This window comes from Dendronephthya gigantea, unplaced genomic scaffold (genome assembly GCF_004324835.1).
Source record: "Dendronephthya gigantea isolate DGI-Jeju-01 unplaced genomic scaffold, DenGig_1.0 000118F, whole genome shotgun sequence".
NCBI classification, from domain to species: domain Eukaryota; kingdom Metazoa; phylum Cnidaria; class Anthozoa; order Malacalcyonacea; family Nephtheidae; genus Dendronephthya; species Dendronephthya gigantea.
Window position 1 is genome coordinate 220,188 of NW_021163128.1, and position 72,089 is coordinate 292,276.

Genomic DNA, 72,089 nt, shown 5'->3' on the forward strand with positions numbered 1-72,089 from the left:
TTTTTTTGTTTCATGAAATGTGTGATACAATCAAAATCGATACAATCGACATTGTCAATAAATAGAAAACAATCATCATATAACAAATTTCTCATCTTTTCAATTCATGAGCCTCAAATACTACTCTATATTTATAGTATAGGGCAAATTAAACATTTTCCAAAACAACTATTTCTTGAACATACATAATTGCATGCCCCTGAGGTTCCAAAATGATTGACAATTATTGCCATGATTTTAAAACCTGTAGCAGAATACAATTTTGTGTGCCTAAAAAATTCTCATTTTTGGACAATGGGTTAAGATGAAAGAAATTTTGCATTTGTAATTTACAGATCAATTAGTGGCAAACATTGATTCAATCAAAACCTTAGCAGTTCACTTAAAACTATCAAATACTTGTTTGAGGTAGATTACTCACAGTTTTGTGGCACAGGCAATTATCACTCGTGTGACAGTTCGGCATCTTCTGAAGGATAGTGCATTAAAATATTTTTCTTGTGCCTATCAATCCATGTTGTAAACTTATCCTTGTCTAATGCTTGGGTGGGATTACATGAAATATTTGGAAAAGACTCAAATGATCTTCCATCCTTCTTGAAAGGCTTCAAGACTCTTATGTCTCTGCTTATAATTTTTTCGTCATCAGTTGCGGATTTGTGTGAGTGAGTGGTTGACTTCGGATGAATGTTCACTTGATGTTCAAATGCCTCCACTATTTTTGTTACTCCTCCTGATGCTTTACTTGCTCTGCTTATTGCCTTGTCAGTCTTGTTGGCACCCATTGCACGAATCAACTTCTTCATCTCACAGTTCCTGTTTTCTTGGAAAGATCAATTTCAATATTTTTGCCAGCACCACCTTTCCAATTCACTGTAGCAGCCCATTTACAGCGATGAGCTTCGACGGTTGAGAGCAACACTTTGGACTGTAGGATATTGATGAGCATTTCAATAGCGAACTCATTAAATCCTGATGTTGCAAAAAAGTGAACCAGCAGTTGTTTTCGCAGGATTAGGAGGTGTTCACCATTGCCTGAGGATACAGCATCCTTGAAATCATTAAGGAGCATAAAACACTTTATGATGTTGATTCCATAGCTCCAAACACCATCATCTTCAATGTTGTCTCCATCTTCATCTTCATCATACACATCCTCATCATCAATGAAAAGAAACTCATCAATAAATTTGTCAAGCACCTGGACAATATAGCTCTTTCTGTATTCTTCTTGCAATACATGAACACTATGAGGACCGTTTGCTGCTGGCTTGTGTTTTGTGTCGTCCATTTGGAAAAATTCCAAAAGGGCCTCAATCACAAAACACTTACCAACACTGTAAAACAGCTGCTCACAGTCCTCATAGTGCTTTACGTCGACAGTGACATTTCGTCGGTTCAGCTTCTCTCTAAAGAATCGCAGCGTTCCTTTCTCTCTCCCGGAGTTCTTGTAAAGTCTCTTGAACACTGTCTGTAGAATATTACATGGTAAAATATTAATATTGCACATTTGATTTATAAACATAATGAACTTTTCAAAGGCAAATTTGGAGCCAGATCACAAAGTACATTCAGTTCAGGATATAAAAAATCACCTGTACATCAAATGTTATATGTGACTGCTTTAAAACTCAAAAGTAAATTACTGGTATTTGAAATGGTACAAATATTTCACAATTTAACACAATTTTTGTACTTTTAACAGGTGTCACAAAAAAATTTAACCAACTGAAATAAACTCTAATGCATGTAAGCAGGGCTAGTTTTATTGTAACACCTGGTACTCGTCTTAAAAATGTGAAAAAATGTAAGGCTCTACTTACAAGCAGTCAATTTCAAATTTAATTAAATTATAGCATATCAAGCCTTCCAATGTTATAATTACTGAAGAAATCAAATGCTAAGAATTTTTTTAGGCAAAGTGGCACAAAGTCAATTGTACCTTCAAAAAACTTCTTTTGGTGTGCCAGTCGACAATACAAAACGGATATAGATGATCCAGTCTCTGTTTAGCTGAATGGCATCCAGCTCTAAGATCCTTTGCCCCAGCAAATCTGACTCGAGTGAGTTGATCACCAAAGCAAGGTATTTTTACACCATGTAAAGGATCATCATCAGTTGTAGCAGGTGGTACGTGTGAGGCTGGTTGATCAGGTCTGGATGTGGTCCCAATGCTTGGTGCGGCATCATCAGGTTCTGAGGGGGAACATAGCCCAGCAGCTGCATATATTTCTTCCGTCCACTTCTCAAGCTGATCCAATACATCCACACATTCTGAATATTTCTTTTCATCTTTCATTAAGATGGGCATTGTCACAACTTCTGACTTGGCTGACATATTCTTGGTTTGTTGGCAATCAGTGGCTCCAGGTATATATGGCTTGAATATTGCAAAAGCAGGAAAATGTTCAAACAAAAGCCTGGCAACAAGTATTCTATATCTGCTTCTGATTGCCTCAGATTCCAGTCGATTGATATTCACCAGCTGGTGGACATTGCAATCTTTAAGACTTTGCTGTGGACCAGAATCGGGCAATCCTTCATCAGAAGCTCGATTAAATACAATACTTGTTGCCACAGCATGAACACTCCTGTTTTGCACATTCTGCCTCATGTCATGGGCCTTCTCCTCCCAGTCAATGTTGTCTAACACATACACAAATTTATGTCCAGACTTCACCAACTCTGCTGCATGATCTATAAAACTCTTTCCAATGTCTTCTAGAATTGGGTATTTCTTCATAGGCTCAAGGCACAGACCATACTTGTTTAAACGGGAAATCAGCTGAAACATTATGAAAAGTAGAAGGATTAAGTTCAGGAAAATATATTGAGCTCACACACTGCTTTTGAAAAATAGATAAGATATAGGTAGTGATCCCAGTCTAGGTCCAAACATAACCTATTTTGTACTAATAAGTTATGTTTAATGATGTCAATAAATTTAAAAGAATCATGCTTCATGCTGGTCATGTATTGCTTGACACTAGGGGCGTAACTAGAGTGGTAATTGGTGGGGTGAATATTCATATGTTCTGTTCTGCCTGCGTTTTTTTTTAAACACATGTACAGTATATGCGTACATTTGGGGGTTAATATATGAATATTCACCCCCCTCAATTAGTGCTCTAGTTACACATCTGCTTGACACCATTTAAACAAACTCAAGATATTGGCAAACAGGTCAATCTTTTGTCAATCATTCATTAATTCAACCTTGTACACAGTAAAGACCCTGGGTATGAGGTTGTCATTAATTAAGGACTATTTAAAGTGACTTATATTTACAGATGCTTGACCTTCGATTAATAAAACAGAATTGATCCTTTGAATTCTGCTCAATTCATGGCATCGTAAAAACATCACAATGCCATATATCAAGCAAATTGCAGGGTTCTTCTTTGCTGGATAGATGCTGCTTTCCAACAGACCACAGAGGAATTTATGCACTGTTGGACATCTGGTGGCCATCTCCTTTACAACATCAGACATCCAATCCTAACAAGATAAACCATAATAATTTCGTTGCCTGAGGACAGATTCATCACTTCTTCTTGCCACTTCAATCAGTTCCTTGTTTGCCTCAATAAGAACTTCTGAGGCATCGACCTTAATTAACATATTGTCACACTGTCATCTATACATGCCAATATATATTTTATAATATACCATATTTTGAAATTTTGGAAGTGGTGAAAGGTCTTGTAACTTGACATTAAGCACAAAACGATACTGTATAAAACATGAATACTGAAATGCAGCGTAAAATTGAGTCATTGTTCTGTTTAGAGGTCAATTCAGACGTGTGAATAAATTCATTCTTAGCGGGTGAATGAATTCATTCATGGGAACAATGAAAGTATTCATGAATATTAAATATGCCGCAAAATATTCAACAATAATACGGACGAGAACTATGTTTAAACATAAATTATATTTAAAAATATATAGAGATGAGAATAACTAAAGATATCAGAAGCTTTAAAATATCACGAACACTTACATTTGGAGATTTTTCGGCAGCAACATTACCGAAGTCAATACTTCGTCGCCGTGAAGTCCCAGCTGTGCGCACTTTAGCTGAGGGGATAACAGACGGAGAAACTTCCACACATCGTTTTGCTCGAACATTCTCCTGTAGTTTCTGTTGAGTCTTAATGATGATATCCCTTAACTTTATCGCATTGTTCAGCCTTCTTTCACAGGCAGAACAAATTTGATGAGGAAGGTCGTTTCCATGTGGCAATTCACTACCATATACTGTCTCCGCATTGTGCAAAGTTATCAGATTCTGACTTCGAAACAAATTTTTACTGTGCTTCGGGTCAGTAACACAATAACAAAGTCTGCAACGTGAAATATTTGCCTCGGTTTTTTTCGCGTAGAGCTTTTTCGGCGTGTCTTTGCTTGCCATCGCTCGATTGAATGAATAGGTATTTGAAATTTGATAATATCTCCATACTTAAAATGTAATTTAATACTTCCCGTGTTCCAGGACAGGATATTATAACTGTAATCCTGTTTCTGAAAAAACATTCATATATTCGAGCCTATATGTATGGTTTTATGATCAAAATGAACGCGAGTACAATACAAAAAAATGAAATTTTCTGAACGCCTTAACAACGCGAGCCTCTAGCACCCCTCCCTAAGCGCAATTTCAATTTTCCCCCAGAATCTGGGGGTTCACGTGACCAGCCGCAGCCAGGGTCTTTACTCCCCACCACCACAAGTAAAGACCCTGGGTACGAGGTTGATTCTTTGCATCTTTATAATATATTTTCTTTCCTCTTTCATTGCATCAAACCTTTTAAATGGCTTTTTGAAAAAAATGGTAAATTGTCAACACTGTATTTGAAATATAAACATTTTGCCTGGGCCAATACGGATGTTACTGATTACCAGTCTTTAGTCATTCAAATTTTGTGCATGCGCATAACTGACAGAACCATCCAACCTCGACTGTCCATGACATCGAATTTGAGCAACTTTGGATTCCGCTACCTTCTGTCACAATTGATGTTCTGTCCCACACAGCCTCAGGGAATATATCTATCCATCATTGCTTCTATTCTATTAATTCAAACAGACCATAACACAAGAACCCGCGAAAAAGTCTGAGACCAATCAAGTCTTCACAGCACTAAATTGGCAATCCTGTCATTCCCAGGCCTGGCTTTAACTTCAAAAGTCTTCAAGCAGTCTGCTTCACAAGCAGTTCTACAAACAATCACAACAACAGAGCTTAATGCTGCATTTGAAAACCCCTGTATAAGTTACGGCAAAACTATGCACCTTTTCTATCACTTTCTTTCCCAATTGGAGCACATTGTTTTGCTCCTTTTGTTACTTTCAATAAGTTTTCCTGATTGGCAATAACAGGTTGGCTATGTTTTAATATCATTTTAATAAAGAGCTCTGACTAGTCACAGGATCCTTTGTATCAGAGTTTTGCAATTCTTCCTTGTAAACCATTATACATACGCTTTTAGTTGTTTACACTCTGATACTTACAGATTCTGCTATTTATTTTCGGTCTATTTACTGGATTTTATATGGCAGCCAATCATATTATTTATGAGCAGCATGTTTTTCATGTGCGCTGGTCACGATTTTGTTAATTAATGCGTGACAGCCAATAAATATTACATTTCCATTGCATTTTTTCTGCATGATATGCCGGTCAGGTGTGGGACAATAAGCTCTTCGTCCACCAATTATTTGTCATATCAACATTGCCTGCTCCATGTGGCCAGAACATACAGTACAGAATAGCAACTACACATATACAGAGTATAAAATCGAAATAATCTCCCTAAAGGAATGTCTTCAAGGAGGAAAGTAACAAAATGAGGAAAAAACCCCTTCACTTGGGTAGCTGTCAGCCACTCTTCTCTAATAAACAGCCTGTCTTCACTTTTAGCTTTTCTTATATCTGTTGAAACCTGTACTGGATCACACTTTTCCCCTGTCTTTTGGCCATAATCAAACTTGGCTACCAAATATAGTCTTCCCTGGGAAACAAGCGCCACCAGTTCTTGCCTTGCTCAACGCCCATCCCATCTAAAAGTTGCCACTTTCCAATTGAGATATAGATTTATGAGAGGTAGCCACTTTCTGAACATTGATCGTAACAGTGCAGTACGTATTTACCCACTCTCAAAGCATCCACATCTTCTACAGCCTCTAGTTTCTTTTGCCTTCTTAAACTGATTCCCATGAACTCTTTATGCACTCTAAGTCCAGTTGATTGTTTGTTGTCGCTTTATTAAAACAGAACTTTCTTCCCATTTTTCCCATCCCCAACTCCAAATGCTTTCCAAACTTTAATAGTGTTGTCTTCTACAAACTCAAAATTATGATTATGAGCCAAATTTCTGTATCTTCTTCTATTCAATGTTTTTCTTTGACTCATCAATTTAGCGCACAGATGCAGTTTTTCCTTTGACAGGATACTTCTTGATAGCGGCATACATGTCATCTGCATTTAATACGTCATGACCTTCGTTACAGTATTTACGTGAGTATTTTTACAGTATTTTTGTGATAGCAACCAGATTTGTCCGAACATAGGTAAGCTTTGTTTACAGACGGCAAACTGGTCTTCACAACTCGAAGTAGATCTTCAATTAGAGAGGAAAAGAGAAAACCATTCTTCATTACATTCACTAAGCAGGTGCGCGTATGAAGTTACATCCTAAGTCTTTGTCTCACTGTTCTTCGAGACGACCCTGCTAATGTGCCAGCCTAACCCTCTCTTTCCAAACCATTCTGACTGCTTTTCCCTGAGTCGCTTCTGAACGAATCATCTAAACTTGCAATAATGTTTTGTTTAGCCTTCTCTTGGTTAATTCCTCATAGAGTATGGGCTTTCCATTGAAGAATGTGACTTCTGTGAAGAATGTGATGCCTTACAATCATAAAGCAAACCCTCACTGTGATTCTGGGAGACAGATGTATCCTGATGTTCAACAATTTTCTCTGATAACTCAACAAATAATGCTTTCAAGCTCTCACAGCTTTCACAAATAACAGAGTGACGATGCGTGCACTTGGTCTGGAAATTGACTTTATCAGGATCACCAAGTGCAATGATCAGCACATAAACTTTCACATTACAGGTAATGAGTTTTGAAATCAGTCTTCAAATATTGTTTAGCCTGATCATACTGAAATATTGTTTGGTCTCTTACTGATGTTTTGGCTCCACTTCTTATTTGCTCCCACTTGAACAAGCTGTTCAACGATCGACTGTAGAGTTTGAAAAGCAGTTGATCCGTCTGCTGCTGTATTGTTTAAGCCTGCAAGAGATGCCTTCCTTACTTCCAAGATTTAATATGGAGTCGAGCGGCTAAGAGGGTTGATTTTTTCATCCTTGCAATATTGCATGTATTGGAATATCACTGTCAATCTTGTCACCGCTTTGATGACTTTGCAGATTAGTTTGCTGGCCTCGGTTGCCTTCTCTACATACATGTCTTTCCCTTTTTGGGAAGTAATGTCCCAGTCATTTTGAAGTTGATTCGTTAATTCAGATCGGTTTTTTCTTAGAGCCACAGCATACAAATTTTCAATAGCTTTATTGTACACTTACTTTGTACTATTGTACACTTATTGTACTGTTACTTTCGTTTGTATCTTCTTCTTCACTGTCACTACCAAACCTAGTCCAGCATCCTGGAGTCCACAGTGTGGTGCACATAGTTTGTGATGCTGGGCTTGTAACTCTCTTCCTTGCATAAGGTGTCATCAGAATACCTAAATGTAACGATACACACATCAGGTGTGGACATCACTAGACAAGTGGCAGCGGTACATATTCCCCCCTCCTCTCTTCAGGTTCAGCACAGTCTGGTAATGTTGTCATTCAGTCATTGAATTGACCTGTGAGGTCAATAAAAAGAATTTTCATAAAACGTGTAAAATAGCGTGCCAGTAAAAGGTAGCAACAGTTTTTTTTCATTATCCTTTTTAGGGACGAGAAAGAAACATTGAAACAAAAAACATACTTACCTTGGTCTTAAGTATTCTTTCTCAACTGGGACTGCATTCATTGTATTTTCTTCAGGGTTTATAGGTCATATCCAGGTACATTCACATTGCATGCGTACGCCGTGAATGTCATGACACTGTCTGCAAATAGCTAAACAAAAGAATATTACTTTGAGTCAAAACCAACAATGTTTAAAACGAGTATCATTCTGTTTATTGCCTTTTTGTTTGCTGTTATATGACTCTTTTTCCGGGAAATAATATTATTATTAATTAAATGCAACAGCTATATCACAATATATTTTTATCTAGTTAGCTAAAAAATTGAATTATATTCTCTAGTTATTCAACTTTATTACTGCCATTCATATGAACTTCAGGATAACTTGTATGAACTTCAGGAGAACTTACGAGATCCAGCTTGGGCAAGCTTGCCATAGAGCTTCATAAGATGATCACATGCCTGCCCTTGCATTTCCTTGTTGATCCTGTCCATTGACGATAGCTTCGACCTCGCACATCAATGTGTTGAGGCCTTCGTCATCGAGTGACTGTTCCTTGGTAATAGCTCTCATTACCTTTCGAACTGTTCTTATACATCAGTCCCACACCCCGCCGTGGTGTGAGCCTGCAGGTGGATTAAATGTCCATTTAATACTATGTTGCACAAGGAAGTCATGGATTTTATTTTGGTTCTATTTTTCGATTTCTTGCCGAAGTTCTTTTTTGCCTTTTACGAAATTACCTCCATTGTCCAACCGCATTTCCTCAGGTTGGCCCCGTCTTGCGATGAATCTTCGTAAACCATTTATGAAGGATTCCGTATCCAAAGAATTTGCTACTTCTACATGGATTGCTTGAGTTGTTAAACAGGTGAAGATAATACCATATCGTTTCGCACTCATTCTTCCACGGCGTATACAGAACGAGCCGAAGCAATCTACACCAGTAAAGGAAAATGGGGGTTTTCCGTAGGTTACGCGATCTGCCGGGAGGCCTGCCATCTTTTGTTCGACGACAGGAGACTGTCTTTTTCTGCAGCTAACACACGCATTCAATATCTTTCGAACTGTAGCCTATGCCTTGATTATTTAAAATTGCTCTCTTATTAAAGATAATGTGTATTCTATGCCAGAGTGACCAGAGACGTGGTGGTAATATTTGCGAAACCTGTAGCCTTTCCATATTGTGATGTCCTCTGATTCTGCTTGAGCGGCTTGGGTTTCTCTATGGCGATCTTTCCGAAGACTGGATGATTTGCAGCCCTTGCCTTGGCAGTTACAAATTTGTTAATGTCCTTTATTGTGACATCGTGCTCTTCTACCCAATCTACTGTGTCTAACAATCCGATCTACTGTGTCTCGCCATTTGACTCTCATCGCATAGGGTAGGCGTTCGACTATCCTTTTCAGATTTTCCGAGTTATTTAGCTTATGTAGGTATCCAATCTTCTCCAGCGTGTTTGTGCAACTGGTTAGTTGTATTGAGAATTGCTGAAGGGCGTTCGCGTCTTCGCTCTTGATTGGTGGACAGTCGACCAGCCGTTGAAGGTGGGCGACGGCGCACCGGTACTCCTTTCCATAACGTTCTTTGAGGAGTTTTCTAGCTTCTGCGTATCCTTCGTCCTCTTTCATCGAAAGACAGCTTTTCATGAGTTCCTGTACAGAACTGCTGGTGTGTTGAACAAGGTAGTAGAGTCGTGCATTTGGGCTTGTGGTTTTTGACTCAATCAGATGCTCGAAGGAGCGGATGAAATCGCAATAGTCGACAGGGTTTCCGCTGAAGACTGGCATACTTGCTTGGGGCAGAGTCACAGCTAAGACACCCTGTTGCTGTTGGTGGATAAGTTGTTGGAGAGCGTTGCTTTGTTGGTCTTGTATTTCAACAATTTGTCGGAACGATTGTCACGTGGAGTAGATGTTGAGTTGCTGGCAAAGTCCTGCCTCAAATTGATCTTGGGAGTATTTTCCATACTTAGATGTTGGTTGTCCACTGTGGGTTCGGTTGTGAAGGGATTCTTTGACCTTCCGGTATGAGCGTCTAATAGAAGGGAAGGGTTGGATTGCTTAAGATCTTGGGCCTCGGCTTGCTCGTACACGTCTCTTTCAGCTTCGGCAGCGGCTATTTCTCTGCTCAGCTGTAACTCTTTCTTTCGTTGTTGCAGGGTGAGCTCCGCCATTTCGAGCTGATGGACACAACGTAAGGTTTTAGCCTGCGATTCTAAGGCAGCCTTCTTAGCAGCGGCCGTCGCTTTCAAACTGCTAAAACTTGTTGCCGAACCACATAGCAAGTTTGAACCAGACGATACGCGGGAACCTACTAGACTGATCGAATCTTCTGGCCGAATATGACCGCTGTGGGAGTCCGAAATGTGATGATCCTTAAAAGACTTTTCAATGTTCAGACGGCGTAGCGATATTCTTCGGAGTCATGCAACTCGTTTTCGTCACAAATTTGAGAATGATAGGCCTTGTGCGCCGTATGAAATTCATTTAAAACATCAGGCAATTCGGTCAAAAGATCCTTGATAGCTGGCAGATTATCAGAATTGTCCATCATTCCCTAATTTTATTTAGTTTTCTAGTTACGTTTGCCTTTGTCAAACTGCGCGCTTTCTTCAATTGTTGAAGTTGCCCCTGTTTGGGAGCCATAGGTATTTAACGTTAATCGCTCTTAATTTAATTGTGTCCATTCTAAGGATGCATTAATTGATCCGTAGAGATAAATCTAACAACCGCAATGACAGCGATGAAATCCGAAACGGTTTGACATAGGGTAAATTCCTCAAGTTCCTTTAACAATGCATCAAATTCGAACTAATGTAGCTTCACTGGGACAGAAATTCAATGTGAACGAGTTCCCAATAAATCTACAGATGTAGACGCAGTGCGTAGAATGAAACGCACTCAACATAGGAATTTTGATAATTTATTAACAGGATATATACAGGTTTGGGTCGAATGAGTCGATTGAGAATATTGTAAGCAGACAAACTATAGTAGCCTATCACATGAAATTAATGCGAGTATACTTGATAATTGACATAAATGAGATATACTTATTAAACTAAGAATTAGCATGCAATATAACAACTAAACCGATTTTAGCAGCGCTTATCAAAACACTTAGCGTGACAATTGCTAACTGAAACAAGTTTGGTTTGCAAACGCACCAAATTTAACTATCATGCGCGTAGATATAGCTTTGATCGAGGTAGAATAAAGATAAAATTTTTGTCTCGCAATGCGAATAGAATTGTAGCATAAACCTTTGCTTTCTTGCAAGCATCCATATTTGAGCCTCAGCGTAGAATGAGTAACCTAAGCTAGGTAGGGTGTTTTTGTGTAGCATGAACCGGATTTCATGCAAAAACATAGAAACACAGTGTTTTTTTTTTGTGACAGACATAGCGTGGCTAGGCAAGGCAACCGCATTGCGCATTTGCTAACCAAATTTATGCATTTGACGTAAATATTTGTGCTGAAACGGAAAATAACAACTTGTTTTTGCCAGAAAGTCTTTACAAAATAACAACTTGAACGACCTTCTGTTTCAAAACCAACACGTGCCATTACAGACTTGCAACGACAAAAAATAATAAACAAAACAGAGGCGAAATTTCAACTTCATCGCTGATTTTAGCTCTGCTAAATGTTTGCTCATACACTCGTTCAAGCCATTTTTCAGTCAAGGAAGGAATGCACAGCCCATGCTAAACACATGATTAATCATGGTTTAAATACTGCAGGTAAGATGTCATTATTGTGTGTATTACTGATTTTATATGTTGTATGGTTTTGAAATAAGCTTTTAGAATCTCAATATTCGTTTACATGTAAGATCATTCATTTTTATTTATTAAATATTAGTTATTAATTACATGCTTCACAGTTCACTCTCACGATTGCTCCTCCCCCATCTGAGGGAAGTTGTGTGACACTGGTCTTTGTGTTTTGTGCGCCATTGAAACTCGCGTAGAGGATAATATTGCTTTGATCTATGAAGATATATCAATATGAGATGGATAGATTGCTGAAGACCATGTTTCTGCAACTTTGAATAAATGGTTTTTGAATACAACTATATGCTCCTGTCACAAAGGTAAACAAAACAATGATAATCCTATGAAAATCGTATGAAAAGCAAGGTGTATATTTGCTTAAATATTTGCGTGCCCATAAGTTTCTCAACAGCTATAAGCAATTTAGGCATAGTAGTTTTAATTAATCTAAGCCGTAAATTGTGTATAGGTACCACTTTTGCGAAATTCAAATGTAAAATTCCCCAGTGTAACAGATTTGCGCTTACACTGGTGAACAAGGGGTTTTGAAAGACGATTTTTTTCATAATAAAACGGATATCCCAACAAAGTAAATCAAATACGGAAAGTAGAAAGGTACAATGTTAATTCAGTTAACACATTTTTAAATTTTATATAAAAATGAGGATACTATAGCAATTTTAGTAGAGGCGATTTTCGTGTTTACATTGGGTTATATTTCACTGCCAGCGTCAGTAATTTGAGAAGGCACTGTAACTCAAAAATTTAATATGTGTGGAAGCTATGAAATTGTTTCTTTACCAAGGCAACACACGGGTAACTTGTGACAGAAGTTTGGGGAGAATTAATTTTTTCAACCCAAACCAACTCAGGGCCCGTGGAGCGTATTAGAAGGTGGGGAGGCTAAATCATAAATAAAACAGCTCAGAAAACTGTGTTCCTGCACTTTTAGAGAAACTTAACAAAGATCTCTATAAGACCATAGAATCATAAAAAGCAACAAAATTGATACCTTAACAAATATAAAAACAATTCTTCTTACTAGTAAAAGACTATCTTCAGTTAACAATTTTTAGCCTTTCGTTAAAAACAAATAACACAACAAACATAAAAATAATCTTTGAGTTTTAACAGTCTTTTTCACAAAGAGCACATATGTTTGAATGCTGTCCATAATGATTGTCTGATTCAAGAAAACGACCAAAATTTCTTCTCCTATTCTCGCTTCGATCGCAAAATTCATTGGCAATACCAAGAAGGTTAAGTTTGTCGGTTCTGTCCTTATGCCCGTTTATTACCGCCAGGTTATTTAACCTTTCTTGTGACATGATTGAGCGAAGCCACGTCATTAATCTTCGAGCAGGAGAAAATGATCTTTCGGCACCTGCGCTTGTTGCTGGATTAACCAAAATACATATTGTAATGATGTGATTTATCATATTCTGTTCTAGTTCAACCAACTCCCTGATTTTAGCTATGATGTCGTAAAAAGACACACAATCAGTATCCTTCATGAGCAATTTAAAAACTTCAAGTTGGGATTTCAAGGCTCCAATATCCAAGTCATCATTGTAGTTGACTTCAAGAAACTGCAACTCTGTGGAATAGTCTTGATCGTAAAGAACTTTAAGTAAGAAAGATTCCATCTTTTCGTATACACTAAAACTTGGCTGGCCGAACCGCTGCTCAATAGCATTTATCATAAAGTTGATGCATTCAAAATATATTTGCTTGTAATAATCTTGTGATGTCGTAGGGAAGGATGGCACACCAGTTCCAATCTCAAACCTTGCAGGTGCACGTCTTTTCCTGAGTAATGTTGACTCTGAAATTGAGGGAATATTTTTACTTTTCAATAAAATAGTTTCGTAAAATAATTTGAAGCAGTCGTCACTTCGTATCTTTTGTAAGACTTCTTTCGTGAGACTGGCAAGCCGTTGGCCACTTGCAGCGCACATCTTTGTACTTTGTAATGTTTTCGACAAATTGTCAGTGTGTGAAAACAACTGTTGACCCAAATTTAATCCAAAGAAGAACTCATATGTTTTCATTTGTGCTTGGCAACCAATTATCCGTCCACATATTTCCGCCTGGAGTTTTTCATCTAGACAAATTATCCATTCTTGAAGAAGAGCTGAGTAATTGTCCAGAATTCGTTGGAAACATGATGCACATACTGTCCATCTTGTAGGACACAGCTTTATTATACCATGGGTGGCCAGTTCTCCTTCTTTGAGGTTTTCTTGTATTTCTCCCAGCAGATTTTCATGTTTTGGGGAAAACTTTATTAATGTTACAATCTCTTTTGCTACATCCATTGTATTTGATATAAACTTACAGTTTTTCTTTGTATCCTTCACAAGAAGAAATAGAAATAGAAAGAAAATCTGTTTAAACTCCATTCCAGAAACTTTGTAGGAACTATATTTAAAATATAGTAATTTCGTTTTCGGAATTTGGAGCCTGTGGTTAGCTCCTGAAAAACTTCATGTAAGATCCACATTATAGACTACTTAGCCTTCGTCTTAATTAGATACTAAGTTGAAAATACACGTCCGCAAAAACTTGCCACTTATTCTCAGAGTGTCAGACTTTTAATATTTTAATCATTTTGGTAGCCACAAGATGTGCAGGAACTAAAGCCCCCCCCCCCGTCTCCGCGGTCCCTGCAACTGGTCCAGTTTTACCAAGACGGCCTCTTACATGAAACGCCACAACATCCGAAAGTGACATTCAAATGTTTGAATCAAATTTTGTCCCTGATATAACTCCATACGCTTGGAAGAACATTCAATTTCAAGATGCTCTGGATGTTTAATTGCAGTAAAAGATCTGTATGTAATACAGTACCGTCCAGGAATAACCTAACCCCAACCTTAAACAGAAATCAACCCCACAACCAAACATCCACACACAACTCCAACCATAAGATTGGTTTCTGAGGTTTCTGTGTTTTTTAAAAAAGTGCTGGTTCATCTCATTTTTTCATTTTATTTAATTTCATCTCATTTTATTTTATGATTTCAATATAGCATGAGAGGGTGATCATTTATGAATAGTATTTTATAGAATCAGTATTTTTTGCTATTGGGTACTGCTATTGATGTTGGGGTGAATTAGAGCAATTCTGACCTGTGATATATGCACCCCTGGGTGCTTAATAATGGTGGTATACTTCTTTTACATGAAACAAACATAGTAAACTACAGTTGTTTCAAGCTAGCTACAAAAAATAATAAAATAGGTAGGCATGCGTACATGTGGGTAGCATCTGAAACATTGGCTGCGATAAAGCTATGGGTTGGCAAAAATTCTCAAGTTGTGTTCAATGTCAAACGAGAGGGTGCTATAATGGCGAGGAATGCAAGGGCAAAAATGCGCAAGTTAGATACAGCACAGTTATAGCGAAGTAGATTTTATTACATCATCTATATTATAATATTGTTTTATTGTATTAAATACATTTTAATGACAGTATCAAAACATAGATAAAAACATTTTACAAAAGATAAGAAATGCATATTTTTGGAAACAGATTTAAATTATGAAATACACACATACAACACATTGCAAGAGAGAGAATATACAAAAGGTGGACAGAACCTAAAAAAAAGACGTAAGGTTCCAGGATGGTGGCACATATTGTCTGATAACATAAAGCTTAGTTTGGAAGAAGAGAAAGAAGGTTTCAGACGTTTTCAAATTATTTCGTGTGATGTCCCATGAAAGTCACTGATTATCATCATCTCTTTTGTTATATTATAACAACATTCGTATTTTTGTTCATAAATTGAAAGTCAGTCGATTCAGTAAGATTAAACGGTTTGTCTGCAAGGTTCATTGACATTAGGTTATCACCATTAACTGGAGATATGGTATGATTTCATAGATAGAGCAAGAATGTACAGATTGTGCAATCTTCATCACAATATCTTATTAGCGTTAATTAGCCTGGAGGTGATAGTACTAGTTCATAAATCCCATAAGACTATGTGGCTTGTTTGCAAGTTTCATTGACAATATTTTATCAGTGTTGTAATTAATCCGATAAGCAGTTAACATTGAATGCTATCATTCATCACTGATATAAATGTGTATTGCTCAGTTGTAGTTTCCAGAAATGTATGATATTTTCCCTTTGTCTTGTGTGAAGTGGCTCAACGTTGCTTTAGAATAGAACTTTGTTCAAGTTTAACATCTGTTGCTGTAATGAACAGATTAGAGTGTGGTATGTTGACAGAAGATACCAGCAAAAAAGAGCGAGCTAGGATATCCAAAATTTCTGTTGTATTCTTCTCATTCTCAAGTTAATTTCGCGTTGATCCACGCTCTTGGCAACAGCAACGGTGACATTTTTTTAAAAATTTTTTGTGACTGTAGCTGAACTGTAAAAAGCCAGAACTTGTGTTATCAAAGAAAATCGAGGCATATATCTGCCATTTACTAATACGAATCATTATTTACCTTTAAACTATCAGTGTTTTAGCTTCGACATTATGTGAATAATTTGAAAATATGCCACCGGAACCTAAAGAAAGAGAAATGGTAAATTTGAGAAGAGAAAGTGAAAAAAAAAGCCGAAAAGATAAATACTAACCTTTTATTAGATTGGAGCCATGCCAATAAATATTATAAATATGAAAAGACCAAACTTTCATTACAAACAGCATATTGTTCCATTTGCTTACTGATTTCTTCATAACGAGCTAAATAGTGCTCTTCAAAACAAGAATAATTTCCCATCAAATTGGTTTGCTCATTCCGCCAAGGAGTAAAGAGCATAATTAGCTCGTAATAATGTTTTTCCGGTTGAGCCTCTTTATTAAACCAGACGTTTCGGATTACTCTAGCTTGAGATCTTTTCTTCATTTTCATACTTTCAGGAGCTTTTACAACCTGAAGTTTATCGTCATTTAACAACTCATTGTCATTATCTTCATATCATTTTCTAATGGAAGATTATCAATGTCAGGCTTGTTTGTTTTCCAATATGTTTTTTGACCACAAGAGTCATACCATGCTGCCCAGTCAGCTAGTGTCACATTTTGCAAACAATCAGGTCGTTCTACATATCTTTTTAAAAGACCACCAGACTTCCAGACCACCAGAATTTCTTCTGATTCATCAGACATTTTCTCTATTTCACTCAATGGTTTAAGTAATTCGACTCTTTCAGAAGGAGATGTGTTAATGAAAATTACACTACGTGAAGACTTTCGCATTGGAAGTTGCAAAACAATATACACTGCTTCTTGTGCACATATTTCAACAGAATTCAAATTTGTTCCCAATATTGTGAACTTGCTGTTTGATGTTTGTATTTCCCTCTTTCGCTTCAGCACAAGCTTTACGCAGAAATTCACTCATTCCTTTTTGACCTTTGGAAATATATGATACAAAATACATTGCACATGCATATACATCTAAGACATATTGAATGCCCATGTTTGCTCACCATGCCGGAAGGCAAACAGGATTGTAATTATTAATCCGTAACTCATTTAGACTTCTTTTTAAGAAGATTGTCGAAGTATTTAAAGATGATCGTATAGCAAGAATATATTGCCATTCCAAAACACCTAACTCTTGCAGTAGTTCATCAAAAGTAATGTCTTTACCTTCCTTAAAATCATTTATCTTCATCCAGTGGATAAAGGATCTGAGTAAATCTCATTAGTGGTTGTGGATAGTTGAATCTGCAAATATTTTTAGACTTTTTCCTGCAAGTGTGAGAATGTCTGTGTCTGTCTGCCTATTAACAAGATCAAGTAATTCTGTATCTTCTGGTTTGCTACAGGTAATTATGCCATCAATATAGGCAACAAGATCTTCATCTTTATCTACACCGAACAGAGGAGCATTTTCTAGCCATATCAACATATGAATATGAGGTGATCCTCGCAGTTGGTACTTGACTCTATAAAACCAATCTTTAATTTTGCCTAATGGAGAAAATTCACTCATTAAGATATCTTTTAAGAAAGTATTAAACTGAAAATCAAAATGTTTTGTACAGGTTACTGGGTCACTTTGAATCAGCCGAGATTTTTCCTCACAAGTAAGATTGTTCAATTCTTCATCACTATAATCCTTGTGATCAATAAGTTTACCAAGAATTCTTAATAAATGATTCCATTTTGTCTCTGCTGATGAGAAACTGCAAAATAATGATGCTGGTCCTAATTGACGAATCATTGCAAATAAGTCCTTTTTGGCTCATTCAAAATAAGAAGGCGAACCTCTGAGTGTTTTCAGAAATCTGAAACCATCATCATGGCTTATTAAAGTTTCTAAACCTTTTGTAGTTTTCAGATCTCCAGCAGTAAGTGTTCTGTTACCTATTTTGTCTTTTTGGAGAGCATTTTTAAAATTTGCGATTGACCAATCAAGAATTTCATTTGTAATTTCTTAGCTTTGAAGAATTATTTTCAACACACATGGCAGCCCGTCGAACAGATCCTCTTAACTCAGATTTACATATTTCACTGTAGTAAACACTTTTTAACCTTTCTTTATCATCTGGTCTTTTCTGTCCAAGGAGTATTCCTGGATATGCCATTTCTTCAGAATACTGATCTCTAAATATACTCAATGGTCTATTACCTTTACCAGGTGCAACATTATAAATTTCTTCTCTTTCAGTATTACTGACAAAATCTGGAGAAGTCAACATACTGTCAGTCACTCCAGCTGGTATCTCAGCTTCATCTTCATTCCATTCATCTTCTGAAGTGTTTGGTGTTGTTTCAGGACCTCCATCAATGGATGTTTCAATACTAGTAAAAGCCTCATCCAATGACCCTTGCAAACTGCTCAACCAATTCTCGTTGATAGTGATTTCTTGATCTTGATATAAAGGACTTGTGTTAATTAATCATGCAGCTGCTTGCATTACTTTGTGAGGTCTTATATTCATCGAAAGTCCAGAACTTTTGTACTGTATTGTTTGCTTAAGTTGAACTTTAATAGTACCGACTTCATCTGATAGACTGATAATCTAGGAAGAACATTTACTGTGCTATTTACATCTGCTGGAACATTGACGACATTACCAGTGATTTTCAGTTGGCCACCCCTGGGGGCTTGAAAAATCTTTTGAAATGCTTACCGAGGAGCAATGAGTCGGCATTCTAGTTCATTTAGATAAAAAAGAAGGTTTTTGTGGAAATTCCATGCCATTAGCAATTGCACAAGGTGGAACTTTCCCCCTCTTTAAGTGGTTGTTACAAGTTTGACAAACCCATTCAATATTATCAACCCTTTTTTTATTAGATGCCTCAGGATTACCTAATCATAAACCATTGGCAGGCAAGACACTGTGCTAATACCATAATTGATCACAGGAACAACATATGTATAACGGCCTGGTAGATATACAGCAATGGAAGTTTCTAATTAGTTTTACAGCAGTATCACTGACATTTGAGTCTGATGTATAAGATATACTTTTTTCTTCATTGTGACTGTGATATATGTTAATTTCCTTTGCTGCTTGACATCAAGAAATCCTTTTTTTTGTGCCTTTTGCAAATCTTTTATTTTCTTTTATGAGCTGTCATTGTGTTTTAATATAGTCTCTTTTTTTATTTGCTATTGTTCTCTCTTTTGGGGGGATAGGGTTTGAAGATAAGCTTCATTTAACTGCCTTTTTTTTTCAACTCTTACTTTCTTTTCTTCCAGTGATTAAACCTCTTTAATTAGTTGTCTTTTTCTTTTCATACTTTTTCTTTCATTAGCAAGTGTTTTCTCTCACTTTTCTAACAATTCTTTGTTTTTCTGCTCACATATTTTCTTAGTCTGATCTTACTCTGATAATACCCTCATGATAATACTCAAATGATAATACTCTCTGTTTTTTGCCAATCTTTTTTGTCTTTGGTCACAAGTTTCATTAGCTCTTAGATTCTTTTTACGTGCTCGATTCTCTCTCATCACATTCAGGTTTATAGCTTGAGCATTGTTTAAAGATGACACTTCTTGATCCAGAGGGGCTGTATGACAGGATGATAGCAATTTTTTCTTAAAGAGCAAACCACTCTTCTCATCTTGCAAGTTTCCCTCATTTAAATAGTGCACACCCTTCAATTCAAATGGAACAATATAACTTTCTGCAGACGAAATGGTTTTGAAATAATCAGCAAGTCTTTCTATACCTACCACTGAAATTAAGACACAATTGCCTGACATACTAGGCATACCATAATGGTCTCAAGAATGAGAGTCAAATATTTTAAACAAGCTGGGAGATGGCATTACAATTGCGAAAGTATTCATACCAATTATAAGCAAGCAACTTTTAAAATTTAGTATAAAAAACGCTTCATTGAGTGCATGTTGGAGGGTCATATAAGGATCATTACTCACATTCATAGAAAATTCCCCTGATAAGGAATCACTATAATGCAAGTGATATGTCTGATTTTCTATTTCAGTACTCTAGCACATCAGCTAGCAATAAGTAGCTCTGATTTGTAGTGCTGCTAATCACACTATAAAGGTTGTTACCATAAAATAAGATTTGGTCTAGTGTCAATTGGTCCCATTGGTTGATTGACTTTATTTCCTTATAAATAATGGCACACAGGGACATTGCAACACATTGTTTACCTGCATTTGATCCAAATATTACATTGCCTTGATTATAGTTACCAAGAATTGTGCTTGTTGGATTAACAAGTTCAGTTATAGTTCTGGGACCTAGATTCTCCCCCACATCATTTGACAATTGTAGTAATAATGCCAACATACATTTGATAAGCGCATATCATATGTCCACACCAGAAAGACAGTTCATACTTTCTTTCATTATCATGTGACTGTTTTTCTCCATGTAATACATTTATGTAAAATATTAACAACAGTGCAGTCCAAAATTTATCTTTAAATCTTGACAAATTGTTTTGATATTCAATGAAGTTCCTGTGTGATGCAATCCTTGATCGGTAAATTTCAATGGTAACACCCATCTCAATTAATGGAATGATTAAATTAACTTATGACACTTGTGTATAATGTTAATGTATAAGTGTAACACTGCAAAGTCGCCTTGCTTTTACTATAAACTTATAGTTTTCACTTCAGTATTAATTTAGATCTTTTTTCTATTAATAGCATAATCTTCTGTCAGTTTGATTTTTTATCAATTTGATTCCTTATCAAATCAATTTGATTTTCTATCAATTCAATTTTCATACATTTAACCAAGTATCAGTTTACAAGATTCTCTACTTGATGAGTACAAAATCAAGATGCATTAGATATAGTAAATTTAAAAATTGTATATCAATGTACATGATCTAATGTTGTTTAAAAGGCTGACATTGAGTAAGTTATTAATTTAAAATTTACTAGCAGCAAAATATAAACTTCCCACAATTTGGTCATGCTATGCAAATTTTAAATCATTATCAATATTCACTTCTTTAGAAATTGATATTTTTCACAGTCTATGAAATATTTGCATAGCATGACCAAATTGCTCGGCTGGCTTCGTAACTGCTCCCCATTAAACTAACCTTTTTTGCGTCAGGTGGTTGTATAATCAATGTACCTGGAAGATCAACAAAATATATTTCACTTAATATATTACTTAAAGAAATATGTGTTTGGAAACTTTACCATACAGTAATGTACAGTAATTGTCAGTAAAAATAATAGTGAGCTTAAGCAAGTGACGTTCTTGACAACATGGACGTCAACCGGAAGTAAAATTTACGTTTTTCACCAATAACAATCCTTGACCCAGTCTCCTAACATTATTCATGCCGTTTGTGTTGTCAAAAACGTCACTTGCTTAAGCTTACTAATAATGAGTCCATAGCCAATGTTCTGAGTGTAAGCCAGGGGCAATGGTTGCTAATTCCACACAGGTATTTACACCTGCGAAAAGGATAGCAAAAACGAATTAAAAGTCCATATGCATGTGTAGTCATCAAGCTCCACATGAGAAACAATGAAAACCATTTCATAGAATCAGCAGCCAAACAGTTTTTACTTTGTAAATTGAAACCAAGATATAGTAGGAAAGTGTAAAATACAAGGCACTATTATTTTAAATTATGTTACGGAAAAAAGCTTTTAAAAATTATTTCAACCATTTCAGTCATTTTAGCTAAGTACTCTGTTTCTTTTTCCAATCAGCATTTGGAAAAAGTAAGAAAACCTTATGTGCAATAGCACTAATGTGGGTTTTCCCTTATTCTACTGTCTTTACCACCAAGTCTCACTTTGGTGTAAAAGAAAGGATTCGCAGTAATGAATAGCATCTGGATACACAAGCATACAGAAAAACCTGCATAAGTGCTATTCCTATATTTTAATGACTAAATAAAAGAGTGGAACTCAGCTTAGACCTTTGCCTTAATTTAACCCTTTACTTGGTTGGCTTTAGCACTTTTGGCTGTTTTTTTTTATATTATGTTAAATCATTTTGTTTTCTTCTATTAATAATAATATGTTTCAGAATACAACTTTTTTGGGTGAGGGCATGAGGTCTCAAATCCTCCTGCCCTGTATTCCCCCACAGAGGTAAAAATAAACATCTCATTTACGATATTTGGTTTTGTCAAATTAGCTCAAGACAATAGGTTATTAAAAATGATATGATGCCTTCACATATTGAAAATCCTAAATAATTATGAAAATTTTTGTTAAAAAAATATTGTACATACCTTCGCTCGACATGTTTATCACTTTTATCACACATATGATCAAAATTAGCGGGAAAATGTAGGACTTCCACTTGGGCATACTATCCCCATTGATATCCCATATTTTCAATCGAAAAAAACAAATAGGAAGCACCACTGAGCTATATTATAATTCCCGGAGGACTTGCCCATGACCGAAAAGCGTAGCTAAAAAGATAGCAGATTTTGAGCTTTGCTGACGCCAGTTGGTTCCTTTTGCTCATTGTAGTTAACACTGACATACCGCGATACAAGGTGAAAAACTGTGTCCATCTCCCTCCTGGATTTGATGAAAATATTTTTGTTTTCGGTGTATATTTTAATTATTTTTTCGTATTTCATTTTTATTTCCTTTTTTCTTCTCTTCAAAAAAATTGAACGAAGAAGTGGCTTCTTGCTCAACCTGTAATGGTGTGAGGAGAGTAATTTTTCTAATTTAGCATTCAGGTAAGCTGTTTTTATAATAATTTCGGGATAATTTTCTTTGGGCTACATATTTATAAACTGACTAGTCTGACTACCAAAGCTTCTGAACCATTAAATCCATCAAAACTTATGGTATATACAGCAAATATATTGTCGTATTTTCGACCTTTGGTACATGAGCTAATTACAGTGCAATGTAAGTTATGCAACTTTTTGTTCAGGTACACATAATTTCATTTTTATGGCATTGGAGTGGATGACACCTCGTTTGAGAAGAATGACTATGCTAAAACTTTATTATTTTCACTTGACTTGAATGGGCAAAAAATTGTGGGAATCAAATTCTTGGCAGTGTAAATCTTTTGAGTTTGGCCTATGTTGTTTTTATGATATATATAGCAAACATCTATGAAATAGGATTTGTGAGGTGTTGTGTGCAGGCAGTAAATTACTTAAATTTAATATGCCAATATGTAAACCATTCCCCCAGTGATTCTGTTAGTCTATTGATCCCATCCCATCATCAATTAACATGATCTGACTGACAAAGGTGCTGATTGGGTGCTGCTGATACAAAGTAATAAGATTTTTATGGCAGTGTAAAATTTCAACCTCTGATAGTGGCTGTTAAAGCCTAGTTAATATATTATATTTTTTGCCAATTCATCAATTATCATGGCTTACAATTGATTTTTTAGCTGCTTGCACCTTGTGAATAAATCTCAATCAGTGGCTTGTCATGCAAATTGCCGGAACATTGAACTGAGATGAATACAGCACATTATACACATTGTTATGCATGTGCATTGTTATTCTTATTGTTATTCTTAATTACCATGTTAACTGATTTTGTTGTTGGCTTGTGTTTTTATACCAATTGTTATATTTATTGAAGAAATAAATAAAAACATGCATTGACTGAGCAGTGTGTCTTCAATCTCCAGCCACTTTAATAATTTTCTGTTTATGGTATCAACCTCCATGAGGGCCATATTTATTTGTTAGGCTAATCAGGAATAAGGAGCCTATGGAGGGATGAATATTACTCATTACAATGACCAGGGGTCCATGGATGCAATTAAACAATACTGAAAACTTTTATAACCCATTGAGGTACAAGCTAGTGATTTTGCATTTTGCCTGAGCTTTGCCCTCTGTTTCTTTGAATTATGATTTATGCATAGGTATAAAGTCCTGAAGACATCATCACATACTGATTGCATACTTTCTGTAATTCTTTAGTTCATGGTTTAGAAAATCAAGTTGATGCCTATAAATTCCCAGTTGTCCTCAAAAAATCCTACAATAGCGCCAAAAATTGAATTCAAAGTTCAATAAGATGCCCGCTAGGCATTAAACTCGCATTGCAGATGATTGCCTAAACTTAGGCCGACCTAGTGGTAACAAGTCGTCTGATATCATAGTTAATAGAACTCTATGGTCTTATTTTTAGAAAAGAGCAATAATATTAAAACATTTTTGGATGATTTATTAAAAAAACATGAACTAGCCTGTAATATGAGGGATCTATGTGACAACGATTATTTTTAATTATATAGGTATATACACTAATATTACAGTACATATTTTTAGATGTACAGTATGGTACAATTCTACATCAAACGAAAATTCTGTTGTTGTCTGTGCATCCAAAATACAACAGTAATAGAATGGCACATTTTTTCTGAGCAACTACTAGTGCAGTTTTTTTTCAGAGAGTTACTCCACTGTACATTGTGGGTAGCCCATATTGTTATCAGCAGAATGTTTAGTCACAGTAGAATGGGAGAAGTTTTCTTGTGTTCAAGTGATATTGTAGTTGACAGTCCAAGCTCTAACATGTAGCATAGGCAGCATATAATTCCAATTGTACAACATGAATCAGTGTAATAGCTGCATTATAGTGGCTTGATTGTTACATAATCCACAGTTTATCATAATCCTCTAGCATCTGGTATCATAAAATCCAAATTGATGGACATTCACATTCAACCATTGTGAAAATAAGTGTTGACTATTTTATGATAGTGATTTGATTGCTGTAGTTTAGGTGGGGTAAATAATACCATATATGGTCACTGCATAACATGTTGGCCATAATGACACTAATAATAGTGCTTAGTCCTGTTGTAACAATTAAGGTACGTATCATTACCAGAAGTAAAGCAGGAATGTTTCATGGTTTGAATGAACAATGAATATAGCGCATCATAATTCTCGAGCATCCAGGCAGCAATTCATACAGTCTGATTATAGTACAGGTATACAAATAAGACTGTTTTATGATAGTGTTCTGATGGTTGTAACTTGTTTTAGCTCAGGTGATGTTGATATTTTCCATATGATCACTGCACCTGTTGCCATTTTGACACTGACCATGTTGTAGTAAGGTACCGGGTATTGATAGTTTGTGCACCAGACTGGACCATATTAAGCACAGTGGAACCAAAATGTTTACTTTGAATGGATAGGAAAACTGTTCATCATGACGTAGTTTCCAAGCAGCACCCATTTTTAACCGTCCGTAAAATTGTACATTTGAAATGGTGGAATGGTAGAAGATGCTCGGTTTGAATAGTATCCTTCATATTATGTGTTTTCTTTTGATGGGTGCTATATGGTAGTGTATATTTATTAATAACACTATTTTCTCTGTGAGTTCTGCAGCTAAGTTCTGCAGCTAGTAAACTTTTTGATTTGATGTTATCTGTAAAGACATGGAAAATGAGATTATAATTAGTATTATATTAAATGACAGTCAATTTATGAAACATGGTAATAGCGGACTCTGCCAGGCCATAAGTAATGACATGACATAATGCTAACCACACAGCATACTTACCATGTGTTGTCACTTGTCCCATGGGTCAGGCATGTCCATGTATGTGGGATCAGTCCTTTTCAGGACTGACACACATATGCACATGGTGCATTGTTTCTGGTCATGCAAATGTTTAGTTAACTTTATAGCCTGAGCTACTAGGTGAAGAGTATAAATATCAGTCAAATATGAGTCACCTTATAGTGATGATGGTTGCTAATTGTATACATGTTATGGCATTTTATTTCTATAATGGCATTAGATGACTATGATGGTCAAGGCAGGGGAAGTCTAAATATGGTAACATTTTGAAGTTTAATCATCTGTTTCACATTTTCCATTATATATGTCACAATAGCTATATTATAATTATATAGTATAATAGGATGTCATGTTTAGATAACTATAAGTTTGGCTCTCACAGCATCATGATCTGAATAATAACCACTAAGGACATCATTTTCAATTATTTCAATTGTTGTTGATCTGATATAAACATGATCTAATAAACTTCCAGAAGATACAAATGTTGGCTTTTGAATATAATTTAAAGAATCCATTATTAATTTAAGATGTTCAATTTGTTTATCATTGAGGTAGTTAATATTAAAATCACCAAGAACAATATCAACAGTAGTAGTTGTAAGTATGTATCTCAAACATTCTATGTATTGTGAGACATTACAGTTCTGTTTTTGATAGAGTAGAAGAATATTTTGTGTTCCATTGGGCATGTTGTTAACCAGTTCATATTTGATCTCTAACATGTACAGTATTTTGTGTACAGATTGCCATACTTGAATATTTATCAGTGACATGGTCTTGGCGGTACAGTTTGAAGGGTCTCCCTTCAAAGTGTATCAATAATCTCATTGCCAGAGTCAGAGGAGAGCAATTGAGTTTCTGTTAAGGCTATAACATCACTAGCAGAAAGTCTTGGGTCACTTTAAATGTCAATGCAATGTTTTTTAAGAGATCTGATATTTAAAAGTGTTTTGGTGACACCATTACTATCATGTTGCAAAGTAGTGGTTGGATGACTAACAATACATTCTTTCCTTAATCTTTCATATTCTTCAAGAACCTTTGGGTTTGTTTTGACATGTTTGCTATCAATTTCTCCTAAAATATGCAGACCTTGTAACGAAGTTGCTCTGCTTAAGGCAATTTGTCCATAGTTAAATTATCTCTGTTTTACTAACTCCATGCTGACTACCACTTCATCAAGTGTTAGACCTTGAACTTTATGTACGGTACATGCCCAAGCTAGTGTCACAGGAAATTGTACTCTCTGTATTCCTGGGGATGATGGTTTACCTGGTCTTATTTTGATCTTGACCAAAACAGGCTCAATTGGGACAACTTGATGTTCTCTTGCCAACAGGTTGCTAGTAGTGTTCAGAAGATTTTTACCAGCATTTGGATCATAAATTAATGTAAAGAATGGTTGGTTTCTGGTTAGTTGGATTGACATCAACTTTAAACACAGTTCCCATTTGTCCATTGATAAGTCTATCTGCAATGTTAATATTGCTTGTCAACATCACTCTGGCACCTTCCTTGATGTGAATTACTAAATCAAGTCCACCTGTTTCAGAACGTTTCCTTGCAAGAACTTTATCAATATCTTGTTTCTTCACATTGGGTGGGAATTGGTCTTTAGCTTTTAGAACAAACAATGGTCCAGCAAGTTGTTTCTAATCTTATTGTGTTTGTCAACTGGTGAGTTCTCTGCCCAAATACGGAGTGCATGTGATGGGTAATAAGGGTCGTCTGGGGATACTGATCTTGATTGAATTACCTTTATATCATCTTCTGTCTGGTTAGCAGTTCTTACTCTGTTAAGAAGTTCAATAAATGCTTTATCATTTCTTTGTCTCATGATTTCTACGAGTTTTATCATTTGGAATACTCTCCATGGATGGCATAAATTATAAATATTATTTCTGTAAGTATCAAAAACAAACTTCTTACGTATTGGCGGTAGTTGACAAAGATCACCTACGACTATAATAGAGATTCCTGCAAATAACAGAGAACTTGGTGTACCAAATATATTGTTTAATCTCTGATGAATATTAAGCAACGTTGTGTTTCCTACCATAGAAATTTCATCTATAACAATAAGCTTTAACTCTGACAATGTTAACCTTAATTGTGTCCTTTTTTGGTCAGACAATGGTGGTACAATATCACCAGCTTCTTTAGGAATAGCAAGACCAGTATTAATTGTTGTTCCATCAATATTTATTGCAGCTACTCCAGTGGTGCCATTAGAATACAGTTGGTAACTCAGGGTTAACAGGAGGGTGTCTGAACGTCTTAACTGCTGTATGTATATTGTTTTAATGACATGACTTTTTCCGGCACCACCACCTCCAGTCAAGAACAGATAGATTGGATCTATGTCAATTGGTTTTAGACTGTTTAAGTTCTTCATTTTGTTGCGACACCATTTGAGGAATGTATCATATGCAAGACGTTGTTGTTTGTTTAGTGATCTGATATTTTGACGTAATAGATCATCAGAGATTTCTGTTGGTTGGTGATAAGTTGCAATAGCTCCAGGTGTGGATTCATTATTACATTGTGCTGGTCAAGATGTGATGGTAACTGTTCATTGAACAATTCATCTTGGTTTACATCATCTGGCATCTGATCTTGTACATCTGCATTTTCCTGATCATTAAGTGCATCAAATGATTGACCAAGGTTGCCTTGGTTAGCTTTAAGTATGTCAAATGCTTCGCTAATGGCATCTGCATCAGGTTCAAATATTGATCTGTTCAGTTGTACAATTTTTTGAACATCTGCTTCATAAAATTTGGATGTATATGTTTGGTTAGAAGCCAACAAATTATTTTCATGTCGCCATGGGTAATATAGCGTAAGTAGGTGGTGGAAATATAATTCTGGTTGTTTCTTTTTATTTGGTGTATGGCATCTTAACACAGCTTTTACTTTTCGACATTTCATGTACTCATTTTTGTTAAGCAATTTGATTGTTTTTGGTAGAGCTTGTACTCTATTGCTGATTGTACTTTGGTTTTCAATTATGTCATCTGTTAAGACATCTGGCTGGCCATCTTGTGTTTCACAGTCTAGTTTATAATCTTTGTAATAGTATGCTGCAAATTCTGCAAGGCACATGCTATCAACTAGAGCTATAGATGTTGGTCTAATGACATAACGTTCAACAATATTTGACTTAAATGTATCTGTACTATCATCATCTAGATCATCAAGTTCTTCCTGAGTTTTAGTCATCCGGATCCTCTGTTCTGGGAGATTTGTGTTAACAAATACTGTTCTTGGAAATATTTTCCTCAACCAAAGTTCAGGCATTGCTCGGTAAACACATTCTTGTGAGCTCACTTCTCTGGTGGATAGAAAGGCAGCACCAACTTTTTTCAAGCCTTCTCTAATGCTCATATTGGCAGCTTTTGCCTCTTTTGCTGCATTCATAATAGCTTGTGAACATCAGTTCATCTTTAGTAAAGTACGAGCATACATATGTTATACATTTATAATGATTGAATACAGGTTGCAAGTCGACATTTGCTGCAAAGCCCTTCATACCAGCAACAAAATTAAAACAGCTATCTACAGGTCTTTTAAAATGTAGCTCAAAGTCTGAATCAGGGGAAATAGATAATGCCCAGTAATATTGCTCTTCAGTGATATCCAAAGACTTTAAAATATCTGAGTCACTTACTGAGGCATCATAAGTTGTTTTGGATGGGTTAAGTTCATCAATTTTTTGTTTGACTGGACTTAAGATTTGCATTCGTCTTTCAAGCAGGTTAGTTTTCGCTTGTTCATCTAATTCATCACTCAGAGGTTCTGCTACAATTGTTCTGTTTGTGAAGAATTGCCCAAAATTAAATCTGCAACTAACATTTTTGTATTTTCTGCAAGTTTTGGAGTGATTGTGTTTTTGATATGTCTTGACTAACTCAAGTAACTCTGGTTTTATGTTTTCATCTGGAAGGTTGGCATGTACATGATTATCAATGAATTGTATATAAGCCTCCTTGCTATCAGAGGTTAACTTAGGGCAATCAGAGGTCCAGATTAAAGCATGTAAATGAGGTGATCCTCTCATTTGGAACTCAATACGAAGTGCATAGCAGATTATTTTGCCAATCGAGTTACTTGCACGAAGTAAAACTTCAGTGAAAAAAGTTTCAACTCTGTGTTGAAAATGTTTTGCAACAACAACAGGATTAAGATTCAACATTGAACATCTATCGTTGTGATCTCAATTTTTTCATCTGTGATGTCATTACCTTGTGTTTTAGCAATAATTTTAAATAATTCTGTCCATCTAAGATCAGCACATGACAATGTCATAAACCATGTTGGGATGCCTAATTGTTTCACCATTGCTACTACTTCATACATAAATTTTTGCCAATATGGTGGTGTACCTGGAATCTGTCTTAAAAATAAATATGCTTGGTCTTGACAAATCAGCCCTTTTAATTTATTTACGTTTGATTTTATTTCAGATGCAGTGACAGGTTGTTCTTGTATTTTTTTCATGGCTATGTTAATACTGTCAGATACTTTCTTTTGTTCTGTTATAAACTGGGCAAAGAAAAGGTATTCCGGGTTGGTGCAAATCTTCCACTATAATGTAAAAGTCTAGCATTGAAGTATTTTACGGGTGACAACTTAATTGTCCGTTCATGTGTAAAACCAAATCTACCATTTGGAAACAATACAGGAAATGCAAGCTCTTCACAATTTTTATCCATCATTAATGAAACGGGGTGTTTGTTTTCACCAGGTGCAATGTTATACACTTCATTGCCTAATGATTACTATTTTGTGTTCTTGCAATTGGGTAATCTGGTAACACAGATTGTAAACAGGTCTCATTAGGTGCTTGGCGATACTCATTTAATAGGTCATCCTGTTCTTCAATATCATCATGATCATTTGGATCTGAGACAACATCATGTGGCCTGTTATCTGACAGATTATTTTTGTTTGTTGTAAGATCACCATGGCATTGCTGCTGCTGAAGACTTGTCAAATTATCTCCAAGATTACTAATATCAATTGTTATGTTATGATACAATGGGTTGTGTATTTTAAGCCAGTTTAAGGCATTTAAAACAAACTGAGGGCGTACTGCCTGGAAATAAACATGACCCCTAAATTCGAGCTTCCTTTTGAGCTTCAGCATAATGATACCAGATCTTTCTGGTGGACGAGGTAGAATTTTACAGGACTGGTCACATTCAACAGGCACATTACATATTGCTCCTTTAACTTTTTTTCTGCTGTCCTTTTGGCATCACAAAATTTTTTTGAAAAACTATTCTTTGTGCTGTAAGAATCTGCTCGAGCTTTTCTAAGCAAAGCAATTCATTTGGTACATCGTCAACATACATGTCATTACGTACTGCTTAACATGGTATTTTGCCTTTAAGACTTTTGAGTGGCATGTTTTGCAAATGTATTGTTTTTGATCAAATGATTTAACATTGGTGAATAAATTTGCCATACTATTGTCATATGTAGATTTTTGCAATAAAATAACTGATTTCCTATACAGTAATTGCTGACAAACTGAACATACAAAAAATGGACCATCTTTTATTTTTGACTTAAATGTTGATATGCAATTACCTAAGCTAGATTGCTTGGACCTGCAGTTTTCAGATTTCTTCTTCAATAGTTCATCTTTTTTGCAGGGATCCATGGAATGATATCTGTTCACAAGCTTTTGAAGGAGAACATTCTTTTTTACAGGATCCATTGAGCTATATTTCTTAGCACATGTTTGGAGGAGGACATTCTTTTTTACAGGATCCATTGAGCTATATTTCTCAGCACATGTTTGGAGGAGAACATTCTTTTTTACAGGATCCGTTGAGCTATATTTCTCAGCACGTGTTTAAATTATTATTATTATTATTATTATTATTATTATTATTATTACAAGTTTATATAGCGCTTATAACACATAGATCTAAGCACTTTACAATAGTCAGTCTAAAAATTTACAATAAAAATATGACAAACTAAAATTATTTATATACATCTATAAATCATAAGCTATTTTAAACATGTGAGTCTTGAGTTCACTCTTAAATTCAGAAAAATCTGTGCATGCTCTGATAGAGGCAGGTAGTTTATTCCATAACCTAGGACTACTTGCATGAAAGGCTCTACCGCCATAGCTGTTAACATTAAATCTTGGTTCATTAAGTAAATTAGCTTTAGAGGATCTAAGGCATCTAGAAGGTTTGTAATGGCTGATCATCTCTGCAATGTATTGCGGAGCAAGTCCATTTAACGCTTTAAATGTCAATAAAATTATCTTATAAATAATCCGTTGCTCAACTGGCAGCCAGTGCAGTTGTATTAAAATAGGTGTAATGCGATTATACTTGTAAGATCCGGTTAACAGTCGTGCTGCTGAATTTAGAACGCGTTGTAACTTTCCAATCTGATCTTTAGGCAGACCATACAGCAGTGCATTCCCATTATCTAGTTTAATAGTCACAAAAGCGTGAATAAGCTGTTCGGTAGTATGGAAAGACAGGTATCTTCTAGCACGAGAGATGTTCCGTAGGTGATAAAATGCTGACTTACATATCCATTAATATGTATAGACATTGTAAGAAATTTATCAAATGTAACACCAATGTTACGAGCGTGGGTTGTTGGGATAATGATATCAGGGCCCACAGTCAACGCAGGGAATGTAGGCTCAGCCCGAAATTTGGAACTCAAAATAAGTAGTTCCGTCTTATCAGTGTTAAGCTTTAATTTATTCTCTGACATCCAGTTCATGATATCCACGAGGCAGGTTTCCACGCGCGATTTGACTTGCTCAAGGTCATTCTGATCTTTATAATTAAACGAGACATAGATTTGAATGTCATCAGCATATAAATGAAATTTCATGCCATGAGATCGTAAAATGTCTCCTATCGGTGAAGTATAGATCAGATATAGGATAGGACCTAAAACTGATCCCTGGGGGACACCGCAGAACACATCGTAACTGTCTGAGGTAGCGTCATTAACATAGACAGTCTGGGAACGACCAGATAGATATGACTTAAACCAGTTTAATGCTTCACCCTTGATACCAAATTTAGTAAACATTCGTTGAAGCAAGATCGCGTGATCCACCGTGTCGAACGCAGCCGATAGATCCAATAGTAGCAGAATGACACCCGAGTTTCCGTCTATCTCACGTAAAATGTCACTCTGTACACGAATGAGTGCAGTTTCACAACTATGGAATTGCTTGTAGGCAGATTGATATAATTCTTCAAAGCCATTGCTACGAAGATAATGTAGTAGACGTAAAGCAACCACTTTTTCAATCATTTTCGAGACAAACTTTAAGTTCGAAATCGGACGAAAATTGGAATATTCTTCGTAATCCGTGGCAGACTTTTTGAGAGTAGGGTACAGAGCGGCCTTCTTAAAAGACGATGGAACATGGCTAGTTTCCAAAGATGAATTAACAATATCCATGAGAATAGGTAAAATCGCATCAATGTTGGAAGAGAGTACCTTTGCTGGTATGGGATCTAGCAGACAGGATTTAAGTTTAGTTTTTTTTCAGAATTTCAGATAGCTCCTCAATTGTTGTGTTGGTGAACTTGTCCAAATAGCAACTTAGCTTTGGATTATCCAGCCGCGAAAAAGACAAGGTGTTCCTTGACGATAGAATTTGCAATCCTTGCTTGATCTTGGAAATTTTATCATCAAAGAAATGTGCAAACTGGTTTGCTAACCTTGTGGAAGAACCAGAGGCAGGATATAGCTTTTCGGGTTTCCTATGAAGAAGTCGATCAACAATTTGAAAAAGTCGTCTGCTATCAGTACCAGCATCCTGGACAAGTGATGAATAATATTCCATTTTTGCTTCACTAATTGTGTTCTTTACCCGAATACACTGGTCAACATACGCCTGTCTATCGACTTCTAGGCCACTTTTACGCCATCTTCGTTCCTTGCATCGCCGTACTGTTTTCTGATCTCTAATATCTTCATTATACCATGGGGCCATCGGTCGGATCGTTATGGTCTTTTTACGAAGTGGAGCATGGCTCTCCAGCAACGCTGATAATACCAAATCATATTGGTCACAACGTTCCTCAAGAGTAGATGCAGGTCTTGTATATAACTCCGAACTAAGAACGCTTTGACGAAACTTAGCTGTGTCGATGTCTCCCAGCTTTCGATACGAAATATCCGACTTCATGTTACGAGGTTTAGCCAGCTCTACATTACAGTGCAGCGCAAAATGATCAGAAATAACAGCATCAAATACTTTAAGATTGTTAATGACAGTTTCACCTTTCCTGGTAATAATAAGATCAAGTGTATGACCACTATTGTGTGTGGGGACATTCACATGTTGCTCAAGATTAAAAATCTGCAGAAGCTCCAAAAACTTGAGAGCATTGGACGACTTTCCTTCGTCTACATGACAATTAAAATCTCCTACCATTATAAGTTTTCCAGAAGCTAGAGAAATATGCTCCAGTAACGTTGTAAATTCTTCAAGAAATGCAGAATATGTCAGTTTGTTTATAGATGATATAGGAGGACGGTAAATAACAACAATTCTGAAAGTAGACGAGTTTGCATTTAACAATAATTCCATCAATTCAAACGACTGGAAAGATCGTGATTTCAACTTCTTAATCTTGAGGTTTTGTTTGAAAAGTAAACCAGTACCGCCCCCACGAGCATACTCCCTTGGGCAATGAATAAATTTGTAACCTTTTGGGCAAATATCACGCGTGATATAATCGCTGGTTTCACCCGCTTTTAACCATGTTTCAGTGATAGCCAAAATGTCAACCTGCCTCTCAACAACATAATCCTTGATCAATAAGGACTTATTGTTGATTGACCTGGCATTAAGAACAGACAGGTGAAGTTTATTGGTATTCCGAGTCTGTGTCCGAGTCTTGTCTTCAAAACAAGACGTAGAAATGTTAATTTTGATCAGATTTCTAGGTCTTACATGACGATAGTTGCGAGCGCTTGTTCTATTAGTAACACGAACTGGTATATTCACACATATGTTAGGTACATTCAGAGCAACATTAAAAGGTTTAAAACCTGAACCTGAACTCAGCATTTCCATAGAATAATTTACATTCTGTTGAGCAGTGTGGGCATCGTAGCATGACCGAGGTGTATTTGGAAAAGAAGGCAAACTTTGCCGATGAATAGACTCATAAGAAGGTCCAGGGTTACGGGATATATCAACATATATCGTTAGATCCATAACAAACAAACTGGCTGGTAGAGATAAACAGACTTTGCCATGCTTGGTACTTTTATAAATGGGAAGCGACACTCCACATTTAGGTGGCAGCGACTTACGCTTGAAACCAACTTGTGCCTGAATAAATTGTAGATAACTCCAAGCAGGATAACCATCGTAGAGCAATCCATCAATATCTCGCTGAGGAAACTGTTTAAAAGCATTTCCCTTGCAATTTGATTGAGTATTGAGCAGGGACAAAATTAAATAACCAAAAAATATAAAGACGACCCGTTGTTGACCAGCAGCCGCCATGATGGAACGAGATGGATCCAGCCTTACTTCGAGCAGGTGCTTGCTTGTGAAACAAACTTTGTGATCTGTTACAATCATGTTGACATACCTTTGTTTGGTTTTCACATAGCGAGAGAAATTAAAGCAAGAGGCCAACTTAGTTTACCATTGAAGGTCAATATTTATTATCTTATTACCCTGGCGTATTTTCAATGTGGTAAGATTGAGAAAGCACAAGAACATTCTTTTCTACAGGATCCATTGAACTATATCTCATTGCAAATTTTTGATGGAGAACATTCTTTTTTACATCACTCATTGATTTGTATTTTTCAGCATTTGTATCAAGAAGGGCTTTCTTCTTTAAAGGATCAATGGATTTATAAGTTTCTTTCTGTTTCTCCAAACAATGTTTTTTTTCTGCAGGATCCAAATTTGTATAATCAGTTTTACGTTTTTCTGACATTGTTCTTTTCTGTGCAGAGGATTTATGTTTTCCTACTACTTTCTGCCTTTCTAAATTTGAGAACTTGTGCAAACATAATAAAAATTGAGCATCATATGACACATTTTGACATTTAACTTTACTAGAAAATTTGTAGAGTTTATCAATTAAACAATTTGGCGTGTCACAAATTTCAAATCCAATTTTCCTTAGCATATCATTGTATGCAATAAAATAGTGTTCTGTACCACATTTTTATGGTTGAAAATGCAAGCTAAACAGAAATCAGAAAACCACACTAAAAATCCAGTGTTGTTTGCAGTATGTTGTGAGATTAACTTCACAGGTACAGGTTTATTTGGAACAGATAAAATACCCTGTTGTCTTGTTGTGTATACTATGTCAACCTCAGCATCAAGAATAAACAATCTTTGTGGGAAGTCTTCCAGATATGTAATCTTATTTTCAATGTTCAGGGATTTGTAAAATAAGATAGCATTTTCTGCAATAGCATCTCTTGTGGAATCATCCCAGTATGTTGATGATTTAATTGTAGAAAAACAAATAGAGTAAATGTATATTGCACACAATTCTGAGAATGTGATTATGTCAGTTTCTTCATGTGATGTGTCAACCAATTCACCTGATTCTGTATGGTCATTTATGCTATTTGTTGGTTGTTCATTTCCAATAACAATTTTAACTCCTTTCAATTCAAACAAAACATCACGATTGTAACAGGTTTTAAAATATTCAGCCAATCGATCGACAGATGATACTTCTAACAATACACATGTTCCATGTGGTTGAGGCATACCGAAGGAATCTCTTGCATGTGAATCAAATACTTTTAGTGAGCCATTTGGCATCAAATAAACTGACACTGTATTGCATCCAATTGTAACAAGGAATGAATCATAATTTTGTTGCAACAAATTTTGAATAGCACACGAAAAAGGCACAACATAAGGATTGTCATCATCAATAGTTTGTGCATGGAGTCCACCAGTGTAACTTTCACTAAACTGAAGATGGTAATTTGTATCAAATACCGTTACCATGTTAGGTAATTCAGTTAACAATAAAAATGTTTGTCTAGATAAGCTGGATAATGCAGAATAGAGTTTATTACCAATATCCATAATTACTATAGGATCGTCTGGACAAGTTATTGCTGTTTCAGTGTACTTATAGATCAAAGCACATAAACTCATAGCTACACATTGTGTGCCTGCATTGGGGCCAAATACTGCAACATTCTCTTGACTGTAAGGTGCATGGATAGTCTTACTAGGTTCAACAAATACAGGGCCAGGATTCGTTTCAATATCTCCACTAAGATTAAATTTGCAACAATTTGATAGGTGGTTCACACTTTTGTGTGTTTTACATAACTTACGCTTCTTGTTATTCTTACAAAACTTACATGGTTTTAAGCGATTTGGTTTCGGTGTGAGATTCGAGGGACGACTACCATAATTATATTTAATTTTAAAAATATATTTATAGCATACCTTACTTGATCATTTAGCAATCTTTGACGTTCACGACTCGATGCTTTAAATAAACGAAAGATACAAGAAGACCTAGGTACATTTTTTCTGATGTGTCTTCGAATCGACTTTCTTAACTCTCGACTTTTCTTCAACAAACGACCTATTTTCTTAGCTGGAATTCTACTAGGTTTCCGATCACGTGATCTAACATGGCGCTTGGCCTCGTGCTTTATTTCCACTGAGTAAACATAAGACATTTCCTCCCATTTTTTATGTAGAAATCTAGCATAACGTGATCTCAACTATTGTCTACTAAGTATAGAAGTATTTACATCTTCAATATTTACTGACAACTCTAATTCAGTTGGGTCAATAAGTCTTTTGTTTGAACTTTCAGTTTCACAATGACAATAACAGCCACATGACTTACGCAAGACACAGATAAGAGACATAACGTATTTTATTATATAAATTATTTGATCAGCAATGTATAAATATCGATTCATACCAGTGATGTACACAGATACTGCATCTATATCATAATCAAAATCATAATATCAAAATCATATAAAACATTATTCATACACTATGACTATGTTCATGATACATTATTTCCTCGGATTCAGCTCTTGCACGAAGAAGGGTTGTATAGTTACCCGACATGTCTTCACTCTTGTTCAGATATTTGCAGCATTTCATTGTTTTGCTTTCAAGTGATGTTGCTGAGAACTCGTGAGATTCAGATTGCATTGATATTGTATTCAGTTTGATATTCAGTTTGATATTCAGTTTGATATTCAGTTTCATGATATTCAGAGAGCAACAGTCACAGGCCCCGTTTCGAAAATGCTCGACATCTTTTAGTGTAGGGCCACTGCGCTCGGCGTGTGTAATTGTATGTAAGGTGAGCATTAAGATAAATATGGTACTTGGAAGCCACATTTCTAAATCTCTTGAATCTTGACAATTGCTCACCAGAAAACGATGAATATTACTAGAAATACATGCATGCAGTAACCCCTCGCCGGTTCTTAATGCGACAACATAATTTCCAAAAATCGGTGAAAAATAAATTTAATTAAAAATATATATAAATACAAACTATTTTACAAATTCACAATAATACAAAATTTACAGAATAATAAAAATAACAATTTACATATTAATTTAAAACAATTTAAAAATTTAATCAACAATAGCCCCGTTTACATTACAGTCAATTTATCGGCACGGCACGGCTAAAATTGGTACCCGTGCCCAATTTTAATAGGGAGCTTTAGCAGTGACTACGAGTACGACTACGAGTACGAGATTTGTCATTCTCGCGCGTTGTTTGCTTACGCCATCAGCCAAAACTCGTAGTCGTTGGGCTTTTGAGTACGAGTTTTTTGATAAATTTCGTACTCAAAAGCCCAACGACTATGAGTTTTGACTGATGGCGTAAGCAAACAACGCGCGAGAATGATGAATCTCGTACTTGTAGTCGTACTCGTAGTCACTGCTAAAGCTCCCTATTAGTGTTCAGGCTACGAAAGCAAAGGCCGAGCACAGATGAAATGGGCACCCATTTTAGCCGTGCCGTGCCATTAATAAATCGAGTGTAGTGTAAACGGGACTAATATAACGTGAGAACAACACGAGGCTACGTTGACATACAGTGATTTATGAGCGGCTAGTTGAAAACAATATTGTCTCGTCTTTAATGTACTGATAGCTCATTGTTTTTTTAAATCTTATTCAACATTTGTATACCGGGCAAGATGTTCAACGGGGAGATTTTAATTAGACTGTATGTCAACATAGCCTAATCTGCACATTTGAGAAGTTCAAGCAAATCAAGCATTGAACTTCTCAAACGTGCAGTTTGTAAACTGCATGGTGGGTTTTATTGCCCCAGTTTTTTGTGCCCCCTGTCGCTGCGGACACACGACTTTCGTGTGGCCTCTTTGGCCACATAACCAACAAACAGCCCCTATAAATAAAAAATGTTATTACATAGCTTTGAATTAACTGTGAATTGGTGATAGAACTGCAGAATAATTACTCGGGTCACCAGTTGGAGAAAGAAATAGCCTAAAACATTATTGTCATATATTGCGATGGGCAGCGGCTATACTACCATCTACTATCTAAGAATAGCCTTGAAGCCATGATTATATTGTTTGTGAACCAGTGACGTAACCACTGACTATACATTACGTGACAAATCATAAGGTACTGTATACATACGTGCGTCGCATGTCGCCGCTCGGTGGCCACGAAGGCCACATTTGTAACACCGCCCTAATATCAAGAAATGATATCAAGAAATAATTGGTTTGCAGGCTACCAAAAATCTTGAGTTAACTGCATGACCATTATCAATTAAACTTTACTAACCTCTCATTTGTCCATGCAACACTAAAAAAACAAAATGTCATATTGAGCATCCTGACAATGCAATATTTGTTGAGTAGCATCTAATGGGAAAAACCGGAAACAATTGTTGTGGATATAATGAATCATACAGTACCTATGCCTCTTCCCCCGAACCGCCCAGGGCATGGGTCATTATCTGAAATAAATAAATAAAACAAACTTCGTTGACATATGCCATAAATCCATGTAATGATAGGAGGCAACCTTTTTAATTTTAGAGTTTTAAATTGAAGACAAAAAACTTGAACATGCATCATCATCACTTAATACATAAAATTAGTAATATAGAACAAAGTAGCTGATACATATATACTGTCAAGGTTTGCATTAACTTGAAAGGCTTGAGAGTTGAAAATATAAGTTAGTTCATTTCAATATATATTAAGATGCAATTGCTCTACTATACCTTTCTAATCATAAAATGTTAAACAATATAGGCAGTATATACAAAATTTCAAAGAACATATCATTTTTGTGCATATTCAATCAGCATACCAGGCCTTTCTTGAGGTGCATGACCATTGTCAATTGAACTTTACTAACCTCTAACTTGTCCATGTAACACTAAAAAGACAAAATGTCATATTGAGCATCCTTATAATGCGATATTTTTTGAGTAGCATCCAATGACCAAAACTGGAAACAATTGTTGTGGATATAATGAATCATACAGTACCTCTGCCTGCCCCCCGAAACCGCCCAGGGCGTGGGTCATGATCTAAAATAAAAGAATAAAACAAATTTGGTGACATATTGCATAAATCCATGTAATGATAGGAGGCAACCTTTTTAATTTTAGAGTTTTAAATTGTTGACAAAAAACTTGACCATGCATCATCATCACTAATTAATACATAAACTAAATAATATTGAACAAAGTAGCTGATATATACCATCAAAATTTGCATTAACTTGCAAGGCTTGAGAATTGAAAATATAAGTTAGTTCATTTCAATATATATCATCATGCAATTACTTCACTATACATTTATAAATGTTAAACAATATAGGCAGTATATACAAAATTTCAAAGAACATATCATTTTTGTGCATATTCAATAAGCACATACCAGGCCTTTCTTGAGGTGGAGGATTCACTAGATTAAATGAGAGTATTTCAGTTGTGCAGGGAAAAGTATGCATCAATAAGTCACATCAATCATGAAACTTACTGGGTTGCTCAGCTGGCCCCTGGGCCAGGTCAGGGACTGCCTCAAGTATTTCTACAGTGAAAGAAAATTTGCATGTGTTATCCTTTTAGTGCTATGTGAAAAGACATACAAATTAACTAACTGTGACAAAAATAATATTTCAAATAGTTTTTTAATGTGCCTATATACATACCAAGTATGAGTTCATCCTCATTATTCTCCACTAAAGTAGTTGGTAAAGTAGATGTACATATTAATACAATAATTGCACTACCAACATCATGAAAAAAAGTGCTTTGTTGAAATAATTTTGCATCTTACTTCTTCGTCTCCTTTAGATCTTTAGTGTATATATAAATATGCCATCAACATAAAAAATATATTGAGCAAAAAAAGTATGTAAAAACAACAGCACCATATAGCGTACTCGAGGCAAGCTCAAAAATCATAATATACAAATATTAGTTTTGAAAAAATATATCTATTGTAATATAAACAAACTTACATGTTTTAGATTTTTTTCAAAACTTCTTTTAATCTAAAATATAAGAAAAAATATAATATTTTCATTATTTCCTAAAGGTAAAGCGCATCAGCCATCAGCGTTGCAAAAATCGACAAATTTATAAATGCGTTAAAAAAAGTTTTTGCAGTTTCTTCCAAAAATGTTTCTCCTCAAATTTGTAAATTAAAATGTCAACAAGCGAGAAGTGTAGTATAATTTATTGGGCGAACTTCGAAATGTTCAATATTTTATAAAGTTTTTTATTATGAATATGACTTACCCCAGTCCAAACAGTGACACAGAACAGGACGATATTTTCGCGCGCTTTTTGAAATTTATGATATACGTGGATTTTGCGTGTACTCTTTTTCAGTCACCAGGTAAATCGCGTAAACGCCTACACGCACGAATTATAAAGTAAAGAGTTTTGAACAGTGAAATGGTTGATTGTTTATATTGTATCTTACCTGATTGATGTTCTAATGTTTTTTAGTAAAACGAACAAACTTTAATAATGTAGATATCTGTACATGTCAACAGCCACCCTCAAAAACATAATACGTGAGATTATGTGTAGTAACAGGCAATGACACATGTTTACATGATAAATTGCCCTCCTCAAAGACACAATAGAGGAAATGTCTGTAACAATTTTTTAGCAAATTCATTTCCAAAATTGTGTCTAGTAACAGGCAAGTCTTTCCTTGAAAGCACATTGGTGCCCAGTATCATTGAACAATATATATGTAGCAACACAAACTTACAGCACAATCCATCCACCAGATTTTCAATGCTTATGCCTCTGCTCAGTCTTTTCTGCAAGCACACGAAGTCGTCGTTCTGCTTCTTGTCGCTTCTTCAAATTTTTATTCCTACTAATGACTTTCAGACGATCAAATGTCATAGGTTCAAACACAATATCATGAATTGATCTTACCCTGGATGTTGCCACAAATGTGCAGCCAGCAACTCTCTCCCCTTTACCTAAATCAACAACAGCCTTGGTTAGTGTCTGTCCTTGGGACTTGTGTATCGTCATTGCATACCTCAGCCGCAAGGGCAATTGTTGTCTTGACAAATACTTTCCATCCGCCATCCACTCAAACAGTCTTGGAGGCACAGGTATACACTTTGAACATTCTTGTAGAAATGCAGGGCCAGAATATGCCGGAAAATGAACCAGTACTGCAATCGGTAGATTTGGTGGACCCATATTCTCTGCAAACCAAAATTGCTCAATAGTTCCAAAAGAGCCATTGCAAAGACCAACTTCTGCCCAAAGGTTACATGTCAGCATCACTTCTGCTTTGGTTGACAAAAAGAGAACAGCTTCCAAACCACCTGCTTCATCAGAGGTTGCCGCACTTGCACCCCGACCAGAATGCCTTGCTTGAATTTTGACCAATGGTTGTCCAATCTCTAGCAACTTTTCATAATTATATTCAGCGACACTTTTTTTATCAAAGTACAGCTGAATAACATCACTAAATTGATCCATTGAAACATTAGGTCTGGAGTGCTGTATTAATAGTCTCCAGTCCATCTCGGTAACGTGTCCATCTCTCATTCTCTCATAGCGCCCTGAATGCAACTACTTCTGGGTCTTCACCAATCTGTCGCATGACCTGCTCTAAAATGACTACATAATCAAATGTCAAATACATACTGTGACCATGGTCACTGATTACGGATCCATTACCTGCAATGTACATTGGCCTATCGCCTACAGGAGGTAATTGGCCAAAATCCCCCATTAGGATAATCGACATGCCACCAAATGGGACATCCTCTTTTCTTGTACCTGCACGTAGTCTGTTGTCAAGCCATGAAAGCATCTTATGTCCAATCATTGACATTTCATCAATAATGAGAAACCTCTTACCTTCCAATCTTAGTTGCAATCTCTGTAAGGAATCACCCTGTAATTCTCTGTATTCCCGAATCGGAAGTTGAGCTGCGGAATGCAAAGTTTGACCACCAATACTGAATGCAGCAATTCCAGTGGTTGCTGTCACAATACATTGGTCTTGCAATACTTGCTTTAGGGCACTAATTAAATATGTCTTACCTGTGCCAGCAGTACCACTTACAATCATATGTAGCGGTTCACATTCATCATTAGCCATGGATGCAGTGATAATGTCAAATGCCAGCGCTGTTTGTCATTCAAGGTCCCTGGGTCAACCACCACTTGTTGGTCACCTGTGTGATACTGCATACCTTGCTCCTCTGCATCCCTTCTCTGTTTAGAAATCCATCCAGGAGATTCTCTCAACAAATCCCCAGGCACGCCTCTTGCTGCTTCGAACCAATCCACTGCTTCGTTATTTGCCATTTGATTTCCTGCATCCTCATAATGTTGGTTGAGTCTACATAACAACATCCAATCCTCAATTTGCTCTTCCTCATTAGGTTGATCCTGTTCGTCATCGCTTTCATCACTACTTTCATCAGTTCCATATGTTTCATCTGTCTGTGCAGCATGGACCATCTCTGTTTCAATAGAATACCCAAATACATTGTCTCTAGCAAAATCTGTCTGAAGAAATGAAGCATATGTGTTAATAAACATATCATCAGTTTCCTCCATATTGTCCCATGCATTTGATGACTTATCTTCCCATGGTTTAAACTTAATGAGTTGATACTTGCAGTATTTTCCAAAGGTAGGGCTGCCAGGATTGGCTGTAACCTTTGGAAATGTCCTGACAATATAAGGATTCACTCGTTTTGTCAACTCACCTCTGACTCTTGTGAACTGAGATGCATACTGCATCAAATTCAACTGAGATAACCCCCTATACCTACTCTCCACTTTTGTCCGCTCTCCATAATCTTGAAGAACAGAATTCTGAAGTACTTCCTCTTGTGGATTTTCTGCATCAAGGATCACTTTTCTACTGTTTTCTAAAGAAACAGTAACAAAACTATACGTACAGCCTACCAAAGGCAAACTGAGTAACATATGGGCAGTCTCCTGAGCAGCCATGTCTCGATCACCAGCAACTTGGATCATTGCTTTCTTGATTGCAGAAGACACTTGGTCATCATTCTGTAATGAAGATACAGACAACTTCAGTATGTCAGAAGCAGATTTTGATCGTGGTTCCCCTTTTGCTGCATACTTGGCCATATATCTTGCACATGCCTTTTCATCCACAATTACCTGTAAATCCACATTGGCCCGCCAATTCTCAAGCATGACCCTGTTGTGTGAATTCAGCCTCTCATCATTTCTCTTGGTTTGCAACTCTGAGTGTACAGATTTATTTTTCTTACCTCGTACCTCATAAATCAGCGCAGTTTCCTCTTGTAATGGTTTTGGGAACCCAAATCTGCACTCTGCAGGCAGGTCAACCCTCTTCTTTTTCAGGCAATACGCTGGACTGCATCTGGTGTGCCTCTCTACTGAATTTACTAACCTGTGATAATCAATCATGATTATCAACTGATGTGGCTTTCACCGCAGAAGGGTGTGGATCTGGTACTGTCCAGTTCTCATCAGGCAGATCATCATTAACTGTGGTCACAAGCCAGTCAACATAACTTTAAAAGGGATAAAAAGTAACAAATTGGTTAATACCTAATTTGTATATTTTTTCATATTTGCTGTTTACACTCCCAATTCCTTAACAATAGGAATTACCAATTCCTGAAGAAAATATACGGAATTTTGTTTTGTTTTGTGAATGTATGTGGAAGTTGTATTTTTAGACATTTGCAACATTGCAGCATTTGTATAGTATGCTAACCACTGATGCTAACTGTATACAGTGGCTAAAAGTCTGGAAAAAGTCTTATAATGTTCACAGCACACATTGGACACAATCTTTGCAATCTATATGCATGGTGAGTGTAATTTAAACATACCATTAATACTTGATGATTTAAACTTACCTAATTAGCTTTCTCTCCGCATCTTGACCCTCTCTGACAATATCCTGGCAAGAGAATTCAAAATCCAGGGGACATTTCATTTTCTTTCTCTTTCTCAAGCACTGCTTTACATGCACGTTTACGTAATAACCGAATATCTGGATCATTCTTTAATTTAGCACATCCATGAGCATGTATACTTCCTCTGGCCTGATATTCAAACCTATACCAAAACCATTCAGCATCCAAGACACCTTGAAGCCAATGTTTGATAAACTCCTGTAGCCTTTGCATGAAGAACCAATCTGTCAGGTGTGGATTGTCTATCACTGCTTGTGCTCTTGTTCTTGATGCACCCTCATTACTTTGCAACAGTCTTTGCAAGTCTGGCCAATGGCTCAGCTGCACTAAAAGTAAAAAAAGGTAGGGCAACCTTTTTGTTCAATCAGGGCCAAGTTCTTGAGTCTCTGATACCAATACTGATTTGTTCCTTGAATTTTTGAAACATAACGTTGCAAACGATTTACCATTTGATTTGCACCATCGAGTTTACCATTGTTTCAGCTCCTCCATAGTCATGTTTGCATCCGCTGGATGTTGCCGCAAGTAAATGTTAGCTTGTGACAACAACTGATGTCTCTGCTTCATATTCAGCCCAGTATGGGAACCGGGGAGAGAGGCAAACCTCCATTCAAACTTACCATTTGGCAGCCTCTCTGCAAACTTCATCAGGTGTTTGAATGCCTCTGCCAAACTTACCTCATGCTGCCTGACTCTGTTTGTTGGGTCACCTTTCCCATGGGAAATAGTGTTGGAAATGCCATGCTTGCCAAACCATCTGTTTTAAATTCATTAACAGCATTACCTTCTGTAGATGGCCAGTCCAAAGGGTCAACCTCATTCACTGCATCTTGATAGCTGCACCATCCTTTCTTTGTCTTTGCGCATAGGAATAAATGATGTACTGCCATTTCCTAAAACTAATACTTCAACTGTTGCATTAGCACTCATTTCAGGTTCTTGTGGGGGCCCTCATTTTCAACATGAACTAAAGTTCATTGTCATCAATAACATACCTTAGCTCTCAGGGATACCATTCTCTGGTAGACTTTGGATAACATCCCTGTCAATTCAATGTCTTTGAAAAATGGATTGTTTGTTTTCAACCACAATATAGCTTCAGCACCTGTGTCGACGAACTGTAAAATCTTTATGTGTTTCATCAGCACCCTGTCTACGCACAATCATAACAGGCAAGTCAGCTACTTGTGCGGGCAACCTATTCAAAAAACTTTGAATATCCTGTGGTAAGTTTAGTACATGACCTTTGTAAGCCCCTTTGCCCACCATGTTTTCTGTAGACTTGCATGATGGGGCAAACCCTTGAAATCAGCATTTCCTCTACCTGTGTCAAACCTCTCAATTGCTCAGGACCAATACCTGGGTCCATGTCATTGCCAGCACTGAAATTCTTTGGGGACTTCTTGTCTCTTTGCAGGTAACAAACAAAGGGATCTTCTGCCAAGTTTTGCCTTGTTGGCCAAGCCTCTTTACAAATTGTACACTGCCGATGCTCTAAATGCTCTTGATCTAAATGAAAACTGTGCATTTCATTCTGAACAAATTCCCGTTCATGCAAGGGGTTTTCAACATTTTGCCAACCACCTTCATGTAAATACTGCTCTTGATTGTCAACAACACCATTATGTATAGTCCCCACTGACCCTACATCATGCAAACTTACCTCAATATTTTCTGATGGTACCTGGTGTTCTGTGCTTTCATTCATACATGTACCTCTAGTCGTTTCAGCATTTCCTCTTGCATATTGTCTCATACTTCTGAGTCTTTCCTCTCGCCTCTCCTTACTCTCTTGCTGCCTTCTCTGTCTAAAATAGTCTCTATTTTTTTCCCTTTGTTTTTCTCTTTCCTTACCTGTGTTTGTCTCAGCTCGTCGTTTGTAAGCAGCCCTACGTCTTGCCAAACGGCACTCCTCTGCTTCTAACTGGGTTTGATCTTCATGCACAGCTTCTTCTCTTTCATCTTTATCACTTTCTTTATCTCTGCTTGCTTCAGCTCTCCGTTTGTAGGCTTCCCTTTGCTTTTCTAGCCGATAATATTTTTCCTCTGGCGTTTCATTTTCCCGTCGTTTTCTCCTTTTTTCCCTTCGTTTTGCTAGACTCTCTTCACGCTTACCTCCTTCCTCGTCCTGAAAATTTCTATCTGTATTCATTTTTCCCAAAAAAGCTTTTTTTTTTTAAATATTAGTGAGTATAAAGTGTATTTCACAATTTTTTTTAAAAAAGCCAGTCATATATCTGACGTCAAGCCTGATGTGCTTTCAATATTTTTGAAATTGTTTCTCTTAACCAATCATGAGCTTCGTAGGTACCAAGCTACTCTCGGTCTTTTGGAAGCACATGCGCATAACGTAGAAGACCGTCCATGGCGTGAGATCCGTGGCGGACGACTTTGATTTCGCCTTTGCACATCGTGGGTGTAAATATCCGAGTGGAATTAGTACCCTCGCACGGTCCTCCGCACCGGCTCGAGGATTATTACAACAAGCCAACAACTTAGTACAAGCTGTCCTTGTCTCAAGCACGCGTAAAATAATAGTAGAATGGCTGCATTGAATGCTGGGAAGATGCGTTAGCTTAGCAACCACGCCTACGTTGCTTGTGCAGGTCATTGCATGGTCGGACATTACCTGGCCGAGCTGCTCGTCCATTAAAGTTTGCATCTTCTCCGTACTGGTTGTGTTCTGTAAAGTGGAATTCATCATGTCAAAGGACAAGAGGTGATCCCGTGGTAGGTATTTGTGTTAATAATCTCTCTGTAAGGTATTTATGTAACTAATGACAGCTATTTATGCTACTTTGCAGACGAACGAGGTTTCATACATAATTTAAGACCAGTAAAGAAGGCAAAGAGTGGCAAAACCAGTTGGTTTGAATTCACTCTCCAGACCAGCCCTGTGAAAACAAAGCGAGTGGTGGGATTCAACATTTCATCACACAATGAGTTACAAGAGCTGGAGCATAGCAAATCTCCAGTTGTTCTGGTAAACACAAAAGAGAATGAAAATGGTGACCTGATTTTCAATCAAATGTCGAGTGCCCGCAGTGCACGTAGTTCTGATGTTGTTGGTTTTGACTTCAAAGTGTTAGAAGAATCAGCGGAGTCTTCGTCTACTTTAAACATTTGCAGAATTGTAACGATGGATGATGTTTCAAGCATGCAACCTAACCAGAAAGTGACCGTCATCGGAGCTGTGACTTTGGGTGATGAACCAGCCAAGCAAGTTACAATAAGAGGCAAGGAAGAGGTTGCTTTGGTAAAAGAAGATTGTATTCTTGAAGACGGGACGGGGTCAGCGCTTTTGCACATCTGGGATTCTTCGACGAGTTCGACAATCGTTAATGGTAAAAGCTACCGTTTTGAAAATCTGGCCGTGAAATCCTTCCAAGGGGTAACGTTTCTTTCGACAACTCTAACGACATCAATCACAATGGTAGAAGATGTTGTCAAATCTTTAGTTGGCCCCGGGATCCTTGAAAGTCGACAACGGGCTGTTAGTGTAGAACAGTTTAAGATGGTGAAAAACGTGGACATCTTCCTAGCGTGTCAGAGTTGCAACAAGAAAATTGAGGAAGTTTGCGGCAATCTTTTAAAGTGCAAAAGTTGCGGGGTTCAACAAAGACGTTCTTCGTGCGAAACGCATGCTTCGGTACAGGTGAAAGTTGACATTGGAGATAAGAACCTGTGGTTGACTGCGTTCACCAACATCTTGCAAAAACTTTTGGAGCCATCAGTTAAAATAGCAAGCAGTTCTGCTGACTGTATTGAAGAAGCCCTTCTTGGCATTAGTAATGTAAAGATCAGCAATGTCATCACGAAAATCGTGGATGTCCATTAACAGACGTCATTTGATATATCATCATCATGGGGTTTAGGTATCACTTAGTTTTAGGTATTTTAAAAGTTCAAGTTTATAATAATAAGTAGAAAGGACACTGAACACTCGAAGTGTGATCATTGAGCATACCATGAACTGTTATTGAAAGAGTACGTTGAACTGAAGTTTTAATATTAAAGTTGTTACTTGTTAATGTTAGTGCAGTTAAATTTAATTTCAATGTTTTAAAATTGGCTAAGTTTATACTGTTTTATGTATTTAACTATTGGATTATTGTTGTATTCATTGTTCATTAAAATAAAGAATTTGCTTTATAATCCTTTTCTCAACAACTTGAACTTAAGCTTTGTCTTAACTCAGAAAAATCTTGAAGTGGTATAACTACCAGTGATGGAAACTTTCTTTTAAAAAATTAATAAAAGATTTTGATGTTGAAGGAAATTCTTCTTTTATCTTCTTTATTCTTGAGTTCTGTTTATTAATACTATTTTGGTTAATTGTCATCAATTTTTGCAAAATATCTTGTCAGTACTACATTACATTTGATAGAGCCCCACTGAACATCCACACAAACACTTTTCACATATTACATGGTGAACTATGGTTTAACAGTGGGCTGTAGATAATCAAAACCCTTTTATTTTCTTTTATCTTTTAATGTATAAAAGAAAAAAGATTTTGTTTTTTGAAAAATATTCTTTTATCCATCCCTGATAACTACAAATCATTTCTACATATAAAATAATGATAAATTTATAAACTAGATGCAGAGAAAATTAACCCAAATTATTTAAGGGTAAAAATCTCACAGGCCTGATATCATGCTTGAGCATGGTTGTGCTGGCCTGGCATCATGCCTGAACAGATGTATTTAGATATACTAGAGGCCACCACATACAGTAGCTACTCAATTATTTCAATTATATAACACTGTCAAGTTGGTATGATGTTCATAATAGCCAACCTTCACCAGTTATGGGTAGTATGAAATTATGTACCATCAATCAGCCAGTTAGAAACAGTCATCACATATATTTGGAATACTGAAGTTACAAATTGGTTGATAATTAAAGACTGTAATTGGAACAGAACTGCCAAATAGGCCATACTTGAAGTTTGACAAGGAGTATTTTGAATAATTGACCCAACTTATAATATATCACAGGTCATACACATCAGATTTCCATGATGGGTGGTAATTCAGCACGCTACAGTGCGATGTTCCTTTTGGAATAATAACCATAATGAAATTTTGTCTAACTGGTATTCATTTCCATAAAGTCTTATTTTACAATTGCAAGTGTACAATGTTGCATCACATTATTAAGATGGCCAGTATGTCCAAGGCATTTTTTCAGTTTCATCCATGATACAGGAGCAACCAGGTGGGAGACATGCACAGCTGTATTTAGTCTAGTTGTCAGTTCTGATAAAAGGGGAATGGTTTAGGGAATAGGGACCTGGGACAGTATGATCATTACCAGCAATGACAGGCTAATGTCCAACTGATTTTATCCAGTTTTTACCTGGCCGAGTAGTCTGACTGACAAGGGCCTGGGTACGAGGTTGACATTAGTAATTACTAAAACTATTATCTTATTAACCTGATCTTAACCCTAAAGTTAACCATAAAGCTGAAACTCTGAGTCTGACTCTAAAAGTAAGCCCACCTCTAAAGCTATCTGTAAAATATAAAGAAAGAATTTATAGTACCAAATAACAATGATAAGAAAGATCAAATGTAAATAACTGCTGCAGCTGGAATCGAACCCGGGTCACCCGCATCACAGTCGAGACCACTAGACTAGCACGGCATGCAGACTAATCAGGGATTATATACTTGTTGCATCGCAAATACAATAACATGTCGATGCTGAATATCCGTAATTTTGTAATACTTCGCCATACAGATTGAAATCCCATTATATAAAGATAATAAAAACCTCTGCTAGCAGGGAAAGGCAGTATAATAATTGTAACAAGACTTCCAGATATTTCGTCTAAACTAAAGCCCGTTTCAAAATCGCGCTCTCAGTCCTTCGGTGTAGGCTAACTGATTGTGCTCATCGTGAGTATTGGTATGTAAGAATATCGTTATAAAATATAGATCGCCATCCTTCATCCTTCGGTGTAGGCTTACTGATTGTGCTCATCGTGAGTATTTAACATCGTGAGTATATAACTATAAGATGATCGTTATAAAATATAAATAGATCGAATAGTACTTGCCAACCATATAATTCACAATATTTAGCACTCGTGACAACCGCAGCTTTGAGATTGAGCTAAGATAAGTAATATGTAAATGTCCGGCGACGTGGAAATTTAAGCAAACCATAGCAAACCATATGTGAAGGTTGTGCAGGTACTGTGCAATTACCTGCAAGGGGGGACAAAATTCTCGACCATAATAATATGAAAAAAAAGAAAAAGGACGGCCCTGGTTTTAAAAACTCGCTTGCGCATGCGTAATGCGAGTTAAAAATTTATAAAGTTTCATATTGGAATACATAAATAACAAAACTATAAATCAAATAAAGCAATAAACCCGAGAATAAACGTTTATATACCGTAAATGATCCAATAAACGCCCCCTATCAAATAAACGCCTCGTATCTAATAAACACCCCCCTTGAAGTGTAAGTTTGTATTAGACGCCTCTCTCTAATAAACGCCCCGAGTCTAATAGACGCCCCCCCCCAAATCGCCTTAAGGCTTAAAGCAATTATAAAGGAAACGCTACACACAGTAACATTAAAGAATTTATTTATTTAGTGACATGTGCGGTTGTCGTGTTTAAGAGTGGTTTGCTTATAATCTCTTGTTCGATGTCAAGCTCAAAGTACGGATATTGCTCCTTAATTCTTTTGATTTCTGTATTCATTACGTCTGCAACTTTCTTTCGGTTTGTTCTAGCTTGAAAACATCCAGGAACAACAAGACCCACTTCACGTTTTCGCTTTCCACAAACTTTGACAGTGACAGAATTTGTTTCTGAGGCGGCTAGAAAACCAGCGAGCACTCTTGACAGCTCAATTGGCACATGCCCTGCTAAATCCAGATCTTCACCCTCGAGAGACTTTTTGACTTTATACACACCAACTGCATTAACATCAAATCCTTTCGCCTCTTCGCGGTTGTCTTTCTTGCAGATTAAAACTTCGTCTAGAACAGGGGTCCACGTCGCCTTGAACACATGATGTCCGCGTATTGCTGCCTTGAATTTCATTTCATAACCCATGGCAAAACCAAAATTGTAGTTTGTCCTGGCCATACTGGAAGCCTCGGGTGCTATTTTGTTTGTTCACACAAAGCATGTATCAAAATATATCAAATGACAGTTGATCACATCATATGTACGGTGCATGTGTTCACAGTCTATTATTCAGGTTACATGCGATTATTACTGAGTTAAGGTCTGTTCAGTCTTCGTGCAAAACATGTCTACTACATGCGACGAAGCTACATCGCACAAAGGGGAGAAAAAGAGAAGCTTTACTATGTCGCAAAAATATGAAGCTATAGAATACGCAGAAAAGGAATCAAACCGAGCAGCGGCCAAAAAATATAAGGTTGATGTAAAGTGTATCCGTGAATGGCGCAAAGCCAAAGAGTCAATTAAAGAATTAAAAAAAAGACACAAAGGACAAGGAAGACAAAGGCTTGACGGAGGTGGACGAAAAGTTATGGATGAAAAACTTGATGAGATTATTTTTGAATAGATTTATGGTCGAAGAGCAAATGGCCTGAGAGTTTCCCGCAAACTTATAATGGTTAAGGCAAAATACTTGTACGATGAAAGATGTAAAGAAGGTGAACAAGATTTGTTTAAGGCTACCGATGGCTGGCTGCAGAAATTTATGCGGCGAAACGGGCTGTCACTAAGAAGGAAGACAACTACTGCCCAACAGGAGCCACATCGAGCTATTGATAAAATGATATCTTATATCCTTCACGTTCGCCGACTTTCGCGACAATACAACTATCAGTCTTCTTGCATTGTAGCTATGGATGAAACGCTTGTATGGGATGATATGGTGTCCGCCACGACTGTTGATAAAGTAGGAGCTGCATCCGTCAATTTGAAGACAACAGGACATGAAAAAGTTATGGTCACAGTATGTTTATCTGCCCGAGCTGACAAAACAAAATCAAAACCGTATATAGTATTTCGTGGCGCGAAGCGAGAGGTAAAGAAATTAAACGAAGATTTCAAACATAAATGCGTTATCGCTACATCATCCAATGCCTGGATGAATGAAGAATTAACACTCAACTGGGCGAAAAACGTTCTGGGAGCGTTTTCCTTTCAAAGACGCCTACTGGCGTGGGATTCGTATGAATGTCACATCATGCACAGCGTAAAGGAAGCGCTTGCCAAAATCAACGTTGACCAAGCCATTGTCCCCGGTGGTTGTACAAGATATATACAAGCGCCAGATGTAAGCTGGAACAAACCGTTCAAGGCATTAGTTACTGAGCAGTATGATGAATGGATGGCTAGCGGTGTTCAAGAATACACAGAAGCTGGAAACATGCGACCGCCACCAAGGAAGACTATTGTCAATTGGGTATTGACCGCATGGTCACGGCTCTCTGCAGATGTGATTGTAAAGTCTTTTAAGTCCTGTGCATTGAATCTCGCAGTCAATGGCTCTGAAGATTCAAATATTCATTGCTTCAAGAAAGGTCAACCTTGTGAAGCGGGATTGGAGCAGTTACAAGCGCAACTTTCCGTATTGGATGAGCCTGAACTTCCAAACCCTTTTCAGGACATAACGAACTCCGATATCGAAGAGGCAACCGAAAACATTATTAACGTGGTTGACCTGGATGACGATGAAGACATTGACATTCACATAGATCTGTGAAGGACATAGTGTTTTATATTATCTTAATTAGGTGTATATCGATTGGGCTCAGAAACTATATAAAGTCTTATTACGCGAGCAAACTGCGCGTCTTAGTTTTGTTTTGTTTTGTTTCAGTAAAGTAATAGAAATGAAATAAACGCCTCTCTCTATTAAACGCCTCGTATCTATTAAACGCCTTTCTTAGAACTGGTAAAATTTATTAAACGCCCGGGCGTTTATTAGATCATTTACGGTAAACCTGTCACTTCGTGTCAGTGTTAAATCTTTAGTTTGTCCACATTTTTTTGACATTTTAATATAAATTTGTTCTTGCATTGGCAAAAAACAGCGTCTATGACTTGTTTTCATTTTAAAATAAAAACTTTATTGGAGGCCAGGGCGAAAAATATATATAAAAAAAACTATTTCAAAAACAAAAAAGATTTCACGGCAAAAAATTCTTATAAACCAGGGGGAGAAGTGTTATTTAGAAAATCCAGGGGGGGAATGCTGCTGTACCGGGCTCAGAATTGAGCATGGTCAGTGGTAAATACCATGTCAGTGGTAATAAGTGGCATCAGCAGAGCTTCTGCGCATGTGCAGAAGGGCGAAGTCCGCCATGTTTTTTGCTTCAAAAAGATGGTGGACAAAGTTTATGAAATGGGAGGAGCAAGTCCTCTAGGAATTATAATGTAGCTCAGTGGGAAGCACCAGTGGTTATTGTGGCTCGTTGTGAATTGTTGTGGATCGTTGTGGATCGTTCCAAGTTTTATATCGTTCAGGGCCTATAAGATCCTACCATTTGATTCCCATCCAGCCATGTGAGTATACTTAGATCTGTCAAATCCATAATTAAATGTCTTTTTTTGTCCACTGAATCATGTCGGCGGAATTCTAAAATAAGAAGTTTGATCGAATTGTCTGAAATTCGCAAGAAGAGCTGCAGAGCTTGAAGAGACAAAGAGTTTTGGTAGTATTCCCATGTGGTTTTACTTTGATTTTTCTCTCTCCACCCGTAAATTGGTATTGCAGAAATGAGTAACATTGATACGATCCATCACATCCTGTAAATGTACAATGGCATAACTTAAATTTCTCACATTCTTGACACTTACAAATGCCAGCAATTAGTTTTTTGGTTTATTTCGCATGTGTGTAACATAAATGTATGATAATGTTAGATAAAGTTCCAAAACTCGATTAGACTTACTTCTAATAAAGGTGAAGTTCCTTTTGACATCTTTTGCTGCCTTGTTTCTATAAAAGCATCTCTCGATTTCAAGTACAGAATCGCTTTCTCCAAATTTCTCTCTTCCTGTCAATTGGGCTTTATCCTCAGAAAATATACAGTAAAATGTTTTGTTCCTGTAAATTCACACACACCTAAACTATCTGATGAAATGTCTTTTTAGTTTTCATAAATGAAGGCAACATTATTGGTTACTGTTACAGGCTTTTTCGTAGCTACTTTTCCAAAAAGGGGGAGTTTTGGACTTACCAATATCTCAGCTACTTTGCATACATCAACTCCAGTCAGTTTTCCACAATAGTAGATAGGAAGGTCTGGGTTATTTTTATAATATTCAATTGGTTTATCACCACTATCACATGAATCATGACAAATAGATTTGTCACTTTCTTCACTATATGTAAAACAACATAAGAATTAAAACCACTTCTTAATTTAAATACACGCAGTTGCCAACTGTCCCAAATCAAATGAAGATATGAGATTTTTGGGATATTTATTCTAAGGGTATTTATTCTCTCAGCAAAGCAAGATTAATTTTCTTCATATATTTAAACACAATTCAAAATCCTCCTTTCCATTCTAACTGGCAGGCAAGCACACAGTTATCCAAAGTATTTTTTAGCATTACATAATGAATAATGAAGAGACTTTTTTAGTCCCATTGTGGACTAATTAATTAGCAGTATATAAGTATGTAAGATAAGCTTAAATGCTGTATGAATGTATCGTAAATTATGTAAATGCTATGTTCGATGTCACAGCAATAAAGAGATGCCTGCCTCCTATATACTTGTGCGTGTGAATAAAGTTCGTAGAGCAAGGTTATAAAAAAAGTGTTTTTTGATCCGTTATAATTTGCATTACATGAAGTAGCGTACGCAATCATAACTGTCGTCATTGATGATCTCTCATATACACATGTAAAATCAACAACTAAAATCAATATTGTTATCAAGTTGTTCAACATTGTTCTCAACAGGATTGAACAATGTTGTGCTGTACCCCAGAACAACAGTTGTTGGAACAATGTTGTTCACAATTGTCGGAACATTATTGTTATGATTGATGAAATAACAGGGATTGAACAATGTTGTTGGAACAGCATATCAGTCATGTTTTATATTGTCAACAACCACAAAAAGTTCTGTTTCATCAATACGTAAACAGCCTTGATGTCAAGCGTTTTCGAGGCTGTTTTAACAGCACTGGGCATGTTTGATAAAACAATCCTGTTCATTGCTTTTTCACGGGTTGAGTAAAAAAAGGACACAATATTCATTTTTTCATATTCAAATTCATTAATTCATATTGAAATCAAAGTTTGTATGTGAAATACAAAGTTAAATACAAGGTTAAAATGTTTTAAAGTAAACAATGATCATGTTCAAGTTATATTAAATTATTTGAGTGAATCGCCAAGATAGAATTTATTGATCAAATAGCATTTGTGGTGATAGGATAGATGTGGTTGATAGTTTGTGGATACTATCGGGGTATCTGAATTAATCAGTGTTTTAGATTCACTGATAACTGCTTTAAAAACAGTGCATTTTTCATCTTGTGGCAGACCCGCAGCTTCAATAACATCCTGAGGTAAACACTTTGCAAAATCCTCCGTCTGCAGTGTACTTTTAATGAATTTTCCCTGCAAAAAGATGTTGAAAATGTTCAAGTATTTCTTATCATTTTTGTGTGTGATTTCTTTCTAAATCTTTCATTGATTGGTTTGAAATAAGTGGCCTAAATAAAATTATATGCATGAAATCCATTGACAAAAAATCAATTGGCAAAGTATCATTTAGCATTACCAGTATATTTACCAGTATATTGTTTAACAGGGGGGGGGGTGAATAGGTGTCTGCAAATCCGATTATCCGCAAAAAAATGTTTGCAAATCCGAAAATATTTTGGGTAGAATCCGGATCCGCTGAAAATTTTTTGATCCACGCACATGACTCAGAGAGGCAATTAAGTAGTTCGACTGTTATGTATTTTCAGGTTAACACATGATAGGTGAGGTGATATAAGTTTTATCACCCGATGATCATATTACAAATTGTCACGAGTGTGCCGACACAGCGAACGACCGCGCGCCGCCATCTTGAATTTCTGCAGCAGGACAGAAAGTGATATCAGTGACAAAAAGCGATATCAGTGACATATCGTTTTTATGTCACCCCAGTATCTCCCGATCGATATGTGATAAAGGCAAAATTAAGTATGTGATAAACTGTAGTATCTTCATTAGGGATTATACTTGGGGTAAGCACAAAATGTCCTGCCCAATAAGACAAGTTACACAAGATTTAAGTTCTTTAAAACGATGGTACCTTAAGACACGATTCTTCTGTTGATACGCACTTGTCTTCCAAATCGCGTTGTTCTGCCAACCAGGAATGTTGATGCTTGGTCAATCTCCGACACATACTGCTCTGGCTGGTCTTCTTCCAAGCGTACTTCAATGACGCTCTCGTTTTCGTCTGAACTTAGGTAATACTCTGATATTTCCTCACTACCCCCATTAAACTGAGTTTCAGTTTCATCAGGAGCTGACTCAGACAACAAAAAGTCAATTCTGTCCGTTATTTGTAACTTCCTCTGATAAAGAAGTTCAGGCACAGTCCCATGCCTCGCCATGGTGGTTTCTTGGCGGGTCGTTCTCTGCCTAACAGCAGATCCATACGTTAATGCGAAAGCACGCATTTCTGCAATTGCTTCTTGCGACAGATTCACAGCGGGAAGGGGTGACACAAATGGAAGGTTCCACAAAGAAATATCATGTTCCAGTTCTGGATACCAGCTGCTCTTCTCACTGGTGTGATAGTAGAACGACGACGAAGACAGCCGTTTCATGCCTTCTTTGATAGTATTGCCAAAGTCTCTACAATATTCTTTCTTAGAGAGCAAAGGATGTTTGATGTGGCTTGTAGAATGCAAATGTTCTACATCCAAGGTCATACAACTGAGAAGATCAATGCTACCAAAGGAGATACTGGAAAGCAGAGTTTTCATTCGAAGTAGCCCCCAATGCAACATGTCAACAGACTTCACAGTGGTAGCAGAGACCATTCCTTGGGGCCCATTTAATGTTGCACGTGACAGACCTTCGATAGTGCGCACAGAACTCTCATACTGCAAAAGCATGCCTTGCACTTGCGCACTTTTGCAACTGCTTCAGACAAGGTTCTTGGTGTGACACGCTGCCCTTTCTTGTGCACTGAAAAAGCATCATACAATCTACCCAAGGCACTCAAAAATGTAGCTGTTTGTGACAATGGTGTCAAAAGTTTAAGAGAATTTGACTGAGCATCGCAAACGTAAACAACATTGTCAAACTCGACACAAATGCCCATTGGCTGCTTGAATTGGCATTCCTTCACAGGACCGTCTTGACAACCCTGAACATCTTTACCAGCAAATACATGGACGCTGTTGTCTTTGTCAATCTTGTAGATCTGTGTATTAACTTGATCACTAAATAATGCGCCTCTCTGAAACGGAACAACTGTGCATTTTGGGTCGTTTGATTGATATACCACTTGGCACACGTCAGATGTGACACTCATTGCGGTTATACCTTTTTTATGTGCAATATAGAGCCAGCCGCCGCTAACACAAAGACTGGAAATACATCCCCATCCCTCTTGAAAGTCAATGACATCCTGCACAGCTGTAGCACATACACCATACCCATCGTATAAAAGTTGGGCGCTTAGTACCTTGTACGTGTGGCCTTGTGCAATAAATATCAGCTCTCGATCAACAAGCCACATTGACTGGATGTGTGCTTGAACACATTTATCTTCAAAGTTCACTTGATGTTGATCATGCCCTTTCAATTTATATTGATTCTCCTTGCTCTTAAGATACTTTTTGGCTTCAGCACGGATACTAGCCAGTGTTCCGCTCATGGTTAGTTTGAAACGCTCCTTCAGAGTTTTCCACCCCGGCATTGACTTATTTTTTTCAGTTTCCAGATAGCAACTGTTCTTTTCAAGCTCAGCTACCAACAAAGGGCCATCTGGAGAGCTCAGGCATGCAACATCGCTCTCATAATGCACTTGTGTGGACGGTAGGTTTTTCTTCACAACAGATATTTTGTCAACCGGGCTGTGTAAACGAGCTCGATATAGCGTCGACTGTGCAAGCTTACTGTCCCATGACAGAAATAGTAACCAACCAAACTTAGAAAGCGAAACACTAATTGGCAACGGATACATGCCAAACCTGTTGTTTTCGGTATACTTATCCAATTCTGGAATAATCGTATGACACACATAGCCGATGGTTGACAGAAAAGTTGTGAGTGAATCGCTGCACAATGTTAAAACTCCTGTTGGATCTTGACGATCCTTGTTTTTAACGTGGTCATTACGCGGTATCAACTTTCTCATTATCTCCATAATGGCCGATGTAGAGCGATTTCGTAACGTCCGCAACAAGGCAATGTTGCTACGTTCGTTATTTAGTTTGAGCCACCAATTGGAGAATGACGCCTTAACGCTTTTACCCACGTGAGGACAATCTGGAAGAACTGTGAGGACAGAAATGTCAGGGTTTATTGTTTCGTCCTCTATACTCTTTCTGATAATCTCAAAAGCGCCTTTATTTCCGGTTTCACAGTCAGCCGTTACAACAAATACAGCCTGCTTAATACAAATCTCGTTTTCTTTAACACAAGATGTGCAAGCACGAAAAGCTGGGTGGTGGCTAACCTGACCACTTAATTTGCAACCGTCACATATGTCCTTCGCATCATAACATGCTTGACAAAAAGTCTTGCACTGTTCAAAGCACTTTCCAAGTATGTGTTTTTTCGACGTAGATTTTTTTAAGCAACATTCGCAAGTTTGCAAAATTTTTACTTGCTCGACAAACATATCGTGACACGAATCTGCGGTCTTTCCAGAGTTCTTAGAATATTCAACTGCACAAGGCAAGCTACATGTGTTATCCAGACATGTAACAGAAGAAACTATGGCCTCAGTGATTAGACTATCTTTTAGAAAATCTGTATCTGGTTTTTCTGTATGAAGTCGATGTCAGCGTTTAAAGTTAAACCGACATTTTCTTTGAGTCTTTCATCAAACTCGATAGCTGGTTTAAAAGCAGTTCCATCGTTAGCCATGCAACACGGATAGATGACTAACTTTTCTTCTTTGACCGCTGGAGTAGAGCCAAATTTTTGCATGAAACGAAAGTGGTTTCCACACGCCGGGTTCATTTGTGTACCCTGGCTGGTGTTTGAGGCAGGTTTTGTACGAAGGCCCACCCATATTTAATTGTTTGTCAGTGAGGGGATTTAAATGGCTTCCTCTTCCTAAACCGGCATTCATGGGGCCTCGGATAAAACAACTAACCTTCCGCCCCCCAAGATAGGTTATAGAGTTAAAAAACTCAATAACATCTTTGTCATACTCATGTAGAGGATCGTAATGAATTTCAATGACATCTTTCAAAAATTTATATAGAATTCTTGACCTCTCAATCTTTCCTCTCCGTATTAGATCATCCAGCTTTACCGCTACTGGATCAGCCATATCGATGCCATATAACAAGGACGCAGTATCATCTTGATCAAGATCACTTTCCACCCCATCAGGTCTACTATCTTCCGCATTGGCAAATGCATCGTCGGTGCGTTCTTCCTCTGTGCCTTCATTACTACTAGTTAGTTCACAGTCACTATTTAGTGAGCGCTCACTTTGAACTTCTATATCACTCCAGTCAATATCACTTTCTATAGTGCCCATTGTGTCTCGTTTACATCTATAACAGACAAAGACAGCGCACAAGACGAGGTTAATTATTTCAATTTTAACAATTTTCCAAAAACCTTCTTCAAAGATTTACATGCAAATACTTTAATAACACAACAATACTCAATAACACCACAATTTACTCCATTTACAATAAAAACACTGTTCCATCTTAACTTAGCCTTACTCTAGTGTTTCTGTATCTGAATCATCCAGATCAGAATCAACAACATGGATTTTGCTTGAAGGTCCGCCTTCTCCTGGAGATTCTGTTTGAGCCGGTTTTACAAGTTGTATGGTTGTCTGTTTTCTTTTATTTTGGTCTAATCTTGATTTATTTCTTTTACACCTGTTGTAATGTTCTAAGAAGTAAATGGAACATGATAAGAAAATAATATGTAAGAACGGAAACACAAACATACACATCTCCAATATTACCTGCTTTAAATTTGGATATCATCCCAGTAACCCTTCTATCAATATCAAGCTGCCTTTGCACCTTAAACAATCCACACTCAATGCAGTATGGCCATTTAACAATTTTTCCTTTGAACTTGATACTGGTTTTGGTAGAGGACATCACAACATTACTTCCATCAAGCAAATCAAGTTCTGGCATACAAAAAAAGATGTGAACATACAAAACACGCCGCAGATGTAAATGAAAATAGGTACAAGACTATATATGTTTGTAATAATGTTATGTACATTAATGAGTAACCTATCAAAAAGTGCTAGCAAAAAACCCAAATGCACCCAAGTCCCAACTTTATAATTTTAACCCCTAGGCAATCTTACCCTAGCTAATGGGTTAATTAATACAAAAAATGCAATAAATTCAACAATTAAGGAACTGAAAATAAATAATATGCACTGTATACATCACCTTCATTGAGTTCCTGCATAGAATTATCAGACAACACCTTTGGTTTTGGTGGTGTCTTTTGGGACTGTAGTTCTGTTTTGCCAATTTCTTCTTTTTCTCCAATCACAATTGTGGGTACTCTTTTACCAAAAAACAATTTTAATGGATGCACATTCACTGTAAAAGAAACACCCTAATCAATATCAATCTAGTTACATTACATATATATAGGTCATAGTAATATTCAATATGTCACCATTAAATATTTAATTCTTTCGAATAAATTGTGTAATCAATTGCCCTTTGAGGTTTTGGAATTTCCTTAATATGGATGAAAAATAACATCCCTAGCATACTAAGTTATGCACAATATATTCAAGGGTTGGTTAAAAATGAAATTCACAAGCTGGTTTGTAAACAAAACTACCCCTTACAAAAATAAACTATAGTTTTCCACAAAAAAACTATAGTTTATTTTTGTAAGGGACTGCATGATTGGATACTAAATCAATTTGGCCAATCAAATGCTCAGTTGACAAACTAATTTGTGAATTTCAATATGGGACTTCCATACTTTGGAATGAAGAAAACCCTTGATTTTAACACACACTATAATATTTAGACTAATTACCCAAAAGTTTATCCACTCCACTTAAGATAGAAGGAGATTCTAGCTCAAGCTGTTTGTTAGTCTCAATTGTATATCTTTCTTGCCTGCCAGAAGAGCGAGACCCACGATTTAGCTTTATTAGGATGCTTTCACCCATACCAAGCTCTTTAGCAGTTGTCCTTAAACAAGCAAATTCACTATGGAGAAATGGTGCAAATAAAAAAATATTTGAACATGTGAATGGGTCTGTAAAGTATAATGGGGGCCCTAATATACTCAGGACTGATAAATCTAATGAATTTTGTATACTTTAGTGTTTGGCTATGCTTTTAGGCTCCAATTACACATTAATAATGGTTTAATGTATTAAGTCTGGTTGGCTAGTTCACATGTCAACAAAGTATATTAACACATAACCTTCAAACGAATCATATTATGGATGGGTATAGGCAAATCATTGGGCCCAGTATGCTATACTGGCCCATACTAAAAAAATATGTAAATAATAGCCTACTAACACTTCCATCCTTGTAGGGTTATAGGGCCTATATACGTCCTATAAGGCTATAAGGATTGGTATATTTGAATATCTATGTTTGATAACCGTTTGATATGGATTGTATCATGGCCTATAAATATAACTATACTTGTTTTATAATACTCATACAGGCTATAGCTATTCAACTAGAGCTATAAATTCATAAACTTTGTAAATTAATTAGACTATAAATTCATAAAATTCATTCTTGGTGCCTATTATGGTAATATTAAAGCTAATATAGAAAACTCACCATACATGTTCACGCAATTTCACTATGTTTGAACATATTCTCTTCGAGACTGAACAACGGAATTTGTTTTTTCGGAGAAAATCATCGCCTTTCGCACCTTCCGCGTAGAAAAATGCAACGCATTCTATAGTGATTGGGATCTCGGTGCTTTCCATCCCGGCCATCTCAGCCATTTAGGCCCATTTGCGAAAAACAAAAGCTTTTGAAAAAGGGTCTAGAAGTGTCAGAAGTCACATGGCGCCAATGGCCAACTGTGAAGTCAAAATCGAAACAAAGGAAACGAGAGATAACAAAAACAGACCCAACCAATATCCCCAAATACCGTAAGATTTTCAATTTTTTACAAGAAATCACACAGTATTCCAGTATCCCTATTCACCCCATCTAAACAAAATCCATAATCCGTAAAAAATAGCAACGTAAATCCATAATCCGATACCACACGGCTGCTAAATCCGCAATCCGTAGTATTTTCAGGATCCGAAAATCCGGCAAAATGGCGCGGTTAATCCAAAATCCGAGCAAGTTATCGGTCTGAATCCGTCGATCCGTAAATCTATTCACCCCCCCCCCTTCAACATGGCAGATGACAATTTACAAGGTTAATTTTCTTACTCTCCTCAGGCAAACAGGTTAATATATTTCTTTGTCTTCCATACTATCCTTGAAAGATGTGTTGTTAAGGAAGTGCTTTAACCCTATAACACCTGAGAATAATTTCCACTTTTCCACTTCATTGATTAATGTTATTGATACCTGATTTCTTGACAGAAGCCCAAGTTTTATCGCTGAAATAATGTTTTACAACATCAAGTTCGTTAACATCCAAAACTGGTAAATTGTGAAGTTTGAGGTCTATGACTTCAATTGGGACATAGGTGTCTATCATTTGTGGATTTCGTACAAGCATTGTTAGAATCCTGAGGTCTCCTACAAGAGATGGACAAGTGATTATTAATTGTAGTTTTGCGGTTTTGCAATACAATAAAATACTTGGATAGTTAGATTGAAACTTGATCAAGCAACTTTGTATTAATTAGTTCACCAACTTACGTTTTTCCCTGTAGTTATCCATGATGGTTTCTTTTTCCTCTCTAGATGGTTTTATTAACCTAACATTTCTCACTCTGTCACATTTTCTCTTTGTTGAGAAAAATCTTGGTTGTTTCTCCATAATTTTGTTGGAAGGAGCATTGCTGCTGGGTAATAGAGGCTTAGGTGAAGAATTTTTCTCTTCTGTAGCGAGAAAAAGACTAAATGAAGAATTCAAAGACTTTTCTAGTTGTAACAGGTTAGCTGAATTGATGCTCTTTTCCACAGTTGCTAGAGTATCGGACAACCGACTTTTTACCCGCTGGCGAATGCTCTCGACATGACAGACGTACGGCGTTTGAGCAAAACCAATGAGATGCTGAGTTTCTTCTTTATTGTAGTTATTGATGTCGTTAGTGGTGTCACTCTTGTCTTGATCAATTTCTTTTTCTTTTTAAGTGGATAGTGCTCGTTGAACAAAGTGTATGTGCTTGCAAATGATGTGGAGAATAAGGGAGTCTGGACAATTGCACATGAAGCTGTGGATGCATATACCACATTCAAGACAGGAAAGACGACAATTGATTTCTGGGCATTTATCCCGCAAGCGTTGAACTTCATAAACGTTCTTACTGTCACTTGATTCCACCTTCCATGCATTTTCTTTCAAAGATTCAACTTTTTCTAAAGGTAAGCTAAGGCTTCTCATATGGCGCTCTTGTATTGCCTTTACTCGGTAATTTGCTTTTCCCTTGGTAAGTTGGATCATTCGGCCAAAACAAAGATCATGTGCGAACTTCAGCAAATTTAGCAAGCAACAGTCGACGCGTTTATTCACTTTCCCCCCAAGATAGATTTGTTTAAATACACGGTGGAATGCTTCAACAAACATGTTGGTGATAATTCCAAGTCCAAGCCTGTAACAAAATGCCCAATGTTCTTTTTTGGGTAGCCACTCCAGCTTAAAATAATCGTGAAATTCTTTCTTCTTCGCATCCAATGACAAATCTTGTAACAATGCATTGTCACAATCCTGAAACAATCTCGTGTTGGTTTGTTCCAAAACCATCCACAGCATCTTACAAACCTCTGCTTCTACAACCATCTCTCCTATCTTTCTCTTTAATTCCATTTGTCACCCTTTATCTACATGCCATGTGCACACAAGCTTCTTTGACTGAGGCTCTCCCATCACCGCAACCCAGGCGTTATAAAATTGAGGAGCCATGTCGCTCATGAAGAACCCATTGTGTTGTGTGTCGGAAAAATAGATGCATTGTTGTGAAATCCTTGTGATTGGAGATGCACCATCCAACGAGAAATCCCTTTTGAAACTCGTCAGCAAGGACTGTAGCCAACGAGAAGTCATACCCATTAGTCCCATGTGTGGTGTCACAACAAACGCCATTTGAAGCAAACTGTTGAAACATATGCTTTTGTATCGGGGTTTGTACGACAATGAAAAAACTTCTTCGGATATATTCACATCATCCGGCGCCTTTTCACCTTGTAACTTGTAAAAGAGTATTGGGTTTGCATTTTCGTTTTCAGTCCACTCTTCGATCCATGCCAGTATGCTTTGTTGATCATTTGCATGACGGCGTATGTTATCTAGCCCGTATGCTACACTGATATTTGTTAAGTCCTTTTTGTCTACTAGGTGGTGGCGATGCAGATCCTCTTCAACATTTTCTTGTATACCGTCCAGAGCACGTTCTCTACTGACTCCTTCCCTGATCTTCAGTGCAATCTCTCGTCTTTTGATTTTAGATATTTGGATATGTTGGAGTTCTTGGTTGTGTCTGTAATGTGTGCAGCATATATCCATGTCTACTTGCTTGTCTTTTTCTGTTGTAACTGTCATGCCAGCTGTGCAATTGTTGTTAATCTTGCTTGAACCTAGTGGAATAGAAGAAGGGTGTGGTCATTTTACAAACGTGAGTATCCATAGTGTTATTTTCCTCGTTTTACATATAACGTATTTAAATAAATTTTTAATCGCCGTACACAAAGCACTTTTAGACGTCATTTGGGGAGCACTTTTAAAGCGGGCTAGTTAATTAAATATATCTAAAGCAATAGATAATAGAGTAAATGCGCACCTTGACTCTTTAATCTCCTTTTCCCTTCGCCCTTGGGCATGTAATCTCCTCCACGGTTACAGTTGAAATACTCAACCATTGATTCGCCACTTAATCGTTTCGCTCCAGTATTCTTAATAAAGAGACAATCCTCCCTAACTTCGAATAACTCTTTCCATGTTTGAAACTCTAGAAAAATGTAAGCATAGAAAACAGTTACCTAATGGACGACTCGTGCTTTAGACTAATTTCTTACCTACAGGTTTAAAAGGACATTTTTTGAGCTTTAGAAAAGCTAGGTAAAACTGCCAAGTTTGGCTGTATTTTACAAAATTTCGCAGCCAAACTTTGCATTTGCACTAATTTAAGTAAGATCTTTCTAGTTGTGATGATTTCTTTCCTTCTTTCAATCAAAAATGAGTCTAAAGCTTTAATTTCTCTTTCTCTGCTCCGAGTGCTTATTTTTATGATCTCACTAAACATGCATGGGAAATAGAAAAGGTTAATATTACACACCCTTTAGTTTTGTAGCTTGATGTTTTCTGTCCTGAATATAACATTGTGCGCTTTTGCTTGGTGATTACGGAACTCAACGATCCTGTGGGAAGTATAACTGCACTGGATAACACCTGCACCTTCTACCCGATTGAACGTTGTCATATTCTTTATTCACCTGCAATCGATCGTCTTTATGTTTCCGTCTCATATGCTGATTAAGGTTAGATTTATCATTGCAGGTAAGATCACAATGTGGACATTCCCATTTGTTTACACCTCTTCTGGCGGGAAGAGTCTTCTTCACATCTTTTTTATCGACTTCTTTTTCCTCCCCTTTCTCCTCTTCTTTTTTTGCTTCCTTCACCTCATTCTTTCTCAATTTTTCTGCTCTTTCTTCCCTTCTTCCTCCTCTTTCTTTTCCTCTATCTTCACTTCTTTCTCATCTTTCTTCTCTTTCTTCTCCTCTATCTTCAGTTCTTTCTCATCTTTCTTCCCTTTTTCCTCACTTCTTTCCCATCTTTTTTCCTCTGTGAAGGTACATTGAATGAAGGCAACACATTCTACACGATAATATAATTTCTTGCAAACCAAGACATCAACACTAAGCGAAAATACTTTGAGTACCTCGTTGGTTCCCTAAGAAAGTTTGAGCACTGCAGTGCAGGGTCTTTACTTTTCGTTACATCTTTAAAGAAGTCAGCTGCAAGACATGCAATAGCTGCCACAATCATTACGACGTCGCCGCATATGTTACCACTCTACTGTAGTGGATAAAGGGGAGAACACAATGAAGGACACTGGTGTCTGTTTGATCCAACTAAAGACGGATCATGAACATACAGAAACTTGTATAATGATACCTCTTCATTGTGTGTTGCTTGAATGAATTTTCCGATTTTGTCCAAAAGATTAATGGGGCTTGACCAAACAAGTGAATCGCAGTAGGTGACAATATGTTCTTTTGTATCGATGTGGCATACTGTCCAGTGATTGCCAGGCTGTTCGCAGGTTCTAAGATAAACATTACCATCTGCAATTTTACCCACATTGAGGATAAAGAGGAAATTCTTTGGTTTTTGCCTTAGTGAGTCTATTCGTTTGCTAACAAAGTGATTGATGTCCCATGTGAAATTAAAGTAAATACAAAATGTTTCCTCTTGCATACCATTCAGCCATTGAGTGATCCAAGACATGTGGTTGCTGGATAGCTTGATAGTGCATTACAGCCTTGATAATTCCTCAGGTGAGGTATCGTACTCAGAAAGCATTTCGTCATACCTCTCCGTATAAATTAGTCTTTGGAATTTTTTTATATCCTCTTGGGCAGGCTGACTGACCAAATTAGCAGGGCAATTCGTCACACCAGCAAACCAATCCAGCTCCTGTTCGACTTCTTTTTTGACTTTCATTGCTTTGTGTACGCAAAGGAGTTCATTTATCAGCTTGATATCGTAAACCACGGTTTTTTGTTTCACTTTGTACATGCGCTGTGCCGTCAGGATGAATTTTATTTAACTCTGTTAGTTCTTTTTTCCACAAATGAAGACACAACCGCGGTGGGATCTCTGGCGCAGTTATTCCTGCTTCAAGAAAACGATTAAAATCTGCGTTCTTAGTAAGCTGGACTTTAGCTCCCTTTGGCCACAAAATATGAGGATAACGTAAACAGAACGCTTGCAGTCTGCTAAGCTTTCACAAGTCAATTTGACTTAATAAGATGCTAGTCTGCCTGGCGTGACTTATCTAAGGAAGTAACATAATGAAGATTACAGAAATGAAAAACCGTTCACTTGCATGAGTATTCACTAATACTTAAGAAAAAGAAAACATTTTCCGTGTTTCTATACAGTTGTAGAAACATGTGTGGGAGTTTGGGAGAACTCGAAATAACGTGGAAAAACTCACCCTACGGGCTCGTTTTTCCACTGATTATTCTCATGGAAAAAATGTCTAACGAAAAGTAAAGAAAGATCTAATGAAAAGTAAAGAAAAGGAAAGAATGTTTTCTATTTCTTTTATAATATAACTCAATAAAAAGATTATTACATTGCTTCGCTTGTCAAGTTCGGCGGGAAATTTCCTGTGTTTCTATACAGTTATAGAAACACGTTTCTCGACCAATACCACACGCATACTATAAATGTTATATTATAATATTCTTTGTTACATTTTTAATTTTTGCCTCTTGGTCACTGTTCCAAGTTGACAGTGATCTGATTTCTGACTGGGCAAGCTTATTGTGAAGTATATTAGAACGAAGTATGTCCTTTGGTACTACTAGTACTAATTACCACATGCTTTAAGCTTACCTCTTCCATTATTGTATACTAATTGTGCATTTTAGAGCTGTATTCTATATAATGTATTTTCAATATATACTTTCCTTTCGATGCTAAAGGCTAATAAATGAGATGGCTATAAATAGAAGGAAAAAGGGAAGTGTTAAGCAGATTTTCCATTTTTAAGAATTGGCAGCGCCCACCCTAAGCACCCCTCCATGGCACCGCAGTTGCAATTTAATACAAGAGACACTTCCCGATAGCAATATAATCTATTGTTGGTTGGATGTTTTTCATTGCTCGAGAACAAATTCATGTTCTTGAAGTGTCTCTTCTTTTAATTTATAATGAATATTCTTACTTTTTAATTGAAGACTGAAAAGTAGATGAACGCGAAACGGCTTTATTCCAATGTTACGGGTCAATAAACATGGCGACTTCCAAATTTCCCGCCCATTCACACGATGAACAAAATATGATAGCCTGCAAACAGGCATGCGGACATTGCAGGTGGACAGTGCAGTGAGTGCACCATGTAATCGGTGCATATTTCATGGTGGTAATGCATGAGTCAATTCCAACGGTAACCATCCCCCCCCGGAACACTGCCGGGTATTTGCTCAACCAGAAGTGCCCGGGGGTTAGGCATTTGCGATCGAATCCGTGTCCGGGGGCTGCGCATTATACAGGGTAAAAGATCCCTGGACATTTGACCCCTTGTCTGAGTTGCCTCGTGGTTTCGATTTGTCATTTGTCGAATAAATGAATAGAGCTCTAGCTAGATTGCTTGTGCAAATTGTAAGGGTATGAACTTTTGACCTATTTTATGGATGATGATGATGGTTATTGGTGCCTTTGCAATTCTAAATTTCAGCCTATGCCCCTTTATACTGTTAATCATTAAACATATTATTTAAGGCTTTTTTGTTTTAAAAATTATAATATGCTCCCAAAAAGAGTGTCATACCAATTGTGACCTTGTTTGACCAGTTTGTATAATCAAGAAAGGAGCTATGAATTATCAAAAATACTCTATTAAAAAATTGTGTTTATTGTCATGTTTATGTAATAAATTTAAGGGCACAAAAATATTAGGGTATATTTATAGACTATCAAGTTCTAGTTGTGCATGTGGTTATGTAGAATCCTTTTTCATCTAGAAAATGAAATTGATGGTGATGCATTTTCTTTATTGACACATGATGCAATGAGTGCCATGATAAAAAAACAAGGACTTCTGTTGAAATTTAAAAAAAAGTATGAAAGTCTTAAAAATGAAGATAACAGTATTAACTGTTCTTCAAGAAGCACCAGCAGTTCTGAAAATCTGTCAACTATTTTTGATGACCCAGCCCCAGGTGTCATTCATACACCTCAGCAGACAAGTTTCCAGACAGCATTGAGCCCAGATATCTTGAAAGAGCAGTCAAAAATTTATGGCAGATTTAAGGACAATGCTAAACTATCAGCTTGGCAAAAAGCAGTGAATGATGCAGCATTTCAAGTGGTCAATGAAACACCAGACCAATTATACGACCGAAGCCAGCTAAAGTTAAGTGCTGAGAGCCTAGCCAGGAAAACCTATGTTTTCAAAAGAAAATCTGGTTCTAGATGAACGTTTGAAGAAACGTCAGATGTGCCCAAAAGAAAAAAAATATCCACATCTGAGAGAAAAGCAGAAATTGAGGTCATCTCCTCTAAGATAAATTCAATCAATGAGAAGATTGCACAACAGCAAAAACAAATAGATAGAGCTAGTTCAACAAAAGATTTTTCTCATTGTACAAAATTACATATTGAGCAAAGAAACATGATAAAAGATCTTCGAAAAATGCAAAATAAGCTGGCAACTTTGCAAAGCAAGCAACGGAGGCATGAGACATATTTGAAAAAGAAAAATGTTAGTGAAGGAGGCAATGAGTTCGCTTTTAGTGGATCAGAAAATACCACTCAGAAAGATATCAGGTGGTTCACAATTGATGCAAAAGAAAGTCACACCGTCAGCAAAAGCTCCTGTGGAAACAAAAACATAAAATCGCCACAAAGTGATGATACTTTGATAGTAAGCAGTGATGAGGAAAGGCTAGGTGACGAAAGCGAAAGTGAAAGCGAAATTAATTTTGCACATGACAGTCTTGATGATTCTTTTGATGCCAAAACTAGGAAACAAAGCAATGAAACCATTGAAGAAAATATAAATTATAATGTTCAAGAGGAGAAAGAGTTGGATTCAGCGATGAAGAATAGTGAAAATCAAGAGTTTCACGCGGTTGAAGCAATTTTAGATATGGAGTCACAGCCTGGAAGTGTTAATAACATATTAAGTATCTCTCAACGAAATGAGGAATCGTCATCGTCCGTAGTCAATGAATGCCTAATGAAAGAAGATGGCACTTCTTTTTTATAAATTCGGATCCCCTAAGAGCGAAATTAGGGGCTTGTACAGATAAAACAGTGACTGAACTTGTTCATATTCTTGCAACACAGGAGAAGAGACAACTTTCTAACATTAATTCTCCGAACGTCTTAGACTTTGTTAAGGTTAGTTTAATGGATGGATTGACTTTATCGGAATATCAACTGGCTAAAAAGCCAGATGTATGCAGGTGCACCGTGTAAATAGTAATGAATGTTGTGTTAAATGTTCGTTTGCAATCAATGCAGCAAATTTAGTGCTTCAGAAAAACGTCGTTTCGCTCTCACAATTGTGGAATAAGTGTTTACCAAACGTTCCTTATAAATCTGATAAGGCTCAGCGAAGAATTCGGCAAATGCCTGTATGCCTACTGAATGTATGTAAGACAATCTATGTTGTTGAGAAAATTAAAAGAAGTGACGAAGAATACATATCAATAAAGAACGATATACAATCGAATGCAGTTGCAAAAGAAAGATCTTACGTTACGTTTGAGGAGTATAATGCATTACTTTCTGTAACACAGAGTGAAACGGATAGGAAAATATTAAAACACACGTTGTGCAGTACTCAAAATCTATCCTG

General features: G+C 36.8%; 3 protein-coding genes across 3 annotated transcripts; all 3 read right to left on the reverse strand.

The window, feature by feature from the left end:
- Positions 1-802: 802 nt before the first annotated feature.
- LOC114535446 lies at positions 803-2,794 on the reverse strand. Its single transcript, XM_028556752.1, has 2 exons — positions 1,943-2,794; positions 803-1,471 (listed from the first exon to the last, which is right to left on the reverse strand). Exons 1-2 carry the CDS (start codon positions 2,792-2,794, stop codon positions 803-805), a joined length of 1,521 nt encoding a protein of 506 aa, XP_028412553.1.
- Positions 2,795-12,900: 10,106 nt separating this feature from the next.
- Positions 12,901-14,091, reverse strand: LOC114535447. Its single transcript, XM_028556753.1, has one exon. It carries the CDS (start codon positions 14,089-14,091, stop codon positions 12,901-12,903), a length of 1,191 nt encoding a protein of 396 aa, XP_028412554.1.
- Positions 14,092-43,365: 29,274 nt separating this feature from the next.
- Positions 43,366-44,712, reverse strand: LOC114535448. The gene is made up of 2 exons (XM_028556756.1): positions 44,440-44,712; positions 43,366-44,325 (listed from the first exon to the last, which is right to left on the reverse strand). Exons 1-2 carry the CDS (start codon positions 44,710-44,712, stop codon positions 43,366-43,368), a joined length of 1,233 nt encoding a protein of 410 aa, XP_028412557.1.
- Positions 44,713-72,089: the final 27,377 nt, after the last annotated feature.

What these genes read in the sequence shown, in the direction of transcription:
- LOC114535446 (XM_028556752.1), bottom strand. Translation starts at nt 2,794, where the DNA reads ATGTTTCAGCTGATTTCCCGTTTAAACAAGTATGGTCTGTGCCTTGAG. An exon ending in CCAAAAGAAGTTTTTTGAAG is followed by an intron (nt 1,472 to 1,942) that starts GTACAATTGACT and finishes AATATTCTACAG; the next exon opens with ACAGTGTTCAAGAGACTTTA.
- LOC114535447 (XM_028556753.1), bottom strand. Translation starts at nt 14,091, where the DNA reads ATGGATGTAGCAAAAGAGATTGTAACATTAATAAAGTTTTCCCCAAAA.
- LOC114535448 (XM_028556756.1), bottom strand. Translation starts at nt 44,712, where the DNA reads ATGATTGATTATCACAGGTTAGTAAATTCAGTAGAGAGGCACACCAGA. An exon ending in GGGCCAATGTGGATTTACAG is followed by an intron (nt 44,326 to 44,439) that starts GTAATTGTGGAT and finishes TCTTCATTACAG; the next exon opens with AATGATGACCAAGTGTCTTC.